Source organism: Lytechinus variegatus, chromosome 12, assembly GCF_018143015.1.
Source record: "Lytechinus variegatus isolate NC3 chromosome 12, Lvar_3.0, whole genome shotgun sequence".
NCBI lineage: Eukaryota > Metazoa > Echinodermata > Echinoidea > Temnopleuroida > Toxopneustidae > Lytechinus > Lytechinus variegatus.
This window is the reverse complement of record NC_054751.1, coordinates 7,221,247-7,293,335: the sequence shown is the minus strand read 5'-3', so window position 1 is coordinate 7,293,335 and position 72,089 is coordinate 7,221,247. Positions and strand designations below refer to the sequence as shown.

Here is a 72,089-nt window from a genome sequence, read left to right as displayed (position 1 = left end):
TGGTTACAGTTTAACGTATGAAAATTAATACCATTAGAAATACAGGAAGTGGAAATCGAGAAAAATTTGTGAAGGATTTTGCGCAAATGCTATACATTACAAACAGTAAGCTTCCATGAAAGCAAAGACCCCAATTATGTCAATAAGAAACCAAAAGAGCCCTTTTTACAAAAAAAAGCTGAAAACTGTAAAACAGCGCCGTTGGCATGTAGGAGATAATTTGAGGTCGGTGTAAACTACAGAGATTTAAGTAAAGGTAGGTAGGTACATATGAAAAGAAAGGGAGTAATTGTCAGAGAAAAAAAAACCAAGGAGAGCAATAGTGGGGAGCTTTCTAAACCATGACGGTATTAGGAAAAGGCGAACAGTCGGCGCAGAGTGTACTATGTGTACATGTAGTGACGTCATTTTCCATCCGTCCTCGAAACTACCGTCTTAGTTTCGAAAACTCCCTTAAAAAAGTGCTAGAAACATTATTAAAGGTGTGGGTAGTACCGGAGAGTGGAACAAGAGAGAGAGAGGGGGGGGGGGAGAAGAAAGAGAAACAGGAAGATTTAATAATTATTAGAAAAATATAGGTATAGTTACTCAAATCTGGAGGTAGCAATATAAAGCCATAGTCACGGGGGGGGGGGGGGGGTTCGGCAGGAGACTCGACAGACGGGGGGCGGGGGGTAATACGAGTTCCATATGTAAGGAAGGTAAGAATTTAGAAAGAGGGGAGAAGGTAAACAAGACAGAGAGCGAGAGAGGGAGAACTGGCGAAAAAGGGAAGAAAGGAAGCGGAATAGAGAGAAAAAAGCATGGTCATAATAATGGATAAAAGCAGTGGCAAAAGATGGATCGGATTTGGGTTGAGAGGAAAAGGAGGAATACAGATTATGATGGTAGGATAGGAGTATCCTATTCGATAGAGAATGGCTAGGCCGTGATAGAGAGAAGAAGTGGATAGATGGTGATACAGAGAAAAGACATGAGAAATATACACAACAAAAAAAGTAGGTCCCCCCTAAATCAAATTGCTGTAACTTTTGGACCGAATTAGTTTGAGATATGATATTTCATAGGTGTTTTTCTACACTTATCAAGCAACTCCTGGGGAAAAATGAGAGCGATCAGTTGAGTCATGCATGAATGATTAAAGATTGAATTAAAAATGATTATTTTTAAAAGTCGCAAGAGTCATTTTTCAGTTTGTTCAAATACAAAGTTGGGCAAAAGTTGTTTTTAGGTGAACTTTATGGTGTTATGCTGTTTTACTATCCATCATTCAACCACTTCAGAGCAGATTTTGATATCGTATGTTCATGGTTGAGTGAGCACAATGTATTGCAGGGATTGCGGAAGCGGGGGGGGGGGGAGACTTCAGCCCCCCTCTTTTTCCAAAAGCATGTACAAAAAATGTAAAAATGACCATACAATTTTGATTTTTTTTTTGGCATGGTCAGCCCCCAAACTCATTTTTTGCTCAGTTCTCCCCACCCCCACTTTGAAAACCGTTCCGCGGCCCCTGAATTGTGACGTATCATCATGGGGGTTTATGGAAGTATTCTCTACTTAGATCATGTTAAAATTTGAAAATGTAGGTGGCTCCCCCGATTATAGGCCCCTCCCCCATTTTGAAATTCTGGATCAACCACTGATTTGTCCATAAATTCAACTGATCCTGAGAAGGAAAAGAATACATTTATGCAGTATAAAGAGTATTCATTCCTAAGTTTTCGAATGTGCTCGCTCAACCATGAAAATTTTTAAAGTTCGGAAAGTGTGTGGTGATAAAAATGATGGATGATAAAAACAACAGCAATTAAAGTCACATTTGAAGCCGAATTTGCCCCTAATATTCACTTTATTACCCTTTAAAATGCGTCTTTGGCATTGAAAATACCAATTTTCCCACTTTGATGCGTGCTCACTCATCCATGAATAAACAAATCGATTTCACTTTGCACAGAATTTTGCCCATAGGTTGATAAACATTACTGCCAAACGACATTGCTAAAGACAGCCTTGAAAAAAAGTTCCACCATATTGAATAAGGGGATACTTATTCTTTAACATATGCACCCATAATGTACACAAGTCTATGAGAGAGGAAGTCAAAATTTTCACAAATATGAAATGAGGGTTTGTTTCATGGATTATTTTTGTTACTTCTGCCAACAGTTATTTCACGAAACTTCGCATATGGCTTCAGAGTAACACTATCCAAAAGGCGAGCACACCAAAATAACCATTCGATACGGCACGAAGTGGGGCCATGGCATTGAACTTTCTTCTCATTTGCATTATTTTCGAGTATTGTGTGCTCACTGATGCATTAAACATCGGGATTTTCACAAAAATCAAATCAAATGAACTATGCAAGGAGGTTTGTGACAGATATCCATAGTTACAAATAGCATTTTTTCCAATAACGTAAAAAAGAGCTAATCACATTCCACATGTTCATGCAAGCGTTAATGTTTAATTAAACGCCTTTGAATCATTGGAACATATAATTGGTCATGAACACAACGAAAAAGTTGAGAAAAGATCACTTTCAGTTACCAAAATGAAACAATACTTGCCTATGAAATTTGAAAATCGCATTTTTTGTTTTCAAAACATGTTCATTGAACCGTGAAACGATAAATACTGTTGAAGAAACTCTTCCCCAAAATAACTGCCATCATATTCTATCATTTTTATTGACAGAAATGTGTAAAAAAAATCCGATTATAGCAAATTTGGACTAGTGTTTATTCAACCGTGGAATTTAGCAAAAAAAAATGTATCGTCTTTTAGAAAGCACCTTTTACAAGCCTTCTGACTATTTTTGATGATGAGAATGTGGAATTAGTTCCAATAAAATGGATTCAAAGTCATGATATTTGGCTTGTGACTTTTGAAAAGTGACATTTTTGCCTTCTGACGGTGCTCACTGAAGCATAAAGTAAAATACGTTCATGACATTTACTCAGAGGGTAGCTTATAAAATTACCTACACGCTCATGTAAAAATATACTAAAAACTCGCTCTGGTTCGGAAATTATTTATATTTGTTTAAGGGGGAGGGGGTGTTGCACCCACAAATGTAATAACGCCCACAAATGTCAGAACGCCCACAAATGTAATAACGCCCACAAATGTAATAACACTTTACCCACAAATGTAATAACGCCCACAAATGTAATAACACTTTACCCACAAATGTAATAATTTTTGATCGCCCACAAATGTAATAATGACTTTACCCACAAATGTAATAAATTTGAAGGGATTTTTGGCGAATCCGTTCTAAACTAAAATCCTATAGTAATGCGTTCATATAGCACAAAAGTGCAAAGTCTTTTTTTCAGACCGGGTTAATAAAACATCAAAGTACAAATATAAATCCAAAGTCTTTTTTCCAGACCCGGTTGTTTAAAAAAATATAATAAAAGTCCAAAGTCTTTTTTTCCAGACCCGGTTGTTTAAAAAATTGTGATATAAGTCCAAAGTCTTTTTTCCAGACCCGGTTGTTTCAAGAATTTTAATAAGTCCAAAGTCTTTTTCTTGACCCAGTTATTTCAAAATTTATAATATAAGTCCAAACTAAGATACTAATAATGATATTCCTGTGGAAAAAATGGGAATCGAGCTTAGTCTTTTCTCCAGACCCAGTTAATTAAAACTGGTGGAATTAATGTCTTTGTTGTTGTTTCAACTTATACGGTGTATATTGTGAATATATGCACTCAGAGTAAATTGAGAATCAAGCGTAGTCTTTTCTCCAGACCCGGTTACCAGTTATTTAAACATTATGAATAACAGTTTAAAAACAGTATAAAGACCCCATAATCTTATTAATGCTGGATATAGTGTAGTCTTTCAGCCCGACCATTTTTTTCTTCAAAAAAACGCTAATAGTAAGAATTTAAAAAAATCAAAGTCTAAGACCAAACAAACCTTCAACCTAAGAACCTGTTTTAAAAGAGGTTTAGAGTGTTGTCTTTATTCCAGACCTAAAACAGTTACGAAAAAAAATATTCTAACATGAGACCTTATATTCTTATTCTCATGGAATAACACGAGTTTTAAAACGTACTCTTTCCTCCAGACCCGGCTATTAAAAAAAGTAACTGAAAAACTTCGAATCTCAGACCAAATTTCCAAAGTTTCACCCAGTAAAAATATGTCTTTTTTAAATAATACTACTACCCCTACAAAACATTGTAATAACGCGTGGGTAAAGCAAACATCCTTTCTCAAGATTTGGTTACTATTTGAAAAATAAAATAGTTTTTACAAATATTCTACAACGAATACCCAATAATCTAATTACTGTGGAACAACATGAAGACCGATTGTCGAAGATCGACTTTCCTCCAGACACAATTATTTCAGGAATAAAAAATCAATAAAACTCAACCCCCAACAACGAATCTAAGAACCAACAATCCTCCAAATTAAGACCATGCATGTAGAAAAGCACATGTTTAGAGCGTTGTCTTTATTCCAGACCCGGTGATTTAAAAATGATTTCAACAATCCTAAAAACAAAAGACTCATATTCTTATTCTTGTGGAATAACACGAGTATTATGCTTAGTCTTTCGTCTGGCCCCGGTTATTTAAAAGATAAAGAAATATTGAAAAAAATGACAGCTGAGACCAATCTTCAAAATTAAACCCACTTAAAATGCTTGGGCTTAGATTGTTGTCTTTACCCCTCACCGACGTATATTATAACTGTCATGAAGGAGATTTAGCAATACACTTTCTCTGTTCTAGAATCCTGCTTAAGTAGTGGAGCGAAAACATCCTAGTGACTGGACTGCACTACGGATGAACAAAAACCACTATGTGGCTGCAACTTTCCAACAAGGCTAAAAAGGGTCTTCCATGGAGTAAATGAAAGTGATAACAGACCCCAAATTAATGTAGCTGATAATCACTCTACAGTGCGTATCAAAAAAAAGTTTACACTTTGAAAAGGCCATGGGAATTAAAAAAATATACAACATGCGAATAATTTTTAACATATAGTCTTGGTTTGGGTCTCATCTATCCAATAAAAGTAAAAGTTTCGAAAGAATGTTACACTTTAGAGAGCACTGTCCATTTTTGTAAGGCTCGCAGAAATCCGTTTGCGCAGAAAGGCTCGTTTCCACTCTGTTTCAAGGGGAAAGGGCGAACTCAAACTTACCCTACGAAACATTTCTCATACATTTCCTTTGCACTTTTAGTCAATTGAAATAAAACAGATACATTTAAACATTTTCTAACAATTTTGCCACCCAAATTGAAATTTCAGCACTTAGTAAGCACAACCTTTACCCTTTTTGCGCTAGCTGGATCTGAGGACATAACTGAACCTTAACAAAAGCTTATATCAGACATCTCTAGCATTTTTTCAGTATCTTTTTATAATTCAGAGTGGGTTTACATTTCATATTACATGTAATACTTGTTTCTCCACACTTTTCCCAAGCATGACAATGATTAACAGAATGAAAATCAAGCCTAAGCCATTTCATGTAAATCACAGTTCAGTGTAAACCAAATATCGCCACGGTGGCCTCGGTTTGTGGGAGAGTGGGGTGGGGCTCAATGCACTCTTCAAAGTGTTTGGGGCAAGGAAACAAGTTAAAAAAGATAAAAGATATCTTCAAATCAATTTTACTAGGCTTCCATGTGTTCTCCATGATTAAGGTCTACTTTTATTCGCATAAGCATTTCAATGTTCTGCGCAAATCATGTTTAACTAACTTGTGAAAAGTACATGTAAGCGGTGCTCACTCAAGTGGAAATATTTTTCGACATTTAAAATTTAATTTGCTTAAATGGATCTATACCAATGTTAAACTGGAGAAAAATCTTCAGGATATTACAAATGTATGATTTTACACGAATTTTGTCTAAGTGTAAAAATTTTTATATACGCACTGTATAAACTATACGAGTTTTCGACACAAGCCTTCTTCGGGTATCTTGTACAAGGTGAAAACTTTCATGCTTCCCCCAACTAACTGCATTTACTCATAACATTGATATAAATATATTTGCAATCGGTGTTCTATAAGTAGGAAAGTCTGGAAATATGGGAATGAGTTATAAGAGTGATTAACATAATATCAATCAATCTACTGGCATAATAAAATCAACTTAATATCATGAATGTTGCGTTTAAGCAACAAACAACGGATATTCCATAAGAAAAAGGACTTGTCAACAAATAATTCACCCATTCTATTTTAGTGGTCGGATCGATAAACGATGTATCTCTTAAACAAAATAAAACATTACGTCACTGTTAGCGGGTGTAAATCAATGAAAGAATACTGTGTATCGGCTAATTCTGTCAGGCAGAAGAGGAGAAAGTCGGGGATGACAGAATAATCGTGTGGGTCGATGAATTAACGAGTCTGGCCGAAGGCCATTTCGACGTCAAAGACGAGTTGCAAAAGTCATGAGAAGTTATCTATACAGGGATATTGATTGGTGGGTATTGGGTGTCAGTACAGCTAGTCACGTGACAACGATGAGCAGAACCCATTTCATTGATACTACGAGTTCGAATATCCAAAATTAGAAAATTCTCTGGGTCATTTAACAATGATTTAATCAATCAAAAGACACCATCCACCAATCATCTAAATGATCACCAAAGCACGAATACAACGCATGTGGATCTACGACGGTCTCGAAGGCACTGCGTAATTCATTAATGAGGCTGCATGTGTTGATTGTTTTGTAGCATGTTGTGTAGCATTTAGAATTGGAACATTTCAAAGGGCTTTTAACTTGCAAACCTGTCTATTGTTGTAACTATACTTGGATACCGGGTATTCCTCGCATTAGGAGCATAAAAAATAATTGTATTTGACCTTATACCCTTCACATTATGTTAAGACACTCCTCACATTATGAAAAGACACTTTTCATATCAGTTTATTGACCTCAATCACTTTCGATCTTGATCGAGTGATCCAACAGTCAACTCACATAACTGCCGATTCTTGCTACTCGAAATTAAATTTAGCTTTGGAAGATAAATCATTAAGTCCGTTGACTTCACCTGAACTTGACTTGGTTGTAATTCGCCCATGTTCAATAACCATTTGTAAAAGCTCGGTTAGATTTAATCACATATTATTATGGAATAATAAAATAGCAAAATTTATGTACCTGAAACTACCTCATGCCATAACGGAGGGGGAGCGAATTCTACTAACATGACTGCTCATACTTTGACACCATCATGTCACATTTTATAGTTCATTTCATTGAATGAAAACTTGTCATTCCTAACCTGAAAATTCTAAAGCTTGACCTCTGGTTAAGTTTTGAAACGAGAATTTCGTTGACCTGAAATAACCCTTGACCTTAATCTTGCGATTCATGTCGGATGGGATTAGACCTGGGTACCTAATTTCAAGCTTTAAATAAATTTAGGACATCATACTGTGACTGTAATAGTTATGGTGACATGAAAAAAATAACCCTATGAATTAAAACATAAAAATAAATATCGCTATCCATCTCTCTTCGTGTTAAGTGGATTTAGGCAAAATTGTATTTTATTTGTTTTTCTCTATTCTTATAAATACATACCTCTTTGAAATGAAACTTATATAGCTCTTCGAGACACATATTAGAAAATCATGGATTATATTGAAGTGGGAAAATAAATTATGTTTTCATGCACCAAGCATGCCAAGGGAAGGGCTCGACTTAAAAGAAATATTATGTTGTATGTTTTACAACAAACACATGTTTTATACACAATTGTCATGATTGTATGGACTTGTGCAGCCCTAAGTGGCGCTATTCTACAGTAAATGGCGGACAGTTTAATGCAGTAGTTTCAAAATTTACAATAGTCTATATTTTAGATCGTGACCATTTTTAGCGATGGAAACTAACTGCAGATCCGATGTGTTTTTTTTTTTATGAAGCTAATAAATTGGAATTATTCCATATGGACCATTTTTCTAATTCCTCTAGAATTTCAAAATACTTAACTCTGTATTTCTGCAAAGTATGACGAATATGTCCCCGAGTTTGAATGAATGGTAGAGTGGTTAAAAATTTTTCCTCACATACATACAAAGATTTTTGTGCATTTTGGAGTTGCTTAAAAAGTACATTTGCTCTAATAAAAGTGTTGATAGTTAAAAAACGAGCACATGAACTGATATTTTAAAATGTTTGCACCTCTTAGGTATACCTTCCTCTACAATTTTGCAAAGTTTGGTGAAAATGACATGGATTTTATAAAGTGCATAATTTATTGTACTTCTCAAGTTTGTTATTGAAATTTTACATTTATGAGAGCGCTGTAAGACTCAAAAGAGCAAACAATTAATAGCAATACGATTATCTATCTTAAGGAAACAATTATTAACTATATTGCAAATAAATTTGATGAAAATTTCATGGATTTTAACTGAGTAATATTACTAATAGGGTTTTAAACTCATTGTGATCTCGCGAGTTCTAAAAAAGCCAAATTCTTTTGAATGCTCAATTCTTAGGAACATCCATTTAGGTCAATTTTGAAGCTCTATAGCAAAATATTAAGCACATGGACCCATGTGAATTTTTGCACATTTGCAATATTCAGGTGCTTAAGTATCTAAGCGCAAATTATGATGAAAATGACATGGATTTTCCATGTTTGAGAGCAAGACTATGGAACCATTCTCATTTTAGACGGGTATTAGACTTTGCACATTTAGTCGGCGGATACTCTCAACACTACAGACACTGATAGTTTAAAAACAAGCACATGAACCCATATTTTTAATCTTTTAACCTCTTCAAAATGTATTGCTCTACAACTTCAAATCTAGAGAGTATATGGGAAAATTACTTCGATATTGAGTCTTTGGGAGCAGAACTACAGAACCATTCGCATTTTAGACGGTATTATAAGACTTTTGCATGTTTTCGGCGCATTGTAGGCGATTTTCAAGCCAACTCGCAACAACTTAGACACTGATAGTTTAAAAACGAGCACATGGACCCCATATTTTTAACTTCCCCTCACCCTTGCAACGCATTTCTCTACAATTTTTCCGAATTTGATGAAAATGACATGGATTTTGCATAAAGTGCAGCTTAAACTATACTTTTCTTAATTTTCGAGTAGATTCACATCTTTTGAAGATTTGTATTTTGGACGCTTATGCACCATTCATGTCAAATGAGGGCGCTGTTGACTCCAAATATATATGGTTTTACCATGGCCGAGTGATCTTAGGCGCCTGGCTATACATAGAAAGTCCGGGGTTCGATCCCTGGCCGCAGCACCAATGCCCGTGAGCAAAGTATTTAATGTACAATGCTTTTTATCCTTCTTTGAAATAAATGGAAATGCTATATGCATTAATGGCAACTTGGTTTGCACTTGTTTAAAAAAAGTTTTGCCATTCAAAATATATTCTCCTACTTTGGTATCTACTTATTTACAAATCCTGAAAATTTGATGAAGTTTGAAGCGATGTCGACAGAGTAAAGTTGATTTAAACTCATTTGATTAATTAGTGAGGTCTAAGGGAGGCACAATTCTCTTGATTACGCAACATTTCATATCATTCAAATACGGCGACTTTGAAGTCCCGTAGAAAAAAAATAGCACATGAACCTATATTATTTTTTGCATTTTCATAATAATACAAAATAATGACACGGATTTCAGCTTAACTGTGGAACGTCCTTAAGCATTTTATATTACATATTATATGGGACAGCTGCTCGTTGCAGACGTTACAAATCGAAAATCTCTGTAGTGGATTTTCCTCAAACCTTCACCAATATTTCTAATAACTTTTCTGTTGTTTTTACGACAAAGTTTTTGTCAGGGTAAATTTCCAATTCAATGACGAAATAACCCTTCGGATAAGTAGGCTGCATTACACCCTCTCCACCAGAAATGTAATTGTTGTTTCGGTGACTCCTTGCTTATTACACTTAGATACTTTCTTACCTGTATGTATCCGTAGAATCCGATGTTGACCAATAAGGCTTACAGTCGAGTTACGTTGATTTCGAAGCCTTTTCGAGTGATCATTTAATTAATATCATAATAAAATCATTAAATTATAAAAGAGAATAATGGATCCTTCGAACCACTGACCAGCAAGGATTACTGAGGCATCTTTCAACCACTTCATCTTTCAATGTGGAGTCATAGAGACATTTGTGTGTCTTTGGGTCATTGGTGAATGACGATAACACACTTCTATTTCTCCGAAGGTTCATGTGTTAAAAGTTATTTAATCATAACATATCTTATTGTCATTAATATACCAAATATCTTTCATTTCCTAAGAATATCGAGATTTGCTTTTAGTGGGTGTTTTTCTCAGTAGGGGGTATGAAACCAATAGGCCTACTCTCAAACTTGGTTCCAGCAATAGTGTGATAGGTATTATAGGGCAACGAATAAAGTCCCCAATGAAATACTCAAAGGATCAAATGATACTATTTCATTGCACTTTTCTAAAGAAGTAATCGTCCCAATTCATGTTGATGTGATATAAATTTCTTACGTAAGCATTATTGATTTTGTATGAATTGATTTCTATATATGACTTAGTTGATTAGTTCCTGCAACTAACTTAAACCAAGGAGGTTTCAAATGAGATGGAGTAACAGCAAATAAAGTCTCTTTGAACAAGGTTAACAGCCGCCAGCAGAAAGTATGTCAGGCATGCACTTTGCTCAACATCTCTTGCAATTGTGTAGACAAATGATTCCCGCATGACTCCGCAGCTATAGGTCACAATAAAGGGAAATATGCTTTTGTGATAATAATTACTTTTTCGCCGCATCTTGGTCTGGTTATATGTGTACTACATAATTCGGAGGCATGCGAAAATAAACTATGCAATATGACCTGAAATATGACTCAAATTTGCTCGACTGGGCATGTGCGGGTACTCATCTGGTAATGAACAACAATATTCTACAGACCACATTTGAAATTTTCATTCGCCACAAACAATCGGAAGTGTTAAAATCTGGTTCTAGCAAAGGTCAAATTCTTTCTTTTTCACTAATTTCAGGTTAATTGATAATCTGAGAAAATATCTCATCGTAAAAGTGCTTGGTTATTGCTGTTTTGTCATGCATTCAAATTTCAGTTTGTTAATTAATATGGAAGTTTAAAAATTGATAAAATGGATATTCGTAAAATTTCTCCCCTCTGCTTTCTTCAATGAAACTGGCGGCTTCGAAGGCGGACATCAAAAGGTCCTTATTGCCGTTCTTTCTTTTGTGGTTCTTTAGAAATGAACAGCTGCTTGAATAAGTGTGTTGCCTGTTGGAACTCCAGTAATAAAATCGTCTTGCTTAAACCTCAGATGGCGCCATTGCACAACTAGAAGCAGAGCCATTGATTCATACAAAGCTTGACACCCCCCCCCCCAAAAAAAAAAAAAAACACATCTGCAGAGCTTTCCGTGAAAAAAAGTTCTACATGACGTGTCCAGAAAAGACAAAGTGGGGAGGGGCACTCAAACGAAGGAAAACACAAATAGCATATTCATTCCATTTTAAGCGACCGAACGCATAAGTGTAAACATTTCATGAAACTTATAGCATGGGGATCAGGTGCAGCGGAATGTTTCCTCGTGTTATTTTTTTTTTTGGGGGGGAGCAAAGCCAAATTATAGGAATTATGTCAATATGGAAAATGGATGCAAGCGGAGTATCTTTACCACCAGATTATTGAACTGGTATTGGTTCATGTTGGGAACATGTTGAGTAAAACCCTTTCTAATTGTTGAAACATATCCATGTAAACTATATATTCCGTGAGAGAAGGGCTTGGAAAAAACTGTAAGTAGTAAAGCTTGCCCTGTGGACTTTTCAGGCCCTCATTACATCTATAAATTTTATTTACCAGGAAATGATTTCGTTTGTTAAAAAGAAAATTCTGCATGGCGGGAAAATTCGAAAGTCTGGTTTATCAGTTACAAAGACATCTTGACTTTTTTCATTAAATATGTTGATTGTTCTCGCAAGGTTCGTTAGCAATAACTATTGTTCACTAGTTGAGTGGTAAAGCCGGCCTGAGTCCACTAGGTGGTATCAGGCATTTGCAGCACGGCGCACAGTGATTCGGGGTGAAACAAAAGTGCGCCAAAAGTCATTTTGGGCAATTTCAGATTTTTAATTTTCGTAAGGCCCAGCTGAAAGAAAACACTGAAGAATACTTCAGCATATATTTCTGTCGGGAATTTGCATGAGGGTTGTTAATTTCTTACCTCAAATCGTAAAATGTGACATTTTGCAAAATACCGCGTATATCACAACTTAGTTGAAAAACAAGCCATTTCGTAAGAGGTTTTCATGTAGGAATCTAAAATGGCACCCACATAATCCTAATATATTCTTTTTTCGTGTGAAAGAGTTCAAAGTAGATAAAAGACACATTTCAGGAGGTTTATATGATAATTTTTCATCTAAATAGGCGGATAATCCATGTTTTTGCATTTACATTCGATTAGATTTCCGTGGATTTCCGTTTCCGTAAATTCTATCATCACCATTTTGCCAGATGTCCAGGTTTTAAGTCGATACCAAATTTAATTGCCCGTTTTTGCCCGTTTTCAATGTTAAAGCCGATTTTACTTGACACAACACCCCCGAAACCTGTTCAAAAAAACGATAATTTTTATACCGCGCAGTCATCGCAGCGCACCCCTATGAAGTGTACATTGCCGTTCATTTTTTGCACGGCGAGGACGATTCCCCTTCCATTCCATGATAATGACATAAATTCATGGCACACTACGTGGGTCTTCATCAGCTCGAGCTTGAAGAATAGCGCGCTAATGTGGGATCAGAGAAATAAGCCCGAAGTCAGTGGGAGTGTGCGATCCCGTCTTCACCAGCTCGAGCTTCACCTTGCTTCAGTTCGCTCGAGTTTAAGCCCGAAACTGGCGCATGCGCGCTTCAAAGGAACAAGCGCGCGGTTTTAAAATTGAACCGCGCTCTACGTACGTACACAGTACGTGTGCGTACACATACACGTGTGTTTTGTTGTTGTAAGAGCCGGAAATTGTTGTTGCAGTGCATGGTGGGATCGATAAACCCGAAATTTGAGCTCGAGCTGATGAAGAAGCGAAAAGAATAGCGCGCTATTTGGCGAATTAGCTCGCTATTCTGAAAATAAGTCCAAGATTTTGGTGGTTTATTTTCCGGTCAGAATAGCGCGCTATTTCCGTCTTCATTGCAAAATTAGCTCGCTATTCTCTAATCGGGCTAATTCACTGGATCAGGAATAGCGCGCTATTCTTCAAGCTCGAGCTGATGAAGACCCACCTAGTGCAAACAAAATAAAGGCTGATAACGCATCAAAGGGCTACCCGCCCCTCTTCCAGAGATCAAAGTTACTTGTAGAATAATTTCAGCCAAAAACCCTCCTCATCGTAAAACATTCGTGTTATATACTCTGCGTTTTACCCAAGTCTACATCGCTTGATAAAGCACGGTTGATATTGACTGATGTATTATTTATAGATTAAGGTCACCCATCATTAAAATTGAGCTTGCAAAGGTAATCTGTGGAGGTGGATAAGACAAGGAAGGGCTTATTAAACTCCTAATGAGGAATTCTATGAAATTACATTTATTCTTATGACAATTATCATCGTAAAATAGATCAAAATCCAACAACCAGTAAAGCACACGATACGACTTTGAGAGTCATGAAAACAAATAATCAGAACGCTCTTCAACACGTGACTTTATTTTAAAAAGATACTTAATACAGCTTCCTTAATTCAGAGTTGGCACATGGTGATCGCTCCTGTTTTGCGTGTGTTACTAGAATGAAGTAAAATGAAGCACAGCAAGATACATGTTTGTTCACAGCTTCGCTCAAAATCTAGGGGGTATTTTGTTTGTTTGTGTGTAATTTGTTTGCTTTTTATTTCCTGTTTCTTTCTTTTTTTAATCAAGTCATCCATGACAATTTCATGAGCAAAAGTGAAGCATTATCAATACTTGAATTTCTGAAAGGTAAATATCACGCCCTAGTGGCAATTCTGGGTGACGAGTACAAAAGCGGTACCTTCGGGGATCAGGGGCCCCAAGAGCCCAGAGTCGACTACTCCCGATTCCTGTCCCTTCAGAGACATTGGATCAATGGTGAGCTATTCCTTCGAAGAGACTGACCCGACGAACAGTACCGGTGTCTGGAACGAACGACATTTTACGCTCTTCAAAGGATGATTGTTTGGTCTCACCGGCAATTTCTGCTTCTACCTCGAAAAACTTCGCCTGTATGGTTTACGACGGACACAAAAATAGGGAGGAAAAGAATATTTGGCAATAAGATTGTATGGAAATGGCGGATTCGGGACTGCAGAAGGGAGGCACAGTTTTATTTTTGGGGGGTAAATGACATCGACAGAATAGGTACACGGATTTGTATTTTAATAATAATAATAATAATAGCCAATTTTATTTTCCAAGAATGGCTCAAAATGCGTTACACCATATATTATTACCCCGGTCATTGTATTCATTTTAATCCCGCACGAATTTCATTTTATTTTTAATTCATTTTTTTATTGAAAAGCAGAAGAAAATAATGAAATGAATGAAATGAAAATTGAATGATTAATGATCACAATAATATCAACAATAATCGCGATAATAATCATGATTAAGATAATAATGATAATCGGCATGAAGATAATTGTCTTACGATTGTTTACAAACTAAATAATGCTGCAAATGCATTTCAAGACACTATGCATATCCTATGCATGTATACTGTTGGGACATATTTACCTTGTGGTCGTAGAGTTACGCCATATTTTACAATTAACAGACTTTGATGATGTGTTAAATGTTTTGTTATACAATATCATCCAGACAATGGCGACAGTTTTTTGTGGAGGCTCCCTAAAAAAAATTACACATCTTTCTTAAAAAGGTGTCATTTTTGCTTACTCATTTCAGTCACTCGCGAAATACTACATCCGCCATGCTGTGTCCCCTTTTGTGTGTGTATGTGTTTGTCCACTTTTGTGAGTGAGGGTGTGTGTGTGTGTGTGTGTATTCATGGAATATGCTACTGCCAGCATATCAACGGTCCACTGGGTACACTTACCTTTCTGTTGATGGGTGCTTGGTCGCGCCATGACAAGCGTCGTGTACCATCTTTCGCCTCAAACTGATTCAGAGCACCCTGGTGAAATTCAGGTTTTTGTTTCATCGTAGGTGGCGGACTTTGGGCAATGACAGGCCGTTTACACTTCTCTTCGTCAAACCGTTCGCCTGTCGAATTTAAAGAGTACATTCCAATCATCCTCTTCGAAGATACATGTATATGATTATTCTCTTTTGCACGCAAATTTTAGGTAAAACCATACGAATGATATTGATAAACGTACGTGTATAGGATTCGTCTGTGCGCAAATAGCCGTTTGAGAACACTGTGATAGAAGCAGTCAACAAATATGGTTTGTGTAATAAATGGATGATTATCAGTAAGGACAAAAAAGAGTTACATTTCTCTTATCATTTCCTTTCGTTTAAAAATTTAATTTATGTTTCATAATTGAATAAGAGTAAAATAAAGAGGCCCAAAGTAAAACAGTATCGTTGTACATGTAGTACCATCAATAGGGTGTATGTTTCTTTAATACTCATTCAGTTTCACTTGATTCCACTGCTTCGCTGTAAATTCATTTCATGGTATATTTTGTATTTTTCCAGACTTCGTATTCACCTACATTTAGTGCTAGATTATTTGAATGTATATATATATATTTTTTTTTTTTGGGGGGGGGTTATATTCTATCAGATTATGTGTTATAAATATGTTTTTTTAACTGAATGACTATAAATTCAATAAGGGCTATTGAAAAATATATAAATTTCTTTCAGTTTCATTAACGTTGAGAAATGAATTTATTGCAAAACCATTGAAACATGAGTTTGTGATTTCATATAAATGGCTAATATTTTCATTTTTTTGAACGAAAATTACCCGCCTGTATAATTATGTCAAAATATTATGATTTTTGTACAATTATCTGTATTATGAATGATTATTTGATTTTAGTGATTAGTGTTTTTGTTGATATTGTAACACTGTGTTATTATTCGATCCAAAATCATACAAGTAATTATAGTACATTGCAAAATTTGCAATGTACTATTACTTGTATCGAATATTTTTAATACATACTGCTACTAAAAAATAGAGACATATGGCTTGCATGGAATATATTACTGGATAACATTTATGTAATCGAGGCGGGTATTCAGAGAGGTCGCTGAAGAAGACCTTCTCTAATAGACTTTGTAAGCGAGGGCGAGTGTTGGCGGATAATCTTTCAGCAAAGCCGGTTATATGAAATAGACAATCTCAAGAAATCATCTGTTAAACGAATTACCAGACATTTTTTTTTTTATAAAAGAAGCCATGTAAGGTTACGTTCAATTTCGGAAATTAAAAACGAATTTAAAGAACCCTGATGTGTAAATTCATAACCATCTAATAAATCAAGGTAAAATAATCTGGATATGAACTTTGAATTTAAATATTATTTCTATTTTCAGAAGATTAAAAATTATATATCCTCATACACATCAACCATATTCAAAGTGTGATTTATTTCAATAATTTGATTGTCTATGAATAATTTCTCCTGTATGTTTTTGATAAGCTCTGTTCATGCAATAAGAAAATCTCACTTTACCTGTTTGTTCTTGCTTGATATCCTCTTTTTTGACAGCAGTCACTTGCCCTGATCTTTCATCGTCACTTTTATTTTTATTTCTCTTTCCTTTCTTCTTGCGGAGTGATATGGGGACATCGAGATGATGAAGCTCAAAGAAAGCTGCCATATCGCATTCGTCATAACACCAAAGGACGTTCTGAGATTGGACCGGTGACTCTTCTCTGGTAACTCTTTCGATTTTCGATGGGTCACTCTGGAATGGTTTCTCAAGGCAGAGGACATCGTGAAGCACAGGATGTGCATACTGGAAAGAGCGGGTGTGGGTCGTTTTAGGCTGACTTTGTAGTTGAGAGTGGATGGATCCTTCGATGGCGTACCAGCTGTCAGTGGAGGCATCGCGAGAAGATCCCAAAACCCTACCGACCCGCTGACGAGTATCCACATCAGAATCGCTGGAGGATGCATCCTTTCCTCCTACAAATTTCTTTTTCAGTTTCTTGAATGACTGTTTATAGAACTTGACAGTATTCTTTGGGTTCAGTGTTAAAGCATCGTCATCACTTTCAGAGACGGGTGACCAGTCGGATGAGTAATGTGTCTGAATTGGCTGGTGCCCAGCGGTTTTCCTGGGAACAGGTAGTGTTTTAGGTTCAGTCCCTTCTGGTAGTTTTTGCGTTTGTGTCCACATATTCAAGGAGAATGGTTGCTGCCTGACCGATTCTTGCGAAGTGTTTGATGTTTGGGTGCAAACATCTGCATGAATCTTTCCAGAGGCAATGTCACCCATTCCGACTGATGTGATTGCTTTAATCCCAGCACTGTTGCCTTTTTCTGTATATTGCTGACCCATCGAAGTTTCCTTGATATTACTTCCTGAACCGTCGTTGGTTTGGGTTTCTGCTACGTGAGCTGATGGGACAGCTTGTATTCCTCTCTCTTCTTGGGCACGATCCTCTTTAGGTTTCAAGTTCAAGTTTTTCTTTTGCAACGAACGGAGAACAGTGCTTGTAGGACTCGAAGAGCTTCGGCCGAATAATTTCTCGTATGTCTGCTTCCACAATGCTGACGAATGTTTGTATGTGGGTCCTTGTGCCATTGCCTCTTGGGACATCTTATCAGCGAACCCAACCAGGGCGGTGCAACGTCCATTCTTCTGTCCAGTGGCTCGAGGGATCAATGATACAACTTGATGATGGATACTGGGGTCAATTTCCATCAACTCTTCTGATGACCTTCCATCTTCTTCTTCAACTGTCCATCGGCTAGGACATTCTCCCGCCATTTTCGTTTGCTTGTTATGTTGTACATGACATTCGAGGTTGCCCTTCGGCGCCCATTTTGAACCACTGTCGTATTGACTAATTCGCTTCCGCAGAAGATCTACTGGTGATGCGTGCACATGTCGTGTTGCGCCAACAGTCCTATTTCCGAATTCTAACGGAGTTTCGTACGGAAGGTTAGACTTTGAAGAAGATTGGTATTCTTTCTGATAAATGTTCGCAAACTGTTGCTTCGTATCTTCGTCATTCTGAAGCTCAAACTTCAGCTGATCGAGAAAGGGGTTGGTCCCTTCGATGTACACGGGCTTCTCAGTTTGGACCCGTGCCATACCTGGTGTACCATAAGAGTTTGCCTTATAGGCACCTGGAGGATGCAGATGATCGCCGAACTTGTGGCTAGCGAGTGTCTTATTCGGTACTGAGCTAAGGGATAATTGCCGAGCTTTCTCTGCCATCCCTTGTTTGAACTTTTGCTCAAGGAAGGCTCTGCTCTTCAAGAATCCTATTCTTCTGTTATTGAAAGTCTCAGGATCAGGATGATTACTACCTCTGGGTTCTGCTAGAACCGTCTCTCTTGCATTGGCTCTGTCACACAAGATAACGTTGCATGACTCGCATCGATGTGATGTAGTCTGGGTGATTTTTTCTCGACCTTGCACTAGTCTACTAAGATTAGAGGCAGTGCCATTTGGCTCTTGACATTGGCAGGAATCGCTGTTTTCAGATAGACGGGGACACGTCTGGTTACATGTCTGACGGACACACCGATGGCATAACCGACTGCAAAACGAAAGAAGAAAAATCATAAGTTTGGTAGAAACAAGATTTACCAACATTTAATATGTCAATCAAAATTTAAGGACTTTATTTCAGTTCTGACTGAACAAAACTTAAAGCGATTAGACGAGACATAGCAATTGGGTCCTCGTTACCTAGTTGGTGACATAAACCGGTGATAGATGATTAACTGGGAATGCTTTACTGGCAAAGAATTCTTGAGATGTTCAAATAGATTTACCAAAATGATGAAGAAAATTTGAAAAAAAAAAGCAAATCTATATTTTTTAATCTGAACTGAAATAGTCCGAAGAATCGTGGGTCCGGCAGCCACTGCGCAGCGCCAGATCGACGTTGCTCTATATAGAAAATGGCGGCGAGAACATAAACGTTCAACTGAATCCGGGGACGGTGAACCTTTAAGTTTCTTATTGACACAAAAACAGTGTCAACGTTCTTTGACCTTGGTGACCTTGTGACCTGAAACTCACCCTTTTGGCAAAGTTTGAAAAAGTCCAATACTGTAAAGGGTTACGGTTACTTCCCAAACACCTCAACGTTGACGACGCCGCTGTCGCTGCAGGAAAAACGGCGCCCATGTCTCGCCTCTACTAGGAAGGCGAGATCCCCTAAATCGGCATCCGTTCTACTTTTTATCTTGTCTCAGGCAAACTGATCCCACTAATTTTGTATAATTGAAAGATATCACATTACAGAAATAAACAAGATAAACAGTGGTCTCCTTCGTCAGTCATTTTGTCCCCTTCTTTTACCTGAAGTCTTAGCGTCCTTTACTTGTTATATTGGTTTATAGTTTTCACGTGAATATTGGGTAACACACAGACATCAACATACATAATTAATATATCTTTAAAAGGGAATGGAACCTTTGGAACAAATAGGCTTGTGTAGAAACAGAAAAATCAAAGAATAAGAATAAAGAAAGTTTGAGAAAAATCGGACAAATAGTGAGAAAGTTATGAGCATTTGAATATTTCAATCACTAATGCTATGGAGATCCTCCTATTGGCAATGCGACAATGATGTGTGATGTCACTGATGAACAACTTTCCCTTTGGTGGACTATAAAATACCCTCAAAATGTCTCTTTTTGCTTTTTTATGATGATACAAACTCTTTATCCATGATGTATTCCTAAAAAATATGTATTACATGCCCTCATGTAGAAATAACACATGATTTATGGATAGATGTGATAAAAGAGGCAATTCAAGTGAAATATATACTAAAGTAATGGGGAGATTTGTTAACAAGTGACATCAAACATCTTTGTCGCATTGCCAATTTTCTATCTCCATAGCATTAGTGATCGCAATATTCAAATACTCATAAGTTTCTCCTTATTCATGTTATTTGTCAGATTTTTCTCAAACTTTCGTTGATCTGTTTCTTTGATTTTTCTGCTTTCACACAAGCTATCTTGTTCCAATGGTTTCATTCTCCTTTAATGAAATATTTAGAATGTTAACTTTTTTCATACCAATACATACCGAGATATGCATTTTAAGTTGAGTAGATACATGTAATTGGTTGTAACGTATGAATTGTATTGCATTGTTGAGAAATCATCGAGAAATACAAACAACCGTCGTTATCACAGTAAAATTTAAAATGGTAATCCCACTTTAAAAAAAAATACCAACTAATAACAGATTTTAAAAAAAGTACCAACTAATAACTGATTTTAAAACTTCGGCCAAGAACGGGCAATTAACATGATTAAGGCAGGGAAAGAGTGAAAAATAAAGTTGTTTATCCTCATACACCAAAACATATTTATTCACATATTTACGAAGAATTTACGTGTAACTAGAGTTCTGTAAACAACTGAATAACAGTAGATTCTTTTCGAAGATCTTGCATAACATTGGGTGAAACCATACAAAATAATGATAGTTATTAATAAAAGTATGTGGCATTTATCTGAGCGCAAAAGGATGAACAAATTTGATACATCTTGAATTATATTTTTTATATTACAGTTGTTTTCTTGTTTTAGTCGAGGTCATTCAAGCCACAAATATATCATTATTCGGGTTCTATATTTGTAATTAAAGGACAAGTCCACCCCAACAAAAAGTTGATTTGAATGAAAAGAGGAAAATCCAACAAGCATATCACTGAAAATTTAATCAAAATCAGATTAAAATACGAAAATTATATTTCTAAGCTTCGCTTAATTTCACAAAATAGTTATATACATTTCCATCCTGGTTGGTATGCGAATGAGAGGACTGATGACATCACTCACTCACTATTTATTTTGTATTTTATAATATGAAATATTCAAATCCCCCCCCCCCCCGTGTCATGTGAAATTGAGGCTTATTCCTCCCTGAACATATGGATTTAATATTGTTGATTATGTGGTTCATTCAAATTTTACATTATTGTCAATTATGTAAAAATGTAAATATTGTAGAATTCAAACAATAAAAAAAGAAATAGTGAGTGAGTGATGGACATTATCGACCCTCTCGTTGGCATATCACTGAGTTGTGCATAATTTTGAGAAAAATAAGCAAAACTTTCAAATGTCATAACATTCTTATTTTACATCAGATTTTGATGAAAAGTTCAGCGTTATGCTTGTTATTTTTCTATATTGATTCAAATCAACATTTATCTGGGGTTGACTTGACCTTTAACAGAAATGATTGGAGAAATTTACTCTTCCCACTATGCTTCAATAGGCTTCAGTTTACTCTTTTAGCAACAATAGGTAGTTTTCGCATTTACTACGGGGAAACTCTACAACGCATCAATTCCTTTGAAAATGCAATGAAAATCTCGAAGGAGAACCGAGAGGCTTTTGTCGAAAGTTGGTGGACTGGGGCAGTAGATCATCCGAAGATTTGCACCGGACGAACAATGGCAAATATATCGTTGTCCAGTTATGCTGTCCCGGTCCATCAACTTTCGACAAAGGCCTCTCAGCTCTCCATTGGGATTCGACTTGCATTTTCAAAGGATATGGTCCGTTTTAGAATTTCCCAGTAGTAAATGCGAAAAGTTAGGAGTATACGAGTAACGACAACATAGAAGAGTGGCAAGGGCAATCGTGATGTGTAGTAGTTTGAAACAATGATAGAAGTAGAAGTACTAGTGTTATTAGCAGCAGCAGATCAGCAATAGAAGTAGTAGTAGTATAAGTAGTAGTTGTAAAAGTAATGGTAGTAGAAAAATGTCAGTAGTCGTGAAATCATTTCTAAAAATATTGATTTCGATTGTTCTCTTTCTTTAAATGGAACTTGTTTTGCTGCTTCTTCTAAATTCGGAGCAAGGATAAATTCGTTTATACATGATTAAACGCAAGGTCCACGCGCAATCACAATGCAATGCGTGTGAAAACAATCATCCTTGCATGCAATTATTTTAACTTTTACTAATAACAAGGCATAGCCGATTTTGTGTCTCGCCTACTTATGGAAATAACCAGAAATATTGTGAATTACGAGGGCATGCAACAGCATTGTATCGGAAGTTCATTGTGAAATGACTGGGATGGAATACTTGTCATAAGAGTCTCGCACGAAAATTTGATGACCTCAAATGAATGTTGACCTCAAAATGAACTTTGACCATACCATATGACCTCGCAACACAATAACATGCAGGCCCACTAAGTACATCGCCTTCCAAGTTTGGTTGAAAAATGATTTACAGTTGTAGAGATATATGTGTCATAAGAGATTATTGCACGAAAACTTTAACGTTGACCTGAAAATGACCTTTGACCTTACTATGTAACCTGAGACGGCAGCGTGAAATGCAGATCTCCTTACTACATCGACACTCCAAGTTTGGGTGAAACGTGACTTACGGAGTTATGTATCATAAAGTTTGTGACGGACAGACGACGGACGACATTTCGATCCCTAATACCTTGGTCACATTTGCTCTACGACGGCCGTACGGCAAGTCGAAAAAAGCCGTTTCATTAATTTCAATTCAAGTCATCTATATGAATTTTGTACAAAAAATATTGAAACAGCTGTTTCGACTCGCCGTACGGCCGCCGTAGAGTAAATGTTACCATGGTATAAGGCTCGCCTTCACCTCTGGTGGGCGAGACAAAAATGTATACGTAGTAACTATCTATAGGCTTACTGAATATTTTAAAGAAATTTAAGTACCTGTACGTGAATTAACAAAATAAATACATGAAGAGTCACACTATGCAATAATTTTCCTGTTCTTATGTTTTTCCGTTTCACTGCAGATTAAATATTTAATCATTAAATGATGTTAGTTTGCTGACATTTTACAAATGGGAAGAACAAATGAATGACATGTTTTGGCAATGCAGCGCAGTTACATAAAATTCAAGCCTCCATTTCGTAATGTATCCGGGATGAAAAGGGTCACGTCCCAAGATAAGATCGTAGGTGTATGGTTGTTCCAATAAATATTATGTTTACTGAGATGTGCATCAATATGGGATTTCTAGCTTGGACACCAATAATTAATTTTGTATATTAAAGGATGCACCATTACATATCCAGGGGGGGGGGGTGGAATTTTAAGTTGATGCATGTTTTCCCCTTTCTTCTTTGAGTAAAGCTTTTTTTTCTTATTCCATTGAGGGCCTTTTGAATCTTGAATCATCATTGTAATGATGATTGCTTTTGCAATCTTGACTGTGATTAGCGTTCGTAATGCTAATCATGTTATAGTTCGGTTTCACAAGTGCTATAGACATTCGTCAATAGCCTTATTTTTTTAACTAGAATCATTCAAATTACGATATTTTTTACCATGTGAAACGGTGATGAGACAGGTTTTTTCTGCACCTTTCAGATGATTTAATTGTCAGTGGACTAATTTATTCATTTTTTATTTTATTTTTTTTTTGGGGGGGGAGGGGGGACTTCCAGCCCCCTAGATATCTAATAGTGCGTCCCTAAATCTGCATACATTCGTAATTCCGAAGCTTCGTTATTCCAAAGGTTCGTATATCCGAAGGTTCGTAAGGCCGAAAACGAAATGAGGTTCGTAATTCCGAAGGTTCGTTAGAGCGAAAACAAAGTAAGGTTCGTAATTTCGATTGTTTGTTAATCTGAAAACGTAATGAGGTTCGTAATTCCGAAGGTTGGTCAGTCCGAAAACGTAATGATAAACGAACCTTATTTCGTTTTCGGACTAACGAACCTTCGAAACATCGAACCTTATTTCGTTTTCGGATCATCGAACCTTCGGAATAACAAACCTTCAGAGTAACGCCACAAATGTTCGGATTAACGAACCCTTTTACGTGTTTCGGAATTACGAACCTTCAAAATAAAGAACATTCGGAATTACGAAGTGTAACCCCCTAAATCAACATACCTTGACAGTCGATCGCATATCACATCCATGAGAAGGTTGACATCTCGACGATATCCGAACGGATGACCGAGTTCAGCCCGTTCAAATAACTCTGATATCCGACCATCGTTTTCTTCCTCCTCCCCAGTCCTAACTCCGCTGCTCACACTTCTTTCTTCTGTTACATGTTCACCTCGTATATCCCGGTTTGCCGCCCCATACCCGGGATGGATATGGGGGCCTGATAAAGAAAAATATGTGTGTGTTTATCAAGAGCACACTTTAAGGAGTAATGGTAGGTGTACATCATCCCATGTGTATGTAATTCAATTCAATTCAACCTCATTTGTTTATATCTTTTGGGGAGGGGGCTTTGATCTTTGCACATTTAATACATATTTTTTTCTATTTGAAAAAAAAATTACTTTTAATCTAAATTTAAATTTAAAAAAAATGTTACAAATAAATTTCAACAGATAAAAATTGAAAGTATTAAACGAGAACTCTCCAAAGCCAAAGTTTCGATAATAAAAATTTATGTTAATTAGGCGTTTGAAATAATCAAATCCACGGGGGATTGTAGCAAAAACCTTGAAAAACTCAGGCGCGTGTACATGATTTTGCACCCGGGGGGGAACCTATTTTGGCGCGCTGTGCACTTTTCGAAAAAGGGCGCCTCCTCCTCACCAGGCAACACATTTTCCTTTCATAATCACAATAAACAAGGCAATTGAAGACCACTTTTTAATGTGCTGATGAAACAATATATCTATGAATATGATGTAATACCACTTAAAAATAGAAAAAATGCGACCATAAAGCATGCATTTTTAAGCGCTGGGATTTAAATTCAGTTTAACTCCTCATCACAGTAGACCCTACTAGAATAATGAGGGGTGTAATTTATTGACCAGGGGCGGATCTAGCTTTTGCCAAAAGAGGGGGGGATAGTTTCCCGATCGAAAGCTAAATGCTGATTTTTTTTTCCTTTCAGAAAGTGTTGTTCTTACTGAAGACTAACAGGTTTATTAACATCTATAAAGCTTATTCACACAAACCAGTTAAGGAAGATGTATTTATCATTAAAGTCAAAATTAAATAATGCGTAAGCGAAGCGAGAGATATTTAGGGATATTTCATGTACCTAAAATCTAGACATTCTGAGCAGTTTTTACAAGCCTGAGCAGGATGTGTATCTATTTAAACAATTGATGAGAGCTCGGAGCGCATGCTTAAAAATCTCTGATATTCTGACCGAAAAATGTGTAAATTCTAAGCACTTTGGTATCATGAACAGGATGGATATGTAACTCAACATCTAATGCGGGCGCAAAGAGCGAGCTATTTTTTTTTTATATTTCCAGGTACCCAAAGCTGGACATTCTTAGGAATTTTGTAACCATGAAGAGGATGGGTACATTTATCTAAACAATTCATTCGAGCGCGAACCGTGAGCTGAAAAGTTTCGATATTCTGAACTAAAATTTTGACATTCTAAGCAATTTTTGATAATCATGAACAGGAAGTCCATCTAACTAATCATTTAGATGCGAGCGCAAAGTGCGATCTGAAAACTATTTCGATCCAAAACTAGACATTCTAAGCACTGTTGGTAATTATGAACAGGATAGGCATATCACTAAACAGCCAGCGTCAAACCCATGTACATGTAAAAGAGGAAACATGAGTATGACGCCCCACCCCAATGTGAAACATGAACTTGGCGCCCCCTCCCGCCCCGGACAAACATCAAATTGGCACTGCAAATGTTCCACATCAATAAGCGCCCCGATAATACATGGATTTGGCGCTCCTCCCGCCCCATGTGAAACTTTTAAAAAAATTCTGTTGCCCCATGTGAAACTTGAATTTGGCGCCCTAATTCAAATGTCAAATTTGCATCTCAAAGGTCGAATACGAATTTGGCGCCCCTTATTTCAGGTCAATTTAGCGCCACAGTAAAACATAAATATATGTGCCCTGCACTATGTGAATTATGAATTTAGAGCCCCAGGTCAAACATCAAATTGGAGCCCTATTAAAAGATTGAATATAAATTTGGCGCCGCCCCCCCCCCCCTCCTTCTTAAGTCAAACATCAATTTGGCGCTCCCGGACTTTTGATTTTTTCCTCCCTCTTCTCAACTTTTTTTCCGTATCTCTTTCATTCTCTTTTCTCTCTTTCTTCCATTTTTTATCGTTCTCTTCTAGCTTCCCTCCTTTTCCGTCATTTTGGCGCCCCCTTTTCACCGACCGGGGAGCCGGGGCCCTGATAGCCCCCCCCCCTTCCAAATACGTATATGAATCTGATAACCTAAGGTCTATTTTCGATGCATGTTTATCATCACCCTAAGACGAATATCAAGATTTCCTTGATATGAGTAGAAAATATAACTTAAAGTTCAATTGAATCGTAAAGGTTAGCTTGCCCTTTACTGTGATATTGAATTCTAAACATAAGTTTCGTGTAATTGATACAAGAGTTTCATTCATAACCTTCAGCGGTTTATTATGACAAATAATCTTACAAAGGAAATTACAAATGACAACACATTAAGATTGTTTTTTACACAAAAAACAACTTCCATTGAATACATATATATCAAGCAAACCTTTGAAAAAAAATCATCGCTCCCGGGCTTCAAGCGAAAACCTTGAAAAAATAAGAATAATCTCCACGCTATCCAAGCAATTGAAACATATCTAGATCGGCTGTGAATCAGACTTAGATTTGATTTAAACCTAAACACTAACATTGCTAATATATTTGAGTAAGTTGCAAAATGTTATAGGTAAAGTACAAGACGATGTTTAGAATTAATCATGCAGGTTGATAAATCGTATCACTTCACCATCGTTGTTTAGATTTCATTAGACTTGTTTAAAAACTTTAAACTCGTTTAGAAATTCGAACAATAGTTGTTAATGTGATATCTGTGCTTGAACGACGTGCTTAAAATTCCAAACGTTATTATAAGGCTATACAAGTTTTGTATAATCATGTTTTTTTTGGTGACAAGGCACAACAAAACCCACAAAAAGTCGCCAGAAATGAAATTTTAGTTAAATAGCCCTACTAAAAGAGGAGATTCTTAGCCTTACAATGTTAAAACTCATAAACAATGATAGACCCTAACCCACTGAAGTAAGAGAAGAATGTACTTTACCGTGAATAATTTCTTTTGAGAAAAGGATTAAAAATTACTACTCTATTAAAGAGCCCTCACTCTTCGACTACTGTGTATTGTAAATAAAGATAAGATTAAAATCAATAGAATTTCGATAGAAGAAATAATCAGATTGCCCCCCAATGTTCACGCACTAATTAGGCACATATCCTGTCCAATAGTACGAACAACTTCAATGTTGAAACTTATCCTGTTTTAAATAGGAGTTCAAAGAGAGATGAATATTTAGGTTCTCGTGAAAACAATATATAATTACAATTAACTCAAAAAGACAACAGAAAAGAGTCTCATAAAAATGCTCAAAAATTCCACGTTATGTTGGACTGGTACATCAAAATTTTTACAGTAAAGAGGGAAGAGTGTACTCTTTCAGAAAACACCTGATTCTTAAATTTGAACATTCTGACTCAAATACTCCTGATTGGCTCGAATTGAAAATCACACAGAGGGACTTTTTGTGGGTTTTGTGGTGCTAGGTCCTCCTCCTATTCCTCAATGCACAAAGTCAAAACCTTAGAATTTTAAAGTTTTCTACTTTTGTGCATTTAAGGGGGATCAGCATTTACATGTGCAAGGTTGTCAATACATTATCCAAATTATGAAATTAATGATCAAGTCTTAAACAAAAACTTTTACCCGAAAATTGACTACATTTATTCTTTGTATATTCAATAAAATAATCCAATGAGAATGTTATCACCTTTATACTTTTCATATTACTGTTTCATTTTTTTGTTATCTCATCCATAATCTTCACCATGAATATTACGGCTGATTCACTATTTTTTTCTATAGTCGATGAAGTCGACTGTCATCATTATCACTACTAAAACTTTTCATCTTAAAGTTTAAACATTACCACCGTAATCATACTTGAGCTAGGTAATTGTTTTCAAAATCTCATCGTTATCACTGCTAAAACTTTTCATCTTAAAGTTTAAACATTACCACCGTAATCATACTTGAGCTAGGTAATTGTTTTCAATATCTCATCATTATCACTACTAAAACTTCTCATCTTAATGGTTAAACATTACCGCCGTAATAATACTTGAGCTAGGTAATTGTTTTCAAAATCTCATCGTTATCACTGCTAAAACTTTTCATCTTAAAGTTTAAACATTACGACCGTAATCATACTTGAGCTAGGTAATTGTTTTCAAAATCTCATCAATATCACTACTAAAATTTTCCATCTTAAAGTTTAAACATTACCACCGTAATCATACTTGAGCTAGGTAATTGTTTTCAAAATCTCATCAATATCACTACTAAAACTTTTCATCTTAAAGTTTAAACATTACCACCGTAATCATACTTGAGCTAGGTAATTGTTTTCAAAATATCATCGTTATCACTACTAAAACTTTTCATCTTAAAGTTTAAACATTACCACCGTAATCATGCTTGAGAAAGGTAATTGTTTTCAAAATCTCATCATTATCACTACTGACACGTTTCATCTTAAAGGTTAAACATTACCGCCGTAATAATACTTGAGCTAGGTAATTGTTTTCAAAATCTCATCGTTATCACTGCTAAAACTTTTCATCTTAAAGTTTAAACATTACGACCGTAATCATACTTGAGCTAGGTAATTGTTTTCAAAATCTCATCAATATCACTACTAAAATTTTCCATCTTAAAGTTTAAACATTACGACCGTAATCATACTTGAGCTAAGTAATTGTTTTCAAAATATCATCGTTATCACTACTAAAACTTTTCATCTTAAAGTTTAAACATTACCACCGTAATCATGCTTGAGAAAGGTAATTGTTTTCAAAATCTCATCATTATCACTACTAACACGTTTCATCTTAAAGTTTAAACATTACCACCGTTATCATACTTGAGATAGGTAATTGTTTTCAAAATCTGTTATGAAAGGATTGGTCAAAACAATCGGTAAGTTGGTGAATGTGTCCGACCGACACAAAAGTAAAATTAAAATTAATAGAAAAGAATTTGGTAGATATTGATCGCATTAATCGATGGGAAACATATAATTCATCAATATATTCCCTTTTAGTGAAGTATACATGTATGGCTTTCGTATTGTTTCTCTATATCAACTACAACGTACAGCAACATCCGCCCAAAATATGAAAAAACATCTTGTTGTTCAAAAACGGAAATGAACTACCGAACAAAATAATTCCATTTTTTCACTCCCCATTCTCCAATAAAAAACAAGAAAACAAGTCAGGAATGATTAAGAAAAACATCCAGTCCACACGAAAGTTTACATCGTGTCTTAACGGTTGAAACCTTGGGTCAAGTATAAGCTTGTATGAAAACAGATCAATGAAAAGTTGAAAACAATTCTTGACAAACAATAAGTTATGAGCTCAATTACAAATAATTCCTATTGGCAAAGGGACAAAGGTTTGTGATGTCACAGAAGTAGGCCCTACAAAATGTTCCTCTTTGTAGGCCTACACGTATCCATGAACACTGCATCAGGTGATTTTATGACTTATCCCGTTCTCTTGTACCGGTACGCCATTGAGAGGTTTGTATGTGTGTGTTTTGGAAATGCCCCTCATGACGAAATTCAATATTCGTCACCGAAAATTAAAATATGCATGCAAGATGCGACATAAACAGTATTTTTACAGAAAAACAATGAAGAGCATGTTAATACATACCTTCTGCAGTCATTGCGATGAATAAATTACATTTTAAGTTGTTTTGTACGTCTTCTGCAAACACTTTTTTCTAACACGTAATGATCATACGTCTTTGCTCTTTATCATAGTAACCGAAACTGTTTGCGCGCTTACGTCATAATACAAGTGAGCGTAACCTATGACGTGCAGTCAAGTATAGTACGTCAGAAAAAAGCATTGTTTTGAACGATTGACTGTCTGCGCGCGTCATAATCTGCGCATATATTATGCGCATCGACGTAACAATGGATACCAATATTTATGTAAAGGAATTTACACATGATCTGCAGCTGCACTCGAATTGATTCTCGGATGTACTATTAAATTGATTTCATGAAGTTTATAAATCATATACATTCTAAAAACACTGAGTAAAATTTTACCCAATATTGAGTAAAAAGGGAACATGCATGTTTGCTAGGTATTTTTTTACCCTATATTGGGCTATTTCAACACAACATTGCGTAAAATTTACCAAATATTGGGTATCTTTTTACCAAACAACATGTAGGGACAGTGATTTTCCGCGATCGCGGAAAACGGACGGAATTCACGGAAAATGCTTTTTGAAACGGAAAGTGGCATTTCAAACGGAAAATCACGGAAAACGCATTTTCCCTCAAAATACACAGAATAGCAACAGGAATTACTCCAAAATCACAACAAAATGAGAATATTAAATGGCCACAAAACCCCAGAAAACACGATCTCACTTCGCTACAATCATGACAATTCACAAATCATGACTGCACCCGACATCAGCACACTCGATTGTACAGTACCCCACGCCCGTACATACCCGGCCTGCCGGCCGTGTTGGGCTTCACTGCACTGTACCAAAGATCGTTCCAACTATAAAAGTACTTTGAACGGTCGTGTGTTGCTGCCCTCTACGTTTGAAGATGTAACAGCACAATATCGTGGTCTTAAAATCCAAGATGGCGGATCGGCAAAAACCGTTGACTGATGATAACGATGTCAAAAAACCCCCCAAATTATCGATGAAAAATCATTTCACCGTGAAATAATGCTAATGATATGAGAGGTGAGGATGTATGCATGCTAAATGTCTTTGTAAAAATATTATTTACACCCGCATAGATCCGATTAGAACGGATTCTATTGTGTTGTTGGTACAGTAGCAGATACAAAGTTGGACTAGTGCGAGTGTACGTGTAATTTTGCTATTCAATGTGGAAACGGAATTGTCATTTTTCCGTGTGTACAAAGTCTATGGGGAAACGGAATTTCCGTTTTCTGACGTGCTGAAACGGAATTCGAGATTTTCTGAAACGGAAAAGGCAATTTTTTGAAACGGAAAATCACTGTCCCTAATGTAACATGCATGTTCCCCATTTACCCGATATTGTGTAAACATTTTTTAGAGTGTAATAGCTGAAAATAATCCATGGATTTCATTTATTGAATACATCGACAGTATCTGAATACTTTACTTTGCAGTGTTGCAAAGTATGACAAAGGACTACCATCTAAAAAAATAGTAAGCTTTTAGTGACCAAACAGGGAAAATGTCAGTGAAAATATAGGCGAAAGCTAGATCCGACCCTGCAGTTTGTATTTTTTTTCATCTCTTTTTCCCCCGAAAACAATAAACAAAATGTATGACTTGCGATCTAATAAGTACATTAATAGCATTGCCCCAAAATTTGATAAAATCTGACACGCAATTACAAATGTTTCACAAATTATATGATATGCAGTTTTTAATTAGAACGACATATTTACCGGGTGATTGATATTGTTATGCCCTATAAATTGACAGATAGTCGAGAGTCAAATAGTTTCTGACAGCATATAGCATTTTTCATGTTTTTTTTTCCTTTTTTCATTTTGTTTATTTAGTGACTTTCGTATTGCTAGACATGTAAATGTGTCAATATAATTTTTGGTTGATAATTTGTAAACATTGTTAATTATATTTGATTGTAATCCTTTGTTTGGATTTGAAATAAAATAAACTTGAACTTTATTATAAAACATGGAATTCGACTGCTATCTTTCACACACAAACACATTTCCTTCCTTATACCCCTATCTCATGCCTCAGTTACAAAGTGCTCCATGCCTCCACCCCCCCCCCCCCCGCGGATTCCTTCCCATCAACTATTTTTCGTCTAATATATCTACGGAAAAAGATGCGGACGATACGTCTAGATGCGGATTCTTGCGTCCACTTGAGGATAATCTTACTAATTTACGGTTATTGCTCTTTCGACTTGTGTAATCTTCCGAATACTTTTGAATTCTTGCAGAGAGTTGCCTTCAGATATTTACTTATCAATGATTTAAGCATGGTTGTATAATATTCTAAACACTTGTTTAAACAGTTTAAACAACTATTGTGCGATTCACATATAGTAAACAGCGTTGTTCAAACTATTTGAACAGTGTAGGATGTGTATACATGTAGTATTATAATAGCGTAAACAGTAGCGCAGATCTGATACATTTACTGAACGCTTGTACTGAAAATGGCATATTAAAAGGGATACTCCAGGCTGAAGGCTGAAGATCAGAAGGTGCAAGAAGAGAACCACAGCTATATATCACAGCTCTATATCACATCAGAATTTCTACCTATTTTACACTTTGTATTGGAAGTGTGATGCATTCTCACCTTTAGGAATGTCTTAGTCAACCAAGTCTTGACCTGGATGTACTTTGGTGACTTATAAATGGACTTTGTAACATTTATTTGCTGAATCTTCTTACCTGCTTCTGTGAGATATTTTCAAACCAGTCCCAGCATATACCTTTTGGAGTAGGGTTTGTCATTGCTTCAAGCCTAAGCTTACCTGGGACCTAATCCAGCATTGATTTGAAGGGTCACTGTACTTTATCACTGACCTTTTGTGACATTACCCTTTCATCGTGGATTATCTTTTGTATTGCATTGGATTAAGCACTTTGAACCACCTCTCCACACAATGCCTGAAACACGCTCTGATGCCATACTAAAGAGCCAAGTAAAGGAGGTTCTAATGGATGATGAAGTTCTATCAACTATTAAAAGAACCATATGTGAAGCAATGGATGCTAAACTTCATTCTTTGATTCTCAGACTGGATAAACAGGATGGTGTCATCATGGATCTTCAAAGTAAAATTGAAAACCTTGAGCATGATTTGAAGCATCTTCAGAAGCAGCGACAAACCTGTGAGGAAAGAAATATGAAGTTACAACACCAATTAAATGATCAGGAACAGTATTCCCGAAGGAACTGTGTACGCATCTTTGGAGTGCCTGAACAAGAAAAGGAAAATACAACTGAGATAGTACGTGAGATCGCCAGGAAACATCTTGGAGTCAGTCTCAAGGAGGAGGATATTGACAGATGTCATCGAGTTCGCCGGCGTATGGGACCACCAGAAGGGCTGCCAAGGAAACCGTGTGCAATTATTGTTAAACTCATTTCATACCGACTACGAAGACTACTGCTACAAAATAAGAAGAAATTAAAAGAAAGCAAGACTGGTTTCAGCATCTTTGAGGACTTGACTGCTACTAACAGAACACTTCTGTGGGAAGCCCAACGAGCTTGCAGAAAATCTGAAAGTAAGATTGAGTCGGCCTGGTCAATGGATGGACGCATACTTGTAGCAGTCAAAACTTCAGAAAACAAATCGCTGAAGAAAGTGATCCACTCTGTGAAAGACATTGATCATATATAACTTTCGAATACATAAGAATGCTGAAGAACATATTTGCATCTAAAATTTTTTTTTTTGCATACTGTTGAAATGCTTGTAGAAGTTTCCCTTTGAAGTCGCCTGATTAGTCATGTATATTCTTCTGAGAATATAGTGTCACCATTTAATCATGTCATATTTTTGTAAATCTACAACTTTTTTTTATTATAAATATCACATCCGAGGTTATTGACCTACATGTTTCACCTGCTTGTATTCTCTCAACTTATATATTTGTACGTTACTCTGATATTTCTATGCCTACTTGTTATATATTTACGTTTACTTTTTATGTCATATTTGATTTCCTAATTGTTCTTTTTATGTTGCTGTGAATGCTTTGAATGTAGATTGAAGTGTGAATGTGTACATGCAAATACAACAGTATGGACACTTTCCAATATATTTTTCCTTTCAATGAAGTAAATGATGAAGAGTTTAAATGCATATTTTCTGAAGTGCAATATGATACCGTTGGCGTTGATAATTTTCAATATGTTCTCGACATATATTGATTCTGATGAAAGTGGAATACTTGATGATATTGATCCAGATAATAATTTTTTACATTTGATAAACCTGTCAAGTACTGGCTCCATATTGATTTCAATGATATTTCAGATTTTACCATTGAAGACATACATAATTTTGTATTCTCCATTTTAATTCCAGAAGTCTTAATAAAAATTATTTTGCTATTGATCAATTTCTTAACCAAATTAAGTTACAATTTTCTATATATCGTTTTAGTGAAACCTGGATTAATGAAAATACCCCGTTATTATTTAATAGAGATAATTATACTTTTTATCATAATGACAGACAAGGTAGGAAAGGTGGGGGTGTTGCACTTTTGGTTAATAATTCATTAAATGTTAAAGTAAGGGAGGATATATCTTTACCAAACCACTTGTGAATCTCTTTTTATTGAAATTATTTCGGATAGTTCAAAAAATATTATTGTTGGCATTATATATAGAAACCCTAATAAACCCATTCATGAATTTAATGAAAATTTCAGTAATTGTCTTGGAACAATATCCACAGAAAATAAATCTATGTTTTTAATGGGTGATTATAATGTAGATCTTCTAAAATATAATACTTGTCAACACATTAATGATTTTGTAAACATTATGTATAATAATTCTCTTCGTCCATTAATTGACAAACCAACTAGAATTTGTAAACGGTCTGTAACATTGATTGATAACATATTCACAAATGTTGTCGACAAAGATATTCATTCTGGTGTTTTTTATAGTGGAATAACTGATCATTTACCCATTTTCCAAATAACCAACCTTTCTATTAAATTATACAAAGAACCAATGTCTTTATTTTATGTAAAACTTACAGATCCATCAAGTTTAAGTTCATTTAAGAAAGATTTAGCTACTTTAGAATGGAACGAAGTATTCTCAGCATGTGATGTAGATAAGGCATATAACTCTTTTATAAATTTATTTAAAACTACGTATAAACAGAATTTTGCTCCCCGTAAAATAAAGAAAAAGAGTACCCCACGAAAACCTTGGGTTACCCCTTCACTTCTAAAGTGTATAAATAAAAGGCATAGATTATATAAAATATTTTGCAAAAAAAGAAATGATATCAGTGAATATAAATATAAACATTATAGAAATAAATTGAACTCCATTTTACAGTCTGTAAGGAAAACCTATTTTAGTGATTTATTACAAAAGAACAGAAATAAGATGTCTAAAACCTGGGAAGTTATTAATAATCTTTTAGGAAAGAAAAGAAAATGTCAATATCCTAGTTATTTTTTAAAAGAAGAAAAAAAGTTAACAGATCCTCAATCGATAGTAAATGAATTTAATTCATATTTTTCTAGCATTGCTGTCCAACTTAAATCTCAACATATTAAAACCCCTAAGTGCCATTTTAGTTCCTTTTTAAAAGTCCCTTGCAATAATTCCATATTTTTTCACCCAACCAATGATTCAGAGGTTTTAAATATAGTTAAATCTATAAATTCTTCCAAAAGCCAAGATTTCGAAGGACTTACGCAGTATATTGTTAAACATGTTATTCACTTTATTGTTAAACCCATTGTACATATTTGTAATCTGTCCTTTTTATCTGGTGAGGTTCCTATGAATTTTAAAGTAGGAAAAATTATACCCATATTTAAGAAAGGGGATCCCCATATATTTTCTAACTATCGCCCTATAACTTTACTCCCTTGTTTCTCTAAGATATTAGAAAAATTGATTTACAATAGGGTTTTTAATCATATAAATAAATATAATCTCTTTGATGACTCTCAGTATGGTTTTAGAAAACAATCCTCCTGTGCACATGCTTTAATTGACCTTCATGATTACATCCAAAATAAATTAACAAACAAAGTTCACACATTAGGCTTATTTCTTGATCTATCTAAAGCGTTTGATGTCATCAATCATGATATTCTCCTATATAAATTACAGTTTTTTGGTATACGTGGTGTAGCCTTACAGTGGTTTAAGAATTATTTGAGTAATCGTTTCCATTTCACATGTTATAATAATTTTGTTTCCGATAGGAAGGGGATCCAGTGTGGAGTCCCACAGGGCTCTATACTGGGTCCTCTCCTTTTCTTGATCTATATAAATGATCTGAGCTCTTCTTCATCCTTTTTTCGTTTTATACTGTTTGCCGACGATACCAACTTAATTGCATGTCATAAAGATTTCAATAGATTAATATTACAGGTAAATAGAGAATTAGAAAATGTTATAAAATGGTTTGATGCTAATGAATTAATTATAAACAATGACAAAACATGTGTTTTATATTTCAATAGAAAATCCCACCCATATTATTATAACATTAGAATACAAATAAACCACGTTAATTTGAATGTGTGCATTTCCGTTAAATTTTTAGGAATAATTCTTGATGATACTCTATCTTTCCAGGACCATCGACAATATATTGCAAACAAAATATCTAAAAACATTGGTATCCTCCGTAAACTACGTGTATCCCTACCTCAAAATATATTATTTATGTTGTATAACTGTTTAATTTTACCATACTTATATTATTGTACCATTACCTGGGCAGCAGTGGGGAAAACTAAATTAGAATCTTTATACAAACTGCAAAAGAAAGCCCTTAGAATATGTACAAATTCTAATTTCCAAGCTCACTCTCGTCCTTTATTTTTTAGGTTACAAACACTTACGATTTATGATATATATACATTCCAAATTGCCATAATGATGTTTAATGTTAATAATAGTATTGCTCCTAAAATAATTTGTCAAATGTTTACTCTTAATAAATCTATCCATTCCCATAATACCCGCACATGTATAAAATACCATTACCCAAAGGTATTTGCAACAACCTACCCAATAATTTTATGTCATGCACTACATTGTCATCTTTTAAGGTTTTATTGAAGAGACAGCTTGTCTCTTCCTATTCATTGTAACTCTACTTTAAGTACCTATGTATCACGCGTGTCATGGTGTGTGTGTGTGAGAGGGTGTGTGTGTATGTGTGTGTGTGTTTGTATTGTAACATGTGTTTTCTTTTCCTTGTTTTGGGGGACTATGACTTACAAGTTTTTTAACTTTCATATTAGTCTCCAATTTCATTCATTACATTAAATCGCGATTGTTGCATGTTACTTTGTATATATTTTATGATTTTATGATTGAAATAAATTGAATTGAATTGAAAAATTGAATTGAAAATTGAAAAATTGATAATATCTCAATTAATAAGAGTAAAAGTCAGAGAGCAAAATGCTGAAAATTTGATCAAAGTCAGAAAACAAATTAAGTTATTGATTTTTTTTTAATATTTGCATTATTCCAATTAGTATCCCGTAATTAGTAACCATCTGGAATAGAATTATTGGAAATGGTTTTTTGACTGATTTGAGTAGGTATGGGTGTCAACATTTACCAAAAAAAAGTTAGGAGGAATACGGGTTGGGGAAAGTGTTTTTTTTTTCAAGGTCAAAGGTCAATGACCTTTTCATATATACTGTATAATGGTATCTCTGAGATGGAAAGGCACAGGTTGGTGATAATGGTGTCAAAATACGCAAATTCTTACCAGAATATCAAATAAAATAAAATTAAGTACCTAGAATGCACATTTAACAAAACTTTCAAGGTCAAAGCCTTTCAAAGGTCAATTACCTTTTACATTATGTACCATATACGGTACAATGGTATCTCTGAGATCAAAAGGCGCAGGTTGGTGATCTTGGTGTCAAAATGCACAGATTCTTACAAGAAGATCAAATAAAATAAAATCAAGTGCATAAAATGCTCATTCACCAATGAAATTCAAGGTCAAAGCCTTTCAAAGGTCAATGACCTTTTTACATTATGTACCATATACGGTATAATGGTATCTCTGAGATGAAAAGGCGCAGGTTGGTGATCTTGGTGTCAAAATGCACAGATTCTTACAAGAAGATCAAATGAAATAAAATCAAGTACATTTAATGCTCATTCACCAATGCAATTCAAGGTCAAAGCGTTTCAAAGGTCAATTACCTTTTTTACATTAGGCCTATATGCCATATACGGTAGACTGGTGTCTCTGAGATGAAAATGCGCGGGCTAGTGATCTTGGTGTCAAAATGCACTTCTTACAGAAAGATTTGTAAAAAAAAAAAGAAATTAAGTACCCAGAATGCATATTAATCCATAAAGTTGAAGGTCAAAGGTCAATGACCTTAATAGGCTATATATCGTATAATGGTATTTCTGAGATAAAACGCATGTTGGTGATTTTGGTGTCAAAAGCAATTTTTGCAAGAAGATAAAAAGGCACAAAATAATAATAAAGAATTATACTTCGCCTTTAAAATCCAAAGTCAAAGGTCAAAAGTTAATGAATATTCATATATCCATGCAAGATTCCCCCCCCCCCCCCAAGAAATTAATCCATCATATTCACATTTTATTTGTGAATAGTAGAAAGAAAGATAGCTATTTGTAATGTGTGTGTGTATTTGAGTTTTGTCAGACGTGTATCAATCAGAAATGATTATTTACGTCTGGGACCGACCTTTAACGTCACCATCCGAAAGACGTGACCAGGGCTCGAACCTCTGCATCAATTTGTAACTTCCCCATAGCTTGGATTACAGGCGCACGCCACAACGCCCAATGAAAACTTGCTTGTTTAATAATTTTACTCTATGACAAAATTTGCAGCTCTAAGTATGGCCTTCATTTCATCTTCATCGTCATCCCTCTGCTGATTGGAAATGCTCTCAGATGATTCTAGCTGGGAGTTAGACCTATCCTTTCCATTTTCAGAAGATTAAGCTAATAGTTTATAGTATGTATTATAGCACTGAGGTGAGTGGACTATCGCTGGAGAGAAAAAGACACGACCACCTTGATTTAGATATCATGATGCATTAAATGATGCTACTTAAGATAAATATCATTTCAAATTACATATTCGATTTTATTTACTTTTGTTCATTGTTTTTGGCAATGCGTCACAGTATATGAAGAAGCGTTATTTGGTTATCAACTTTTTTTTACTTAATTTCCACTGATATTTTGGAAAGAGTTCATTGACCTCTGACCCCTAAATACATTCTCCATGACCTTCATTACTTCAGACTGAATTTATGAAACCTGCATGTTTTCATTACAAATTAGCCATCTTTATTTACATTATCACAAATAAAATTAGAATAAATGTTTGTTATTTTCATGTCATACAGATATATATAATATTTCATTTGATCTTGGAATTCAAGGTTGAAACTTTATTCTTTATACTAATTTTGGTGTTTTTCAATCTACTTGTACAGTATTAAATCTTTGCATTTTGGCACCAAGAGTACCAACCTGTGGTGTTTTATCTCAGAGATACCATTATATAATATGGTATAAAAGGTAATTGACCTTTGGCCTTAAATTTTATGGGTGAATGTACATTCTAGATACTTATTTTTTTCTTCATTTGATCTTCTGGTAAGAATCAGTGCATTTGACACCATTATCACCAACCTGCGCCTTTCCATCTCAGAGATACCATTATACAATATGGTATATATAATGTAAAAAGGTCATTGAACTTTGATAAGCCTTGACCTTGAATTTTATTGTGAATGTCCATTCTAAGTACTTGAATTCATTCTATTTTATCTTCTTGTAAGAATCTGTACATTTTAACACCATGATCTCCAGCCTGTACCTTATCATCTCATAGATACCATTATACAGTATGGTATATAATGTAAAAAAGGTCATTGACCTTTGAAAGGCTTTGACCTTGGATTTTATCGGTGAATGTGCATTCTAGGTACTTAATTTTATTTCATTTGATATTCTGGTAAGAATTTGTGTATTTTGACATCATTATCACCAACCTGCGCCTTTCCATCTCAGAGATACCATTATACAGTACATATGAAAAGGTCATTGACCTTTGACCCTGAAAAAAAGCACTTTCCCCAACCCGCATTCCTCCTAACTTTTTTTTGGTAAATGTTGACACCCATACCTACTCAAATCAGTTGAAAAACCATTTCCAATAATTTTATTCCAGATTGGTTACTTTGGGGTCTAATTTAGGGATACTAAATGAAACAGTTCTAGGCATGTCTTCATGAATATTCAATGAGCAATTAGATGTCATATCCCCAATTGTTCTTTTGTATTTATATGAAATTAGGTTTGTTCAATCATTTTCTATCAAGTCAAAAACAATGGCATTGACATATTATTAAGTGCATTAGTTATTTATTACTGCAACCTATTTCATTATAATAGAGACACATCATTTACACATGTATGAAAAAAATTAAGCAATTATGATTTTATGTGATAAAATAAGAAAAAGGAAAAAAGGACATCATCAGCCCATCTAATGAATATTCATGACGGCGTGCATATAACTGTTTTCACAAAATATTGATAAATTTTAGATTTTAAAAACTTAATTATTTGTTATCCGATATTGATGAAATTTTCAGCATTTTGCTCTGTGAATTTTAATCTATTCAGTTAAGTTAGATATAAATATCTTCAGCCTGGAGTATCCATTCAAGCTATGCCCGAATATTAGTGCTTCACAGAAGGGTTAAGAGCTGCAGTAGGTCAATGGTAGCTCGTCTAAAAATCTCTTACTTTTATTTTGCAAAGTACGACTATAATTATTCTACTACTACATTACTTCCAAACAGGACATTTTATCAAAAATTAACTGATGCATCCTATTCATAATTACAAAAGTACTTGAAAGTGCTCAGGCCATAATATCATCAGATTCCGCGTCCTCATTATGCATCAATAAGATATCAATTTAATAATTAAATTTATTGTCCCTTTCGTTTTATCTCGCGCTTAGCAAAAGGAATGGGAAGATAGTCATCATTTTCATTTTTTATGACATGTTCTGAGGATGTGACGGTCCTATGTCAAAACTCAAAGTACTAATAACGAAAAATATCAGCTCTTTATTATTCCTAAAAGGACTGGGATATTCGAGATGTATAATTGAGGACTGAGGCCACGATGCCCCTCCCCAATCTGATCTCGGCCGCCGTTCGCGCGATTGTGCCGAAATTTGGCACGCACATTCTTATACCACATAAAATACAAGCCAGTACAAAAAAATCTGAAAATAATTATCTTTTATTTATTATGAATAAAATATGCAAATTTATTCATAAAAAACATTTTTCCATCTTCAACACTCAATTTCACTTAAAACTTTTTTTTTGCAGATGTCATCTTTGTAATCTAATTTAATGGTTTCCACAAAGAAAAATTGCGAAAGCCAATTTTTTCCTTATGTTTTTATAATTTCTTATGTATTTCTTTGTTTTTTCATCTTTTGTTTTTCTTTTTTTAATTAGAAATTATTACAGACAATTTAACAACTAAATTAAACCCTAAAATTGATTAAGCAGACCAATTACAACGAAAAAAATAATCGCCCTTTTAAGAAGTTCATCTCCTTAGACTTTGTACACAAAGTAAAGAAAACAAAAAACATTGTCTCGTAAAAATTCACGTGACATCGCGATGCTATACCCGTATGTCGCGAATTTGGTCTCAAAAGTTGCGCGAGACTTAAACAAAAAAACATAAAATTTCGGGCGCTTATTATAACAACTTGGTAAAATTTGCTCTACGGCGGTGGTGCTGCGAGTCGAAAACGGCTGTTTTATTAATATTAATTCAAACCACCTATATGCAGATGGTACAAAAAATGTTAAAACGGCTGTTTTTGACTCGCTGTAAGGTCGCCGTAGAGCAAATGTGACCAAGAAGATTCTACGACTGGAGTTCCAACAGGCAACACATTTATTCAAGCAGCTGTTCATTTCTAAAGAACAAAAGAAAGAACGGCAATAAGGACCTTTTGATGTCCGACTTCGAAGCCGCCAGTTTTAGTGAAGAAATCCGAAGGGGTGAAATTTTACGAATATCCATTTGTATCAATTTTCCATCTTTCATATTAATAAACAAACTGAAATTTGAATGCATGACAAAACATCAACAACCAAGCATTATTACGACAAGATATTTGCCCAGATTATATCAATTAACCTTTAATTAGTGAAAAAAGAAAGAATTTGACATTTACTGAAACCAGATTTTAACACTTTTCCGATCGTTTGCAGCGAATAAAAATGTCAAATGTGGTCGGTGGAATATTGTTGTTCATTACTGTACATGCCAGATGAGTGCCCGCACACGCCCAGTCGAGAAAATTTGAGTCATATTTCAGGACATATTGCAGAGTTTATTTTCGCATGCCTCCGAATTATGTACTACACATATAACCAGACCAAGATGCGGCGAAAAAGTAATCATCATCACAAAAGCATATTTCCCTTTATGTATGACCTATAGCTGCGGAATCATGCGGGAATCATTTGTCTACACAATTGCAAGAGATGTTGAGCAAAGTGCATGCCTGACATACTTTCTGCTGGCGGCTTTTAACCTTGTTCAAAGAGATGTTGTTTGCAATTACTCCATCTCATTTGAAACCTCCTTGATGTGACCAAGGTATAAGTTATATAGCTATTATTTTTAAGTAACAAAAAGTGCTTAGAATTTCCATTTTATGGGTAAAAATGTCAAAAATATAATTCAGCTTGCGCGTTGCGCTCACATTATTCGATCGTTGAAATATGTTACGTCTTCATAGCTAACTTCAAGCAGTCTTTAATAGGTAGGCCTAACTTTTCGATCAGTTAAAACGTCTATCAAAAATATCTGCTCGCGCTTCTCGTTCGTAGTAATTATTTAGTTGCATATAACATTGCCCAGAATGTGCAAATTTTAGGAAAAATTACATAAATCTCAAAAACATATTGCTCGCGCTTCGCGCTCGCATTATATAAATAAAGATTATATATTTATGTTGATTTATAAGAATAACAAGTGGAATGCCTCTGGCCGTCTCACCTGCATCACGCGATTCAACATAGCAGCAGTGCTGACTTTGAAAACTACTATAACTCGCACAAGATGTTCAGTGATACTTGGTTACTCTTATTTCCACGTTTCATGAACTAGACCAATGCACTTACAGAAATAGGACGGTAATTCAACAAATACCCCCAATGTGGCCAAAGTTCATTGACCTCACATGACCTTTGACCTTGATCATGTGACCTGAAACTTGCACAGGATATTCAGTGATACTTGATTACTCTTATGTTCAAGTTTCAAAAGTCAGATCAACAAACTTGCAAAGTTATGATGGTAATTCAACAGATACCCCCATTATGGCCAAAGTTCATTGACCTTTGACCTTGGTCATGTGACCTAAAATGCGCACAGGATGTTTAGTGATACTTGATTACTCTTATTTCCAAGTTTTATGAACTAGACCAACATACTTTCAAAGTTATGATGGTAATTCAACAAATACCCCCAATTCGGCCAAAGTTCATTGACCCTAAATGACCTTTGACCTTGATCATGTGACCTGAAACTTGCACAGGATGTTCAGTGATACTTGATTACTATTATGTCCAAGTTTCATGAATCAGATCCAAAAAAATTTATAAGTTATGATGGTAATTCAACAGATACCCCCAACTCAGCCAAACTTCATTGACCCTAAATGACCTTTGACCTTGGTCATGTGACGTGAAACTCATGCAGGATGTTTAGTGATACTTGATTAAAATTATGTCAAAGTTTAATGAACTAGGTTCATATATTTTCTAAGTTATGATGACATTTCAAAAACTTAACCTTAGGTTATGATTTTGATGTTGATTCCCCAACATGGTCTAAGTTCATTGACCCTAAATGACCTTTGACCTTGGTCATGTGACATAAAACTCTACTGGATGTTCAGTAATACTTGATTAACCTTATGGCCAAGTTTCATGAACTAGGTCTATAGACTTTCTAAGTTATGTCATTTCAAAAACTTAACCTAAGGTTAAGATATGATGCTGACGCCGCCGCCGTCGGAAAAGCGGCGCCTATAGTCTCACTCTGCTATGCAGGTGAGACAAAGATAAAGTGATTAGGACTACCCCTTCAAAGAAAGAAATAAAAAATAATCTTCGCGCGGCTGATCGGAGAAAATATGACTGAAAAAATTGCGCCACCCCCCCCCCCCACCCCTTCTATTGGTGAAGGCTGGATTCGCCACTGGTATGATAAGCAATTTCTGATAATCTTACTTTTCAGAAAAAAGCTAGGTATATCTCTTGTAATTTACAACTACACTTCCAACTCATAAGGATTCAGTCTAATTGGCCTAAACAGGTCCGCATTGACCTAGATCTATATATTTCATAGACTAATTTTAAGACTAATGGTATGTCAAATGAAAACAAATTACTCATGAACAAAAAAAATGTTTTTAAAACTCACCTTGTTATGTGGAATGGATGATTGAAGACCAAAGAGCTAGCACTGAATAACCAAATAAAAAGACGAGTCCAAGATTGGAAGGACGGACAATTTTCCTAATCTCAGGAGAAAGCTACCCAGTAACGATAGAACGGGCCGGTTGAACGAGAAAAAAAAGTTGACGAACAAGAAACCGGAGAAAGCCTTACAACTTTTATTTTGAAAAAAAGTCGTAAAGCTTTCGGCAGAAAAACGTATTCAAAATAAATTTAATTATCAATAGATAGCAACGCATCAACATAATTTTTTTATAACACAGTCGATTTAACGAGATGAGCCATCAGTTGTATGCGCCGAGGGTCCCGGGACCATTTATTTTTCCTCGTGCTGTCAATTTCAAAAAAGTGTCCTATAGACAAATTGCATTGCCCTAAGGCTAAGCAGGACCCTCAGATCTTTCGGATGGTGACGTTAAATTATCATACACGTCTGACAAAACTCAAACACACGCACACAGTATTATTATTAAAATGTTAGGTCCTTACCAATTAACATCAAAGTTTTTCCCGAAGTTTTTACATTGCTGAATTTACATTGCTGAATTGTGTTATACGGGTGATGACTCACTCATGCCAGGAACCTTTGTGCAGTCTTATCTCTTCATGCGTCCTTGATTGTGTCACCATGCAATCGACGCATCACGTCGTGACCACCGAACTCGGCTACAAAACTTGCCCGACCAGACCCGACGCGCGGGGCCGTGTTCGTGTACTCGTGTTATTCCAAAACATTCTCGCATTTAATATTCCAAAAACAAACTTGAGAATTTCGATCCAGTACAAAAATCGTTCTCCATGGCTCAACTCCATCCTCTGTCCGCACATGATCACCAAATAACCAAGCTGGACAAGGGAAGAAAAAACGGCAAAATGTCCAGATTCGGAGAACCCGGCCAGAGACCCATCAACAAACCTTCCATTAGGCATGTTAGGTTCGGATTCAGTCCGTCGGCCAAGCTCTAGCTCTAGCTCTGGGACACTCACACTATTGCGATGGTCTGCCTCAAAGACCGTATAATACAAATCAGAGGTGATGTCCGTCAATTGAAAGTTTGTGTAAACTGATTCAACTTACTCGAATTTGTGATGCTTGTTATCAGTGAATCATGGAGATCGATCGACCATCGTCATTTACTAATATTTGCTGAATACACTTATTAGTCCCGTTTCAGTTCCTTCTTCGGACATTCAACTTCTTCGCACCTACTTCGGGATCGCGCTCGGGCGCGCGCGGGCCGGCCGCGGGGGTGGAAAAGAAAAAACAACTGGCAGGCCTGTTCACTAGCTCGTCACGTGATATGACGTTATACCGCGGTAGGGTGGTCGCCTGCACCTGTGAATATGTTGGCGCAAAATTTCCATACCAAAGGCTGGAATGCGACAGCGCTTGAGCAGTAGAAGGTACGTCCATGCATGGCTTGATGAAGGAATGAATATTTCGGAAAAATCGTTCGCATGTTCGTGTGAATGGACCTGCTAACATGGTTGAGAGGAGGACGATTAACACAAGCCTTCCTTCATGGACGATGATCCAAGGGGGGGGGGGTGGATATCTCCCCCAATATATCAGGGGGTGCCCTCTTTGTTATCATTCTCCAAATAATTTGAGGTATGGTCATGGATGGTCATACTAAAAATTATAATGATGATGATAAAATAATCATTATCATTATTTTATTTGTAATTATATTAATGATTTATAGTAATAATAAGATAATTATACTATTGTCATTATTATTATTATCAATATTATAATAATTGTCATTGTCATCATCATGGTAGTGACGGTGGTCGTATATCAACGAATTAATGATGACCATTCATATTGTATTTCTCATACTTTTTTATAGTTATGGCATAAAACCATTCCTTTCGAATTTTATTTTTAAGGATGGATGAAGGAAAAAATCAATGATGAAACGGGAAAACACGTTCATATTTAAATGTTTAAAGGTCAAGTCCACCCCAGAGAAATGTTGATTTGAATAAATAGACAAAAATCAAACAATCATTATGCTGAACATTTCATCAAAATCGGATTTGAAATAAAAAAGTTATAAGTTTCGCTTATTTTCACAAAACAATGATATGCACAACTCAGTAACATGCAAATGAGACAGTCGATGATGTCCATCACTCACTATTTATTTTGCTTTTTATTGTTTGAATTAAACAATATTTCATTTTTGGACAGATTTGACAATAAGGACCTATTTGATTGAACCATAATGCTAATTGCACATGCTTATGGAGGAATTAATCGTTTTTTTCACACCACAACAAGGAGAAATGGGAGTATTTCATATAACAAAATACAAAAGAAATAGTGAGTGAGTGATGCCATCAGTCTCCTCATTTGCATATCGACAAGAAAGTGAATATAACTGTTTTGTGAAATTAGGCGAAATTTTAAAGTGTCATAACTTTCTTATTTTACATCCGATTTTGATGAAATTTTCAGTGTTATGGTCGATGGACTTTTCTGTTTTTATTCCAATCTACTTTTTGTTGGGGTGGACTTGTCCTTTAAGTTTTTATGCATGACATACATTGTTTTGAAATTTGTCCTTCACGCTACCAAGCAGATGGGGTGAGTCCCGTTTATTTTACCATTTTAAATATCACTTCATTTTTGTCACATTTTTTTAATTCAGGGTCATGATGTAAAATAAGTGGAAAACATAAAAAGGGAAAAATTACCAATGTTTAGGTCATTTTTTTCAAAAATATAAGCTCGCGTTCGCAATATGTAATATATATTAGTCCTGGTGAAACATCTAGTCTTGTTTTTTTTAAAAAGCTAACATTATACTTAAAATTTCGTTCTTAGGGTTTACCCCCACTTGGATCCAGGCGTATTCCTTTGGGGCCATCCCCCCCAAAAAAAAAGGGGGGAACGACCAAGAAAAAATTATAAAAGAAAGAAAAGGAAAAAGGGTGAAATATGCTATATAATTATTTCAAATTTTATCACAAACTTACAAATGTCTTAGAGGTCAATATTTTTGCTCGCTCGTTCACTCGATGCTTTTATAAAAATCTCTTTTTTACTATGTCTGGTTCCCTAGAAATATTTTAATCTTAAACCACTGACCCCACCATCCCCCCCCCCCCCTAAACTGAAAGGAAAAAAAATCCCTGACATGGAACAATGTTTGTGCCAGTCATCCCCCAAACAGCATTAACATCGATCGACAACCATGCTTCCTTCCTTTTTTTTCAATTTCTAGGCTTATTTTTATCCGTAATCCATAATTTTTTTTCCTCACCCTACCCCCTCCCTTCTCTCTCTCTCTCTGTAGTTCATCATTAACATAATTTACTTTTTTTTCTTATCCTTCGTCTTCACTTTCTTTTCCTCCTTACATTTCATCCTCCCTACAATCCCCCTGGACTTTTAGTTGGTTAGGGTTAGTTACAAGAATCACGACGTAATAAGGGACGACCATATAAAAATAAAAAAAACATATATTTATATATAACAATCGCAAAGTGGCGATATAATATTTTATTTTGATTGCACAATTATACGATATCTACATATAAAAAGCAAACAAAACAGGCAAGATTTTTTTAATCCATAACCGTCTCATTAATTCACATTAAAGCATAGGCCTAAGAAATTACAATATCAGCCAAAGTAATGTATTTTTTATTTCTACATTAGCTCTGACATTCAACGACTTTTTTTTCACGAAAGCGATTTTGAAATCGTTACACTGTGTATCCTTTGTAATTTCCTTAGTGTTATGTACCAGCAATATAATTTAGGATAAGCTTTGATGTTGTTTTTTTTATTTGTTTTATGTTGTTGCGGTCGGAATTAATTCACTTCTTAGGATAGATAAATACATCCATGCATATTGTACATATTATCTGAAAATATTTAGAATGCCTGGAAAATTGTTAACACTTTCGAACGATATTTTGTTGCCTTTATTCATTCAAAATGGGCATTAATAAGGACGTTCTAAATACTTTCGGATTTACTATTTCTCCTTTCCCATAAGACAACAAAGGAAAGTAGTGGTGATTTAAATTAAATTGTAATTATCTGACTTTCTCTGAATTTACAAACGATTTTAGTTATTTGCATGTTGCATTGAAAGCAATTAAACCTCACCTATACGGTAATAGCCTACTACCTAAAATTTTGTCCTGGATTGGACATTTCCCCCTTCCACTGTTTTTTTTTTATTTTGAAATTGAATTCCAATATAATTGTACAATATAAAATGAATTCATCTGGGAATACATAATGTAGATATCCAATGTAACAAACATCATATTTTAAATCATTACGGCCTTTGGCAAAATTACATAATTTGATTCTAGGCAAACATTTCTTGACAACAATTTTTCTACATTAGAATGAATTAACGGCCATACATCAAATATGATTATTCTAATTTGTGTTTGGGCAGATATGCATTGGAAATAGTAAGATAAACAATGTTTTTCAGAAAATTACTCGCGGCGGTGTTTAAGAGCTGAACGAAGGACTGAGTTTTTAAAAAGTAAACAAAAAACATGACAATGGATATATGATTAATTGTCGTACTTACTATTTAAGTAAGCAAGTGATTCACAACATATCCTTGTTCTAATCCAACAAAGTATTTCATATCATTGTTCAGTTAGATTTTATGTTTGTCAAAATATTACATCTCCCTCTGCTGTCTTCCTAGGCAAATGGGGGAGGGGGATCAATCGAGTATGATGAAATCAATAAATATATATTCACATTTTTTTACAATTTAGGTATCCCTGAATTTTTAATTCAAGTATTAAACATCATACAAACTGGAAGTTCTACAAGTACGACAAAAATAGGCATACCTAATCAAAAATCACAAAATGGGCATTTCCTTTTACGAAACATTTACTCATAAAAAAAATGAAAATACATACAGCATAGGGGTGTATACGTTATCAGACATCGAGTGCATTATTCGTGATGTTTTTTTTTCTTTAAGAAAAATATTACATTCATGAACTAAACGCATTTCGTTTAAGAGACACGGAGCTGGGTGTGTGAAGGTGATTTTATAAGACATCCTGTGTAATTTTAGTGATATTTTTACAATTCAATCGTTCAAGAGTAAACAATTTACATTCATATTGGGATTATCCCAGAATCGCGACACACCTACAGGGGCAGTCATTTTCGATCGAACAACATATGACATAATATACATGTATTTCAAATTATATACATATCTGTGAGAAATAAATAATAAAGGAATCTGGAGCTATATAGAATGTGCGATATGAACTGATAGTGAACGAAAAACGTATTCATAAGTAGCGTAAATTTTGATCCTCGAATTCTTGTCTCAGTTTCTTATTGAAAAAAAAAATCTTTGGAAAATCGTTCTAGGCGAGACTGGAACACGCGTCCATGAACTCAACTGCAATATTGACTTCCTGATTGAACCAAACCAGTCGAGCTGATCGATAGGTCAGATATTACGATACATCTTAACATTTCGTGGCCATGAATATTCATGAGGCGTGATCTGAGTAAATAAACCTTATTATATCGCCATTCCCACCGTCCTTTCGGCTTCACAAACTGTACCGGCAGAAAAAAAATGCAGTGAGGACACAAACTATTCCTCACGTGAAAATATGAAACTCGTGGCCCTGGGAAGCGGGGTCAGCAGCCCTTGAATCAGATTGGTTTGCTAAAAGAAAAAAAATCACCTTCATTTTGGAGTGAAACTTTTTTTTCTCTCGAATCAGCACCCCTCTTTAAAAAAAATCTTTCCCAGTCCCCTGACAAACCTATGTACACTATAAAAATGATTACCTATTGGGTAACCGGGAACATGCTTGTTGTTTGGGTAAATAATGTTGCGTTGAAATAGCTCAATATGAGGTTCAAATAATGTTAATTGATGACAAACATGCATGTTCCCTTTCTACCAAATATTGGGTAAAAATTTTACTCAGTGTTTCTAGAGTGTATGAAGTTGCCATGGCTAACAAGGGCTAGCAATTACTTCCCAGAAAAGCAATGTGTCAAGGAGGAGGACCTAGTTCTTTGCTTTGTCGTGGATCTTCATGTGTCGACTGAGGTTTCCAGACTGGGAGAACGACTGCCGACAGTAGGTGCAGGTGTAGGGCTTCTGGCCCGAGTGGATCCGCTGGTGTTTGGTGAGTGTGGAATTATCGGAGAACGATCTGTTACACTGCTTGCATGTGTAGGGACGTTCACCGGAATGCGTGCGTGCGTGTGTCTTTACAGATGAGCTCTACAAATTTTATGTAAAAATAAAACAAAATAGAAATTTGTTAATAATAAAAGATAAGATAAGACAATGTATCTTTTTTCTGTACAGGCATGTGTGGTACAAAGATGTTTTCTACATTGAAGCATTGCAAATCTTTAACATAATCATAAAGAATCGTGGCTGTTAAAAAACCCCAGCGAATTATGGATTAAAATTATAGTTTGATTAAAACTTGAATAACTACTGGAAAATTCAGTGCTGCATACATTTATGCATTGAATTCATCAATGAGTAACGTAAAATGAATCTGTACAGCACGAAGATAAACATAACTTTGAGAGATTTCAAAGATAAAATATTTAGTAATGACATTCAAATAATCAGATACATAAACTAAAATACCGAATCCCTTGAAGATTCAGCTGGCAACTTGAGAAGCGATCATAATAAGCCCATATTTTTGTTTTATTCAGGATTAGAGATCTGGTTATCCACTTATCTTTATTCTTTACAATATTTTTTAGCCCTGAAATATCTTAAGATACATCTCTCCTCTCAACCTACCACTGGCGTACGAATAGGGGGCTTTGGGTTATGGACCCCGCCCCCGACCAAAAAGGGGAAGGAAAGGGGGAAATACATGAATAGATGGATAAAAATAGATTAATAAATATTTTCAAAATATATAAAAAATATTCTTAAAAATCAAGACGAAGAAAAAGGGGAAAATGAAACACTGTTAAAAAAACGTGATTTTACAGAAAATAAACAGAAGATTTTGCAGAAAGCAATAACAGAATCATTCTGTAAATTCATAAAACAGGAATTTTCCTGCAATTCAACAGAACAGGTCTGTTTAAAAAGGGGGAAAAGGGTGTTTTATTCAAGGAAATTTGTAAGTTTCCATACACCAAATACCAATTTCCTGTAAGATTACGCAATTCGCTAAGATTACAGGTGTTCTCGAGACTCTGCTGCAGGAACTTCTTTTATTTTAAGGATAAATTTTCTAACAGTGAAGAAAGGGAACGAAATATTAAATGGTTCTCTGAATATTAAGTCAATATTTATCACAAGTGTTTTAAAAGGTAAAAAAAAATCCCATGCGTCGAGTTTAGTCCCTACATTTATTTGGCTCATTACGTAAATGCAACCTACCCTCTTTTTTGTTTTTTACCTCCCGTCATTTCCAGTATACCCAAAGTTGACTCGATCCCCGAAGTTTAACTCGTCTCAATACTGCTACCGAACATGCCGCATTGTACAGAGTGTATTGAAATTCAACATTATCAATATAATCAAGATATTCCTTACCTGTGAAAAACCTTTGCCGCATATGTTGCAGCTGAAGGGTTTCTCCCCGCTATGGACCCTGAGATGAGCTTTGAGGTTAGCGGCTTGGAAGAAAGCCTTGCTACACACGTGGCACATGTACTGCTTCTCTCCGAAGTGGATTTTCGTGTGCGTCTTCAGGGCACCGGGTCTTGAGAACTTCTTGTCACAAAAATGGCAGCGGTGAATCAACGAGTCGTTTGATTGAATTTTCGTCAACGAAGACGAAGTCGCCTTGGTGGCGATCCCTAGCCGTGCATCGTCCTGGCTCGTGACTGCAGACGTGACGGATGATGTCGACGAGGACAGCGAACTGTGCGATGCCGGAGAGTAGGCGTCGAGTTGTTCAGTTGATTTGATGGTCGCAACGCGAGCAGGAGTGGTGTAGAGCTGAGCGCTGCTGCCGGGACTGTTGGCGTGGTAGTCGGCGTTGTTCGCTGCACCGATATAATGATCTCTAGTAGATTCAAACACACCAGGTGTGGATTGGTTGACGGCCCAATACGCCGTCTCTGGTAAACGACTCGTTTCATATCCATCCACCAATCTACAATCAAATTTCAAAATAAAAGTTTGTTCAAAGAGAACAGTGAGACAACCGGTAGTAATTATAAAAATAATATTGTTAACACTGTGTAAAGCGTTGTGGCCCAGTGGATTAGTCTTGTGACTTTGAAACAGAGGACGTGGGTTCGAATCCCAGCCATGGCGTAATTTCCTTCAGCAAGAAATTTATCCACATTGTGCTGCACTCAACCCAAGTGAGGTGGATGGGCACCCGGCAGGATTAATTCCTTGCGCTGAAAGGCAGCTCGAGCTAAAGCTGGGGTAATAATAATGCGCCTCAAAATAGGTTATTTCTAGATAGATGGCGCCATATAAATGCCTTTTTTATTATTATTAACATCATCATCACCATCATTGAAAGTATTACTCTGTTGGCACAAAGCATCCGAAGAAGGAATTTTTATTAACTGGTCATGATGATGACGATGTTGATGTACTAAATTGGTGATGATACTAGACATTCAATTGTGTTAGAAAACGTGAGACAAGTTATTGGTATCTTGTTATCATTTTTTTTACATTTCAATCATCCTCCGTCTATGAAATAATGACTTTTCATGGTTCCACATGATTGTAACAATCTGATCCACTCTGTGAAAGACATTTAACCAATATAAGTTTCTAATACATTAGATTCATGAAGGACGCATTATTGTATAACTGTGGAAATGTTTATAAGTCGCCTCTTTTGAAAAGATATTTCACCATTATATCATGTTCTATTATTGCAATTCTACAATTTTCCTATTATACATGTACTACATCCGAATTTATTGCCAAGTGCCCTTCATGACAATACAGTCTTTGTCGAGATTTAGTGAACCGGAGCAGTAGTTTCATCTGTGACACTGCACATACGATATATTTGCCAATTTTCATTAGCTCAGAAACTAACGACGAGAATGCTGTTCTGGTTCATTAATTGTCGACAAAGACCTCCCAGCTGTTTATTGTTCTCTGACAGGCATATTCAATGCATTTGCTGTGTTTTCGAGCTCGTATCCGTTGCAGTTGCGATAAATGTATATTATCATGGATGCCAATAACTTACCCGATTGACGAGGTCGACAGAGCCTTTGCGATCAAGTTTCCACTAGAAGAAAGGAGATGGCGAGAGGATGAGATCGTACCTCTCCCGTGGGGTTCCCTTATCCAGTAGCTATATGACGTTGGGTCCAACGAAGACGTGCTCGAAAAGGGTCTTGATAGAGGCCCGTCGTCTTCGTGTTCGGTATCGTAATCCGAAAGAAGGTAGCGATGCTGCAAGTGATATAAGGGCAATGATCGAGTTCAGTGTAGATATTTTGACCAATAATGTCAGAAATAAGCATGATGCCAGCCACATCAAAACCAATAATTAGTCGTAAGGGAATGTTCTCTGTAAATAGCCAAAATAACAATTTGTTCTTCAAATAGCCACAATTAAAAACAAATATATATAAAATATATATGAATTCGTCATTCTTCTTCGTCATACTGTCAGTTGTAAAAAAGAATGGAAAGCAAGAAACACAGGGATACAAGACCTTTTTGCGAACCGATTAGAGGTTTCACAGATATTGCAGTGTGAACGCCTCATAATTTCGGGTGAGTTATTATTGGTTTTGGGGTGGCTGACCACATTATATGGACAATTTAAATGCTCAAACTCTCAGTCCCAATCTAAAAGCGCGCAATCGTGTTTACACAGTGTACATCGAACAGTCTAACTGAGAATTTGTTTTTCAGAATCTACCCATCTAACTTGTAACCCATGAAGCTCTCGAATAGCATTTTCGTATGGAAATCGTATAATTAGCATCATCTGTTCGAGTGAAAAACATCCATTGCATGAGGCCTTTCATTCTATAAATCCGAAAATGCAATATGCAACGTCATTTTAAAACAATGCTGGGAGAGATGAGATAATTAGAAGAGTTGAACGAAAAAAGCAAGCAAAAAACTCACATTCCGGAGAGAACCGTAGCTTTCTGACGTCCCCATACTTGCGGGCAGCGACCCTGTGCTCGATGCCAATTCCGCAGTTTGATAGGGCTGCTCAACGCCGGGATTGGCTGGGGCCGAAGCAGCCGATGGTCCGTACGGGTTGATTTTCATTCGGGAATGCTTTAGAGACAACAGCGTATCGGCGACCTCCGTGTGGCTTAGCTCTTTTAGAGATCCCAACTGATGTTGGTCGTTGATTAAACTACTCAGAAATGTTGATCTGAAGTCGAAGAAAAAAAAAGTCCTAAGTTGATTTGGATACCATTCTGACATTTTGGTTTACCTCAAGACGTCGGTCAATTTACAACAATATCAATTATCTTCATATTATTTGTTTAATTCAGACGCAGGGGAAATGTCTCGATAATATAGAGAAACTCGCATGCTGTAAAGAACTTTTTACATGGGACTCGTTTCATAAAACTTGTTACAATGACAAATTTGCAATAAGAGATTAAAGCTACTGAAATAAATCGATTTGACTGGCTGGTAGTAAACCGGTAAAGAAATTTGGCATTTCTTATTTATACCAAATCTTTCTTACACGGGACAATTGGCTACACTGCATGGAGGAACATAAATGGGCGATCCCTGGACCAATGAGTTTAAAGTTATCCAAGAAGAAAAATTTATGTCCGTGGGGACATCTTAAATTTGTCAGCTATAGGTGGTCTACTGAGTCTACTTACACACTTGCATCAACGTTCAGAGTAGGAGGAATGGCTATGTTGACTGTTAAACTCACATCATTGACCGTAGAAAATTGCCATAGTTTGGACGCATTGGCCCTATTCTAAAATCTAGTTGAACTCGGACCATGGGCCAAGTCTGTGCTAAAGTTATAGGGAGCCAAAAAAGGTCAACAGTAAATATTTAATCGCACGTTTCTCTTCAATTTCACACTTTCTTCATCCTTAAAATGGTGAAGAAATGAAAGACATTTATGAATGACTTGAGTGTCGAAGGACACTCAAGTCAGTCTTGAAACTGAACTTGCCCTGTTAAAGGTGTGTGTCAATGTTGGCTTTCCATAGTTAAACCACCAGTGTTAATATAAGATTTAACGGGAATATGGACCATCGAATAACAACGTGATTTTGAACAACCGGAAGTTGTGTGAGAAAAAGCATATTCTACAGACACGAACCTAAACTGGCAACAGTACGCCCATTCCGACAGATTCGAAGATTAATCAGCTTTCCTACTACACATCTTTTTTCTCAATGACAGGACATTTTTTTGAACAACCATGATCGACATAAGAAACAAACGCGCTCAAACAGAGCATGAAGCCCGCCTATAACCGATTCCGAGTCTATAAAAGTGACGGCACCCCACTGGGGCATTCAAGTGTTGGTGGCAAAAGCACAGTTAATCTATCTTTTTGAAAGAGCTTTTGGAATTAAACAGTATTGCGTGGGACAATAAAAAAAAGTAACCGATTCACCTGAGATACAAATCGTGTATGATTCGTGTATGAAATTGAATAATAGATTTTAAACAATTAAAATACAATGCTCATCTGGATACAGTTTGAAGATCACCCTTGTTTATTAATATTAGACATTTGTTTACTTTCTAACACTTTGACTGATAGGTGGAAATATAATCCATTCTTACCCGAACCCACTATCGAGCGTTCCTTGACTCCCGATAATGCTGCTGCCTCTAAGGGAGTCTCTATCCAGGAGAAGTTCACCGCTACTTCCAAGTTTCAAAGACCCCAGAGAGTCCGAAGAGAGGTTAAGAAAGTTGCTGAAGCCCTCGCTGCTCCCATACGTACTCAAATCGGTCCCAGATAGACCCATGTCCAATTTGTCCATGGGGCGACGAAGGTCTGGTGCCGAGGCGCATGTCGCCCACGACCCCACAGGCACCGTTTGCTGATAGTTGAACGATGAAGGCACGGAGCGTTCGTAAGCGTTGGGTACAGTCATGAGCTCGTGGTAACTCGGTGAGGTTGGCGGCGACTGGGACCCCATCGACCGTTGATGCTGTCCCAGGGAGGTGGGTGACCTTGACGATGAGCTGCCATCGCTATGAGAAGAGGGCTGAGATGAAATATAACTGCTGGGCATGTTTCGTAGCACTGAAATCTCTTCTCCGGTCATACTGCTATTGCACAGAAAAGAAATATGGACCCTTTTGTAAATTTCAACTCACAAAGACAACCGCTATGCCAATATTCATAAAACCGCCATAAAATATCAATATTAACTTAACAGATGAATTTGCACGCCCCCCTGCCGGAAAGAACACAGTGTCCCACAGTGTGAAATCATCTTCACACTGTTAAATTGGAGCGTTTTAACATTGTGAATCACATCTTCACATTGTGAACGAGTAATTTGCACTGTGAAATCAAACATCACTAAGTGAACACTCTGTGGTAAACCACACTGTGGAGGTGTCCACAATGTGAAATCATCTTCACACTGTTAAATTGGAGCGTTTTAACATTGTGAATCACATCTTCAAAGAGTCGACTGTGTGAACACACTGTGGGACACTGTGTTCTTCCAGCAGGGCCATACCAATTTTAAAAATGAAAATGTGTGGTTCATAAAAAGATCCCTTGCCACATGTCTGAAATAAAAGAGGGATTAAACTTTTATTTCGTATAATTTAGGATAACTTCTTTGCGATTTACATTTTAAAAGATCTAAACTTCTATGAAAATGATAATGAAAATATCTGAAGTATGAAATAAGAGTGACAATACAATTTTCTCCGTCAAATTGGACTTGGGAGAAACTTTGCGTCCCCAAAGCCATTCATGTAACAAGATATCCTGTCAATCAGAAAATCAATCTCAAAGATAATGATAAAACTGATGATAGTAATGATACTAAGAATATTATAAATGAAGATAATAAATGATAAAGAATAGCAATAATTTTGATAGAAATTATAAGAAAAAAGATAACAAGATATCAATAATGATTAAAAAAATAGAATATGTAGCGCATTAACAATACAGACTCTTTTATGAAGTACGTGCAAATAAAATCACTGCCGAGAAAATATTTAATATAATTTATACTGAGTATGAGAAATACCGTGTCAAAACTATTGTGATAGTACGAAACAACTTAGCATAACATCGCATTGAAAATTGATTTACAATTACGATAAGAAAATTGTAGATTTTATGAAATTAGAAACTTACTCGTGAGTTATATGGTCCTATATCATGAAGTGAAAAAGAACGAGTGAAGAACTTTGCCTTCTTTTTTTCGATAGCCCTCCTTTCTTCGAATGCTCTTCTTGCTTCAGTGAACAAATTGCTTGGAGAGAGTGCGTCCTTATATCGCCTTGATGTTGATGAACACACATTTTCTTTCTGTTTCGACTCTCCTTTTATCATTCTCTTATCCTTTCTTCTTCTAATCTTTCTGTATATCATCAGAGTTGGGGTTGGTAGAATGTCCACGTGCGCCTGTTCTCGACGTTGATTGGCTTAGAGTCGGCATAACGTGAGCTAAGACATTACATAGATGGTGTCCTTCCCTTCAACGAAGCATGTAACAATACGTGCACCCACTTACTTTTTTCTAATTTGCCATTATATGGCTTCATTTTCTAAAGTTCATGCAAATTACCACATTTAATGACACTCCATAATTATCAAAGAAAAAGATGGCAAAATATTATGTTTGAAGTTTTTTTTCTTTCTTCTGTCTTTCCTAAAATTGCCAGGTGACTTTTCGTGCTTTGTTTTCCAGCAAATGGGTACGACGAAATTCCATTTAATTAAATCCAGTTCAATAAAGTTATAACACTGTATGGCAGTTCAAAAGCTCATTGCGCATGTTTACAGTTTTTTTTATTCCATACATTTTCTAATGATAACAAGTACAAAAACCAGTACATGTAATATTTATCTAAAGATAAAACCATAAAAATGCACCTATTCAATATGACCACAGCCCGCATAAGTCTTAACGTACACACGTCCAGGTCCATTTGGATCAAGGCGTCGACAGCAAACGCAATTTGATGGTCCAGGCTGGAGATATTTATATCTCAATAAACAGAGGAAAATTCACAAAGCAAAATGCTGAAAATTTCATCAAAATCAGATGACAAATAATGAAGTTATTGAATTGTAAAGATTTGCATTATTCCGGTAAAACAGGTCTCGGCATTTCTTCATAATTATGATGTCATATCCCCACTTGTTCTATTATATCTTATTATATGAAATTTGGTTTATTCAAAAAATTTCTACCAAGAACTAAAACAATTGGATTGACAACTGATTTAGTGCATCAGTTTTTTTATTGCCGCAACTTATTTCATCATATGAGACACATCATTTACACAAGTATGAAAAAAATAAACAGTTATGATTTCAAGCAATAATATAAAGAAAAGGAAAGTGGGGATATGACATCATCAGCCCACCTAATGAATATTCATGACGATGTGCATGTTTTCACAAATATTGATAAACTTTAAAGTTCAATAACTTTGTTATTTTTTATCCAACTTTGATGAAATTTTCAGCATTTTGCTTTGTGACTTTTACTCTATTTATTAATATATATATAAATGTTTTCAGCAAGGACCATCCCTTCAACAACCAGTCAAAAGTGGACGTTCGGGTCCAATCGTTGTGCCCAGACCCCTGGTAAAATCCTAGACAGAATACAATGTGAAATCATTGTAACAATTTTAAAACAATTTGGGCAGTGTGAATGACATCTTTCCTGCTGGAAAGAACAACACAGTAAAAAAAAAAAAAAAAAAAAAAAAAAAACGCTGTTTCATCCTGTCACTCTAACTACAGGTTGTTTAAACTTTTTTTTGTAATTGTTTCAACTTTTTAAGCAAGTTGTTTAAAAAGTTTAAACAGTTGTTTAAAAGTTTAAGCAGTTGTATAAAAAGTTGAAATAGAAGTTGTTAGAGTGACGGGCTTAAACAACGTGTTTAAAATTTTGAACGGCGTTTTACAGTGAATGTCTCACACAGTGTAGTCACAGTGCATGTGTTCACATAAAGGACTGAAAATATTATCCACAGTCAAAATGCCCGAATTCAAATGTGAAGACATGTCCACACTGTGAACACCTAGACAGTGTGACTGTTCACATGGTATGAATATAATATGTGATTCACAGTGTTGAAATTCTCCAATTTAACAGTGTCAATGTGATTTCACATCGTGTTCCACACTGTGAACACACTGTAGGGCATGCACTGTGTTCTTTTCAGTTAAAGGGCTCACATGGTCCACTATGTAAAACATTGCAAACACTGACCTAGAACACTGTCAAAGTATCCAGTGTGATATTATAACAGTTTTAATATTGTGATGATCTCGGGGATGATCTTCACATATTCCGTTATGTGGAGCCTTGTGAACACACTGTAAACATCATGTTTGACATGTTTTCATTAGGATTCTCCGACGGGGAGAAAGAACCCTGGGTCCAAAAATGACGCAACAGTCACCCCCACTCCACCCCCCCCCCCAAAAAAAAAAGAGAAGAAAATCTCACTTCGAAAGCAGAGTCAGTTTGTTATAAAACTGTTGGTACAGTGTATTCCTAAGAAGAGGTCAATGAATTGTCTTTATCTTCGCATGTGCATCATCTCAAATCGTCTTACTTTAACATGAGTAAAAAATATAACTTTTCAGTGCAAGTGTGGCGCCAGTATATTTGAACAACTGGGGAAGAGTTATCTTCTCGGCCAATCAGATGCAAAGATTTCAGTAGCTTGTAACATATGTCAGTGAAAATCTTTACGTGAAATGCCACCCTGCCTGCAACCTGCACTCTCAAACTTACAGAAGATTCCGGAAATATATTGTAACATGGTATAGAACTAGATATGTCCCGATTTTGTTCTCCAAAAGGTTACCTGCAATCTGCTCGTCATTTTGCAATATTGCAGATTAAACAAGTTGGGCGGGTGGCGGTTTGATATAACTCTGACAATAGAGTTATACCCCCCATAATCGGTCTTGACGTCTTTTTTTGTCAAGCTATCACCAAATATCTCGATTGGCAGATCCCGGTAAAAAGGGACTGTTAAGGATTTGCAGCTGCTCGACAACTCGCTTCACGAACTGTAGTCCCCCTTCTAAATCATTAACCATAATCCGGATTAGGCTTAGGCACTGACTTCATACTGCGCCACCCGTTGGTTTGGGCGTTATTCTGTCTTTTGACCCAAAATTTAAATCCGTTTGGAAGAGGGTAAATTCTGGCCTTAGTTTGCAAACATTGGATTTGATTCTAAGCAGAACTATTGTACTTCTCTTCATATTAATTAGGACATCTCCCACGTATCAAACAGGGGCCGATTGCACGAAAGGGTCTTTCCAAGGACCGCCTTTCGTGTCGCCCATCTTTTCTGGAAAGCTGTACGCGGAATATTTCTGAAATGTCTGATAAACAAATGAAATTCGTTAGCTAGCATTTAAATCAATTTGTATACGATTCAATGATATATCACATCATTTTATAAACAAAGATTTTTTCTACTTCAACGGATGAATAAAATATGATTGCAGGAAATTTATTTAATATGCGTTTCACATGGCGCATCATAATAAATGTGCGATACGAAAGACGGTTCTGGCAGAGACCCTTTCGTGCAATCAGCCCCTGTTCTTCTTTCGAAGGATTGCCCTGTAGTAGTCAAGTCAAAACCAAAGTACACTGCAAAACCCCGGTGTTGAATTAACACCAGCCCGGAATCTATTATGTCCACCCCAGAAAGTATTGAAACAACACCAGTTTGGAATCATACCGATGCTGTTTTAATCCTAATTAGTGTTGGATAAACACCTATCTGGTGTTAGACCAAAACGAAACTGGTGTTGTTTAACACTTCTCTAGTGTGGACATATATAAATTCCGGGCCCGGTGCTAAATCAACACCAGACTTTTTGCAGTGTTGACATTGTGTAGACATTTTTATGAAGTCATATTTCCCCTAATGCCATGGTCACATTTGTTCTACGGCGGCCGTACGGCGAGTCGAAAACAGCCGTTTTAACATTTTTCGTCCAACTACATATAGATGGTTTGAATCAAAATTTATTAAACGGCTGTTTTCGACTCGCCATACGGCCGCCGTAGAACATATGTGACCATGGTATAAGTTAGGAAGGGAGTGAATTCTGAAGAGGGATTTGATTCGCAGTGGAAGTCAATTGCCACTCACTTCACATAAGACCTCTCCCGCAGTTGAAACAGTTTTTTCCTTATTTAAGGATTAGCACTAATCAATAGCTAAGGCATGACTGAAATGGTAGACGATGTAAGAGCCTTTTATGAAGTTGTTTCCCCTACCATGAACAGTTTGACGGTGATAGAACCGAAGAGCTTTTAGACCTATATTTGGTTTAAATTAACAAAGTGAATGATAATCTCACGGCATTAAATGTATATATTTCTCATTCTACAAAACCGCTTTTTCTGAGCAGTGCTTGTGAAATATTATTTTATGTCAGTACAAATATTCAAAGTTGGGCAGTTTCATGATAGTGTCCCAATTTACTTGTCATACTGTAGTTATCTAACACAACGATATATTTCTTAACATTAATACAGTAAAAGGTCAAGTCCAATATTCAAAATATTAATTTGAATAAATGGGGAAAAATCAAACTAGCATAACGCTGAAAATTTCATTAAAGTCGGATGTGAAATAAGAAATAAGAAAGTGACATTTTAAAGTTTCACTTATTTTCCACAAAACAGACGATGATGTCACTCACTATTCCTTTTTTTATTGTTTAATTTATAAAATATTTCATGTTTTACAAATTTGACAATAAGGACCAACTTGACTGAACCACAGTGTTCAGGGAGGAATTATTTGTTGTTTCACTTTGCAATGTCTGAGAAGAAAATTAGAAACATTTCCTATTTCATATAATAAAATACAAAAGAAATAGCGAGTGGATGATATCATCTGCATGTCTCCTCATTTGCATACCGACCAGGATGTGCATAAATGTTCTGTGAAATCAAGCGAATCTTTAACAGGTCGTAACTTTTTTATTTTGCATCCGATTTTGATGAAATTTTCAGTATAATGTTCGTTTGGATCTTCGTCTTTTTATTCAAATCAATTCAAAAATCAAATTGCTGAAAATAGAAATGATACATTACAAAATTGTTTTAGCAACCTTGCTAAAAGATTCTTCGTCACAGCTCGATCTGAGGGAACACAAAATGAAACAAAGCTAGGAAAACAAGAGACATATCTCCGTTTTTTCTTTTTAATTAACTTTGGTCCTTTAATTCAAACAACCTAGATTTCAAGGATTACGCCCTCCTTTCAACTTCACTGGATTAATTAGCCAACGAATTTCATTAAGTATTTTGTTAAAGGACAAGTCCACCCCCATTCCCCCTCTCCCCCCCCAAAAAAAAATAATTATAAAAAGTTGATATGAATAAAGAGAGGAAAATCCAACAGGTATAACAATGAAAATTCCATCGAAATCGGATGTAAATAAGATAGTCAGGAAATTCTTAAGTTTCATTTGATTTCACAAAATAGTTATCACATCCTAGTCGATAGGGGGACTGATGACATCACTTACTCTCTATTCCGTTTGTATTTTATCATATGAGATATATTCCAATTTCTTCCCGTTGTCCTGTAAAACGAAGTTTTCTTCCTCACTGAACATGTGGTAACACTATTGTTTTAACATTTATTGTTTATTCAAGTTGGCCCTTATTGTCAAACAGGTAAAAATTGAAATATTGTATAATTTGAACAATAAAAAACAAAAAAATAGTGAGTGAGCTGGGACATCATCAACTCTCTCATTTGCATGTCACTGACTTCTGTATATAGCTGTTTTGTGAAAAAATAAGCGAAACTTTAAATTGTCGTTACTTTTTTACAAAATTTTACATCAGATTTTGATGAAATTTCAGCGTTATGCTTGTTTCAATGTTTCTCTATTGATTAAAATCAATATTTTTCTGAGGTGGATTTGACATTTATTCATTGTATACATGGTGTACAAGGCACTCATTGTCCACGCCCCCAGTTATAATAAACGTTGTTATATAACAGAGGGTTTATTTCCAATTCGTCTAATGACAATTCGTCCAATTGCCAACTCATCTACTATCATTTGGTCTACCATCAGTTCGTCCACTCACCACACGGTCTACTTTTTTTTAGTCTAATATCATTCTGTCTAATAATTGGTCTAATAGCCATTTAGTACATATACCATGTCGTCTAATCAAAGTCTTATTTGTGCAAAATGAATGAAAAAATGGTATTAGACGAATTGGTAATTAGACGAAATGGTAAAAGACGAACCGGTTAGTAGACGAAGTGATGATTGGACCAAATAGTTGTTGGACCTAATGGTTGTCAGACGAAATGTTGATGGACAGAATGTCATTAGACTAAATGAAAGTAGACCATGTGGTGAGTGGACAAATTGTCAATTTACCTAACAAAGCAAAGTCCACAGACACACAACTTCAAACATGTAATTACAATACTTCTATATAAATTAACCTTCATCGTAATATGAATGGAAAAAAACAAGGTTATCAAATTAATTCTTTAAGAAAAAAAAAATAAAAAGCAGATTGGGTCAAATCAGAAATTAGACATTTATCAAATTAGAGACAGAGATGGTAGGTCAATTTATTGAATTTTGAGTCTGAAATGAATTGTTGTGTATGACATTTGTCACGGTTATGTGCGGGTTTAACAAAAAAAAACCCAGCATAGTAAGTATATAACAAATAATGAATAAAAAACAATCAAGATTCATACCCAAAGTACATGTATATTCAAGGAAACGACTTCTTAGATATCAACTGGATTTAAGCTACCATGTAAAGAAAGGTAAATAAATTTATGTGTAACAGAAAAAATTAAACAATATGACGAATGGGAAAGTATGACAAAGCATTAGAAAATTAAATACTCATAAATGAAACACACATTCAAAGCATTGGTCTGATGTGACATGAACTAAGTTGAGAGTTTTACACGAAAAGGGGAATGGTAATTAATTAATTATATGAAGGTGTAATAGAATTTTAGTTGATTGAAATACATGTATAGCTAATTATTGGGAGACCAAATAGTAAATCAAAGTACAAACAAGAGGGTGACCTATTAAATGTAAAAAAAGTAACAGATAACAAATCTAAGACATGCTAGGAAGACTTTAGAAGGGATCACAATTTTTATACTGCGTGAGACTACAAATTAAAAATGGTTCTAGCGTTATTAGGGTATGGGTACTAACAAATTAATATGCTTCTACGAGGGGAGGTAATTCAAAGAGGAAATTCCGTAACACATTGAGGAAGGGGAAAACGTTGGTTCCTACACACAAGTCTCTGATAGATGCTCCCAGAAAATGGGAAAAAACATGGAAACAAGTAAATCTTAAACAATTTGATCGTGCGAGTTGATGATTGAAGAAGAGTGTGTAGCACATGATTCTGGTTGTCGTTGTTATGTTATCATTATCGTCATCACCATCATCATTATAAGATTCATATTCTGCGCGAAGCGCTAACACAACTCAGTTGAGATCGTAAACAATAATCTGCCAATGGACCTACCATGATCTGCCTAAGCTGCAATATCCTACATTTTCAACACTGTCTTTGCAATGCATGTTCTTCTCTGTTTCTTTTCTTACATTTCCTCCTTTTGTGTCTGATGCGTAATCTAGTCGTGGGGTTAATGGCTAAGATTTACCTGTGAGACTTGATAGACTTCACTCTTTATCATGTCACTTAACTTGCAATAGAATTAAGCGAGCCGTTTTCCAAAGAACAGCTTCCATTCCTCGCCAGGAAGAATGCCAGTCGCCACGCGTGGTCCATTGTCGCCCGTGCCGGGAGTGTGGAGAACCCCGGTGGAAACCTGCACTGGGAAGCGTTAATCACCGTTGCCAAATCATCGCCATCAATTTGGGCAAATCTCGGTACTTGATGATGAAAGAAACTGCCAATTTAATCCGCCATAATCGCGAATTAAGTGCGTCGCTAATGCGCGATTGTTGGTGGATAAAGATGTGAAGAATAGACGCACTCCGATCTATTGAGCTTTGGCTCGGGAGAGAGCCGAAAATGGTTGGTTGATCATTTTGCTGAAAAACCATGTCTGCTATGTTAACACCTTGGTCACATTTGCTCTACGGAGGCCGTACGGCGAGTCGAAAACAGCCGTTTTATTAAGTTTAATTCAAAGCACCTATATGTAGTTGGACACAAAAAAAAAATGTTTAAACGGCTGTTTTCGACTCGCCGCATGGCCACCGTATAGCAAATATGACCAAGGTACAGTTCCATGGACTTCGTCATGTGACAATAAATTGCTCCATGGAAGACCTGCGCGCTAAACCACACATAAAAGACATTAGACCTTCAAAACGTAAGAAACCGTAATCATTATCTTTGAATTATTCTGAACCAAATACTCTATTACATTCCTAACTCTAACCCTTTATGCTCTCTGGGAAATTAAAGCTAGAGCAAATGTCGCATGAGCATTATGCCCCCGGCATATACCGCGTTGATAACCGGGAGAACGGCCACGAAAAATACGGACTCTTTAAAAAGTTCATTAAAAAGATAACTTGCGCAAAAATGGGAACGAGTTGCATGGATGAATGTGGACGTATTTCATGAAAAGCACATTCACTTATTTATGCATTTAAGAAGTTTGATTTTTTATTCCGTTTAATAGGAGTGGGCTATACATGGGTCCATTTTTGGGGGGTCAATCTTATCTATTCCTTGTAATGTATCTCAACATGAAATGACAATATTTTTTGTCTCGGGTCCGAGAATAAAGTGTGCCGGGCCAGAATCCAAAATGGACGCCACCCCCCCCCCAAAAAAAAAAAACACAGTTTTGGCCACAACTTCTTTATTCGGTGGTCTTTTTTTTCTCTGGTTTTGGTGTCTATTCATATGTTTGGGGGGGGGGGGCAGGAAATCTGTTTTACCTGAAGTTAGTACTTGAAAAACATTATTTGTAGAGGTTTTTTTTTACCTTAATTCACACATTTTTAGACCCATTTTTCAGCCAAAAATTAGGTTTCATCGCCTGGTGGTTCTAGGATATTGGACGATACGAGTTTCACGATAGCAAGTAGTTTAATAAAGCTATATTGCTTATATTCCTCTACTCTGGGTTCTACAGATATTTTCGTAATATATCTTATTAATTAAAAAATGCTTTATATCAATAAGGGCCATACAGTATACTATGTATTGTACATACACGGTACTGCACTGCATACATGTATGTCCATGCATCATTGACCACCACGGCAAAGTCTACAGGTAGATCTATGTATATTAACTATAGTGTGATAGAAATGACCTCTTGAATTAGATGCCTCAGAAATTAGAGATACTGTACGCTTTGTGTCAGAAATTGAAGACATTTTTTGTCAAATACGCTCATTCAGGGGGCGGAGAGGGAAAAATATCATTAACAATGGACAATAGTCAACCCCACATTATCGCATTTACACTGTGGCTATTCTGCTACCATTTTGGTAACTTTGCCATTCATTTGTAACTTGCATGGAATCCTTGATTCTGATTGGCTGTTGATCAGTGTTACCGTGGTAACAAGCCTACATGTATGGCTATTATGTGCGTACATGTACAAGATGTTTACAGTGTATGTTTACATTGAAATAACAAAGTTCTGGTTGTTTGAAATACGGCTTGAATTTCAATAATTTTCGCATAAAATACAGGCTAGCGTTCAAACTCACTCAACACTCCGTTTTGTTGACGATATATTTTTCTAATTGTTAATTTCTGCAGTAATCATTCAACTTTCTCTTCCGAAAAATCACTGGCTAATGTTATAACCCACTTTACACCTACATTTTTGTTCAGATCATATTACTTCCACGTCCTCTTATTTTAATTTAAATTTCTTTTGAGATAATTCATTCATTACTCCGATTCCCTTAACTATTATTATTACCATCAACACAGTGTTTATTTAGAATCATTATCAAGCATGTCGAGAGCAATCCCAACCCAGATTACTGTATCATTTATAATATTTATACATGTTTTCCTCCTTCAGTTTTACCCAATTAATAGCTTTATTTTTTTTTCTTTTCTACAAAGCAAGTAATTTCATACAATCCTCTCTTCAATCTACATGTATTGTTATTCATTCAAAATTGGTTAAATATATATTTATGTTAAAATGTGCATTATGTTAAAGGTATATACATCTATTCTACTCCTAACCTTTCCCCATTCCTGTATTTGACATTACTTCTCCCTCTCTATGCTTTTCTTTTTGTATCCCCTTTCCAGTATTATACATTAGCATACTTTGTTATTGTTTTTACTGTTTCGCTTGTTTGTTTACTAAGATTTTACTATGTACAAATTCATGCAATTCAGCCTTTGGCTGCTAATTGAATTTTTATCAAAATAAATACCATTTATCTATCTATCTGTCTGTCTATCAGCCATGCATTAAGTTACCAAAGTTAGCTTCTGTGGGAAACCAGTGAAAACACGTTTATTTAATGAAATTATTAACATACAAGCATTGTTTCGAGGGATCTTAAATTTTTTCACTTCTTGACCATTTTCTGTGATCATGGTATCAAATTAAAGAGCAGATTTTAAACCTTTTAGTCATGTAATCTTCTTTTTGAAATTCAGAAACCCCCGCCAAATAAGTTTTTGGCATCGTCTAATTGTTTTTGCTCACTCATGCGTGAATGAGAAATAATCTAAGTAATTTTAGATGAAAGAGGAGATTCTAAGCTTAAAATGGTAGGTTATTTGTCTATTGTAGTTATAAATAAACCTGCTGAGGAAGAGGGTGGCGCTGGCAGCCAATGCGGTAGACCACGAAGATGAAGAGCACAACTTCGCACCAGGGGCCTGGACAGATGAACTTCACTGGGAAGATGTTCCGTAATCACCCGCAAGGGGAACCTCGCCACTGTGGATGCCAGACATCAGAGAGATCATCTCAGAGAATACTTCGTCTCTCCAGTGGGTGCTGTTGACTGGCAACAAAGAATGGCTCGGGTGGTACTTCCTGATTGAGTTAAGAAAGGAGTGGCTCAGATATCGTCAGAAGCAGATGATGAAGATAAAGACTTTTGTCTCTGGAAACAAGAACATTCTCCCATATGCACACTTCGTTTATTTTAAATATAAGTTTTAAACAATTTTTGTATTATGTGTACTTGTGAAAATGTTTTTTTTTAATTATTATCATTATTTTTTTTATTATTGATGTTATTGTTGTTGTTATGTATTTCATCTGCTTGTAAAAAAATATAAATACAGACTTCATTTATTTTTTTACCCATGAAAAATAATATAAGATAATACTACTATTGTAAATCAGGAGTGAAGATTTAAAGGAATCAATTTGCAGAATTTACAATTTAGATATAATAAAATAGGGTATTTACATGTATATTGCGCACATATCCACCTTGTTAGGTGCTCAAGGCGCTCCTATATTACCCGGCTAAGCTAGGCGTTCATAGGGCACACAGTTTTTTAAGGAATTTCTTCCTACCGGTACACACTTGCCTCACCTGGGTTGGCTGCAGCACACTGTCGATCAGTTTCTTGCTGGAAGAAATTATGGAAAAAATTACGCCATGGCTGGGATTCGAACCCACGACCCTCTGTTTCAAAGTCCGAAAACTAATCCACTGGTCCACAACGCTCTATGTCATTCAGTTCATTCTTAACATTTTGATATATGATTCTCATTGGATGAAAAAAAAACCCGTCAAAATATTAAACAAATTGGAGCCTCCGTCTGATTTGGGGAACTTTGCTACATTTGCGCATTTTATTTCGCCACGAGGGAGGGGAAGAGAAACCCGACACCGGGTATCGATGAGATTGAATGAGAAAAAGATGAAGAAGAGAGGCGACATTTGTACTAATCTTCAGTAAATAATCACGTAGGCAGAGAGCGATGAGACAGCTAATTAATTGCATCTCACATTCCTTGACAAAAAAATGACAAGAAACAATGCCTGCTGAAAATAAACAGTCTCAATAAATCACCGTACGTGTCCCTCCCACCATGCCCACCTCCGTGTCACCCTTGCTCTAAATAGAACGGTCGCAAATCTAGCGTGATCCAATCCGATCCAATCAGTTTCAACCGCTCAGCTGAGCGGACATTACGCTTAGTCGGTTCTGTGTGTGCGCACAGCTGACCCGGGCTGATTAAAAGCTTCAAATTAGGTGAGAAAGAAATCGGGGGTCACGAATTCATATGAATAATGTGTTTTGTATTCATCCGTTTGTCAACTTAAAATATTACGGATAGAAAATTTGTTATATCATGTGTTTAATTGAAATTGTGTTTGCCCATTTCTCACGTGGACAGTGTAGATTGAAAACAAGTGGTAATAAAGGTCTTGGTAAATGATCGTTAGTCAGTGCCATTATGTTACGCTGATATTGGAGAACTGCAATATTCCAACTGAGTGTCAGCCCTATGACTACACGCTGGATACTCGCCGGGTATAGGTTAGGAACACGCAAGATAAACGTTGTGTGCGTTAGAGACACGTTCAGCACTCGTTCATATTCGTTGCATGTTCGTTGGAAAGCACGCTATGTGGGCGCCAGTCGTTCGTTCGAAATCAGCCGCCGAATTTGCGACGTATACTCAACGTAGGCTCAGCGTACGTCTAGCGTTGGTCTAGCGCGCTTTGCGAATGTTTGGCGACTTCATGGCGTATAGAGAGTCATGCGTCGTGCTCTTTTTTGAGCATTTATCACATATGGCATATTACCAATTATGTTTTTTAGTCAGTATTCCACCCATTTATCTTAATAATATGCATTTTAGTGCTCACTTTTGTCATTTTTTTTTTGGCCCCGGCCATTAACATTGTACATCTTTGGGCCAGTGGCGGTTATCTTAGATATCAAAATACAGCAATGTTCCCATATATGACATAATGAATGATATATCTCGGTAATAATGATGATTTGCATGTATTAATTCGTTCATACATCGCGATTTTTTTGCATTTCAGTGCTCATTTTTGTGAAAATTAGTTTCCCGATTCATATTGTACATAATAGAGTATACAAGCGCCTATGGCGGCCATTTTATAAAAAAAAATTCAGAGAGTATGAGAGCATTTCACTCCTGAAACACGATTTCATGCATTCATAGCCAATGTGGGGACAATTACAGGATTTTCATTGGTAATTTGCATATTTTGGCGGCCATATTGGATTTTGCCAATTTGTGGAAAATGCTCAAGGTTACACGAGGGGCATCATTCAGATACGTAATCAGCACCCTCGAATCGACAAGAAACCATAAAAAATATTGTATATATTAAAAAAAACAAGATTATGCCTCTACTTTCCTGGACTATCACGAAAAGAGCAGGATTCAAAAGTGTTGGATGAGCTCTGAATTTAATAGCTGCAAAATGAGCAAAAATTTTTTTGGAAATCTGAGTTGGGCCATTAATTCATCCCAACTTCCAGTTTTACATAATGCATATTTGATATCATTCAAAAGATCATGTAATTCTCTTTAAAATGATACCATGCTTGTTATGATCATGCCATTATCATATCATGTAGGGTATCATTTTGAAGAGAATTAGATGTTCTAATATTTATTACACATTGATACGTACTATAACCGAGGAAGGATTATCGATCGAAGTCAGATTTCCAAACTTTTTTGAGGAGTTTATCTATGTATATATATGTAATAATAATAACTAGCATTTTGTACACTCTCCCTAGTTAACTATATCACATCGTTTACAAACGAGTTTAAAACAAGAGTACATAAAAATTACAATAAAAATACATTCAAAATAAATTAATCGTAAAAGAGGTATATTTTTAGAAGTTTCTTGAATTGATCTGAAGAGTTTGATGATTAAATGAAAGTGGGTATGTTGTTCCATTCTTTGGAAGCATTAACACTAAACGTGCGATCACCTGTTTTTGAACGAGTTTTGGGAATGGCAAGCAAATATGGGTCTTTAGACAAACGGAGATTACCTGGCGAATTGGTCTATGGAAATTAAGCAAGACTATCTTTGATATAATTTTGGCATCTGGTTATTAAAGGCTTTGAAGACAAAAAGAAGTAATCTAAAGACAATTCTCTTCTTTACAGGGAGCCAATTTTTCATTTCATTTCATTTATTTATTTAATCACGGCATACCCACTTCAGCCTACTGGCTGTTCTTCTGTGAGTCCGTGCAAAGGTAAAAATCATATGAAACAACATATATAAACAAATTATTCGATGATAAACAAAAATAGAGAAAATGCATAAAAAATAACATAACAATAAAAAACAACAATAACAATGAAGATTCAGTTACAATATGAATAGCACAAAAATAAGGCAAATGACTTATAAAAACAAAGAAGTACGATAAACGAATTTTGCAGTGAAAA

The 72,089-nt window shown here is 35.8% G+C and overlaps 2 protein-coding genes across 3 annotated transcripts; both read right to left on the bottom strand.

Moving 5' to 3' along the window:
• Positions 1-13,305: 13,305 nt before the first annotated feature.
• Positions 13,306-45,743, bottom strand: LOC121425203. The gene is made up of 5 exons (XM_041621210.1): positions 45,599-45,743; positions 24,082-24,301; positions 16,694-18,735; positions 15,097-15,263; positions 13,306-14,258 (listed from the first exon to the last, which is right to left on the bottom strand). The coding sequence occupies exons 2-5, from the start codon at positions 24,108-24,110 to the stop codon at positions 14,121-14,123; spliced, it is 2,376 nt and encodes a 791-aa protein (XP_041477144.1). The 5' UTR covers positions 24,111-24,301; positions 45,599-45,743; the 3' UTR covers positions 13,306-14,120.
• A 3,750-nt stretch (positions 45,744-49,493) lies between these two features.
• LOC121425608 (zinc finger protein 8-like) lies at positions 49,494-57,996 on the bottom strand. 2 transcript variants are annotated; one of them, XM_041621726.1, is made up of 6 exons: positions 57,814-57,996; positions 56,265-56,759; positions 54,606-54,864; positions 53,710-53,918; positions 52,074-52,638; positions 49,494-50,780 (listed from the first exon to the last, which is right to left on the bottom strand). In XM_041621726.1, the coding sequence occupies exons 2-6, from the start codon at positions 56,753-56,755 to the stop codon at positions 50,562-50,564; spliced, it is 1,743 nt and encodes a 580-aa protein (XP_041477660.1). In that variant the 5' UTR covers positions 56,756-56,759; positions 57,814-57,996; the 3' UTR covers positions 49,494-50,561. The 2 variants fall into 2 exon arrangements, with proteins under 2 accessions (XP_041477660.1, XP_041477661.1); XM_041621727.1 differs by having other exon boundaries at positions 56,265-56,756.
• Between the last annotated feature and the right edge of the window lie 14,093 nt (positions 57,997-72,089).

Coding starts and splice junctions, on each gene's coding strand:
- LOC121425203 (XM_041621210.1), bottom strand. CDS start 24,110: ATGGATGTGATATGCGATCGACTGTCAAG. Junction 15,264..16,693: donor TATCAAGCAAGAACAAACAG/GTAAAGTGAGAT, acceptor TAAATTCGACAG/GCGAACGGTTTGACGAAGAG. Junction 14,259..15,096: donor AAGCACCCATCAACAGAAAG/GTAAGTGTACCC, acceptor TAAACCATACAG/GCGAAGTTTTTCGAGGTAGA.
- LOC121425608 (XM_041621726.1), bottom strand. CDS start 56,755: ATGACCGGAGAAGAGATTTCAGTGCTACGAAACATGCCCAGCAGTTAT. Junction 53,919..54,605: donor GCTACGGTTCTCTCCGGAAT/GTGAGTTTTTTG, acceptor TATCACTTGCAG/CATCGCTACCTTCTTTCGGA. Junction 52,639..53,709: donor CTGTCGACCTCGTCAATCGG/GTAAGTTATTGG, acceptor ATTTGATTGTAG/ATTGGTGGATGGATATGAAA.